A 68,747-nucleotide genomic window follows, 5' to 3' on the forward strand; every position below is an offset into this window, starting at 1 on the left:
TTTAGAATTATGAAAAATTAAGTTGATTTAATATTTTAATTAAAATTTTATGCTATTCATTAAAACTATCACATATTGCAACTGACATTGTGCAATAGTGATACCATAACCCGCAATTGCATTGTCAGGAATAAAGCCTAACGCAACAAACCCACTTTCCGACTCCACAAACAGAAATCGGAATAGGCAACGTCATTTTGAGCGTGCAAACATCGCTGCGAGTATTGACGGTTGGCACAGAAATGACAATTTTGATTTTGTTGCGCCGAGGTTAAAGGGCGGACTTAGAGAGCAGATGGTCACAATTGCATTGCAATGACGTGGCCTCGCCGGTTTGGATGGCTTGTATACAATTATACATTTCAGAACTTCGAATATATTTTCCAATTAAATATGGCGGCATGTAAGCCATGAAGTGATTACAGTAAAGTGGTTTATGTCAATGGCAAGAACCATTTCAGTTCATTGTGCTGAATCTGTTTCGAAATGACTGCGTAATCGTTGGCTGAATACAAAAATTAAGTGGTTTTTAAATGGTTCGTGACGAGCAAACAATAAACCACAGGTCCGCACATTTATATATAATTGCTCCATGAAGTGCAATAAATTATTTAAGCTGAAAATTTTGCTTTATAACAATTTATTGCATTATGTTTTAATTTAGAAATAAAAGCATAACGACATTGGATTGAATACATTTTGTTGAAAATATTCTAATATTGTTATGAAAGGTTAGTTAGTACAATATAATAAATTATACTAAAATGTAGGTTTCCATAGCAATATGGAAACAATATAGCAAAATAACAGTGGAGTAGTAAATATTACTCTTAATATGGGATAATACGACTTGGATTTATAGAATAGCTTCTTCCCATAGATACGAATATAACAAAAATAATATTATTGGCACATTGACAGTTTTTTCCGACTATAATATAATAACAGAACACTTTACTCTACATTTGACAGATTAATTAATTTTTAAATATTCTCGTTAATGTATTTAAATTGTCATCATTTTAAGTAGCATAATATGTGAATTATTTAACAAACGTACATGTAAACCACTAAGTCCTCTTTAATGATTCCAACCTCAATATTTTAAAATTTATAATTCCAAAGTGAAATCATTAAGTCAAAATGCTTGACATTATTGAATGCATTCAATATATAAACATATAAAAAACAATATACAAACGCTTTAGTAGATGATTTTTTTAATTATAAGTTACTTTAAAAAACAAACAAAATAAAAAACAATACTGTTATATTGAATTGATTTAACGTTTTAAAATAAATATGTTATTTATCAATATAAAATCTCAACAAAATTGACTGTTTGTTTTTGGTCATTAGGGATTTATTGCAATTATTTTCCTCAATAGTTGTTAATTTTGTAAAAACTTTTACTAAATTAAAACTGATTTTATATAAATTTATTAATTTGTTTTTGATATATTAGTACAAAATTAAGCTTTAAGAAAATTTAAACTTGATTAAAATTTAAATCCAATGCACCATATATATTTATTCGATGCGATTATTAATGTCATTAAAAAATTTGTTTTTTCTTATTTAAAAACTTTGGTATTCTACGTATTTGCTGTACTGTTTAAGTAAACTCCGAAATATAGATTTTTGTTTTCTAGAGATTTGATTATTAATTTTCTAATATTATTTCTAGTTTCTACAGTTAATCCATTACATATCGCCATTCTAACTTTGTTAAGACTTTGATGGGCGTTATCTATCAGACTACATCTGAGCAGTCAGCCTTGATCAGAAGGGAATCAACGGATATGATTACTTTTGACATCGCCAAGGCATTTGAAAAGGTCTGACACAACGGCCTGATAGTTAAAATATCTTGTTTTGGTGTCTCAGTTTGGCAGCTTCTGCGCGAGAGTACCTTCCGTGTAAGAATCAGCAGTACATATCATAAGTCCGAAGACTAGAAGCCGGTGTTCCCTAAGGATCGCAGCTCTCCTTCTTGTTGTACAACATCTTTACGTCTGACATCACAAGGCTAAGTCCCTCGGTGCTAGCATTATACGCAGATGACACGTGCATGTTATATTCTGATAAACATGTCGGAAATTTAACCAACGCATTGCAGAGCCAAGCTAACGTAACCTGGAATTCTTCCAGAAATAAAAAATAAAAATTAACAACGAAAAAAACTAAAGTCCTGTTTATAACTCGTAAACACAGGTAGCTTTCATCTAGAGTGAGAGTTGGTGACATTGTGATTAATTGGGAGCACAGCATCAAATACCGTAATATAATAATAGCACATGCAAGTCAAAAGAAGTTGTTGCGCAAAAACACTACACTGCTTACAACCAGTTTTCAAACACAATAACTGTAGCGTAAAGAACAGAAAACTGATCTACTGCCAGGTAATCAGACCCCCACTTCTTTATGGGTGTGTCGTATTTGATAAGAGCATTGTCGCATTTTTTTCCAAAAGCACTGCTGATCGAAATGTTATGATCAAAATGCACTATAGGTTATCAAAGGTCACTGTCTAATAACTGTTTGAGTCGTTAATGGGCAACAGCTTTAAGTTCAACAAGATACGCAAAATAAATTCGATGATCGCATAATTTCAAATAATTGATCATCTGATTCTACACCCAGCGAATTTTATCAAGAAAAAAAAAGGTAAAAAACCGCACATATCTCAAAAAGTATACTTCATACACAAATTTTTAATCTATTATATATTCTTTGCTATATAAATATATCTATATAAAGTATACCTATTCATAAAACTGTGCGAATATAGTACCACAAATTCACAAGTGTGAAGTAATCTGCCTAACATTAGGTCATCAGCACACTAAAAAATTCTATCAAATGAAAAAAAAAAAACTAAAACTAACTAGATACATTTGCGGAGTAAGCTAATACAAATTTTAAGCGCTTTATGTCTATAATCTCTGGTTATGTCTATGGAGTTTTATATATCATGACAAATTTTAAAAAGCTTTTAAATTTATTTAAAATATGAAATGTTTGATTTGAGTCTTATGTATATATTTTGTTTATAAATGTGTGTATTAGAATTTAACAAACAATGTAAACAAATTTTCAATTTGTTTAGGTTTCCGATAAATTCACCAAGTGCATATATACACTATATATTTTCTCACATTTGAGTTTGTTGAAATATTTAACTCAATCCACACATTAAATATTTAACATAATTGTGTCTGCTTCTGGCTTAAAATCCTTCAAACAAAATGATAAAATATTTAAATATAGCTTTTGTAGTAAAATTGATGACCCAAAATTTGAAAAATGTATGTTTGTAAGTTTTATAATATCTAAACAGTTTTGAGTGCAAGTAATAAGTTTTAAGTCTCTTATCAGAGAAATTTGACAAATTCCATTTATAATTAATGTTTGTTGCACAATTGGATTGCAAAGAGTAGGACAATGGAGCACCGATGTGAGGGTCAAGAAAAGCAGAGTAAGGTAAAAAATATGTACATAGGTATTGCTACCGTAGAAAATATAGCAAAATTATATGGAGGCAAATTTAAAATTCATTATTTTGTACTTTCGAATGTTGTCCACATATAAATTCTGCCAAAAATATATTTAATCATAATCAAACAGAGGAAAACTAAAAGAAAACCCCACACAAGAGGGTATATTCATATATATGCGTATATTTAAGGATTAAAATAGAATAATTTCCTATTTAAAATGATATTCAGATATTTAAAATGATATTTAAATTTACTGTATAATATTAAATTTGATAAATTTTATATAACTAATTGTATATGTATTAATATCACTGTGGGTTATGTTTTATAAATACATTCTTTCTTTGCATATTTTATTTTTTTGTTGAAAATAAATGCTATGAGGGACAATCTCGTGAAACTTTGAAAATTGTTTCAATATTTCATTCAATATTTCTATATAATTCATAAATGATTATTCTTCATAGATAACATGTGATATTGCAAACCTAATAAGAGCAAGAAGGTGGACTCAGAATGATTAGAGCATCGAACTCTCGAATTAATAAAATTACCAGATGGAGAGAAAATTGAGTACTAACTTCCTATATATATATAATATTTACATATGTAACTTGACTAATATAACATGATATTAATATGATATTAATGTTGCTTGATCCTTGAAGACAAGAATTTGGAACATCTCTTATGTTTATATTCTGCTATAAGCACGATATCCTGCTAAAAAGAAACAAGGATTCCACAATTTATGAAGTTCCAAGCACTCCTTGATTTGCAAAAAGTCTTGACTACAAATCTACATACAGTTAGAGAACTTGTACTATCTAATATGTGTTCTATCATCTATGTGTGGCTTATAGGCAACCAAATTAACCTAAACTATGTTTCACAAAAAAACATTGTCATGAGATCTAAAATTGAAGATTAAAAAGAAGAATATATGACATAGGTATATAGTTTCAACTTCAACAGTTAAATTTGTTTAAAAGAAATTTCTTTCATTGACACAATTTGTTTATATCTTTTATTTAGTTTTTTAATTAAAAATTTCACAATAAAAGCTTTAATATTTTAATAACATTTCTATGAGTATTAACCACATTAGGAATAATATGTAAATTTTTTTATTATTTTATTATAATAACCCAGCGGAATTCATTTTTTAGAATAGTGGAATTAAGTCCATTCAACAAAATGTGTCTGAAATAACAGCATCACAACAATAATGGACCATTATCAGCTTATGAATTTTGATTCTTCAATAAAAAAAATATATTTTAAAATTGAATTTTTATTTCACCAAAACGTTTGAGAGTTTCAAATATTTTAACTTCTCAATTTTTCTTTTCCTAAGAGGATTAAGAAGACTTTTATTTTATACAATAAAAACTAAATTTTTTATTTTATTATTTTGGCGTAACTGAAAAATATGCAAATTTTTGCTTTCAAAGAGTTTTATTTTTTTTTTTATAAAAAATAAGTAAATGTTAAAGACAGCATCAAAATTTTTATATTCTAAAATAAGTTACATCGATTAATTTGTAAATTTTATTAGCGACCAAAAGGAATAGGGTGGTCGAAGGTAATTCTTACAACTTTTTTGAGCCAAGTAAAAAGATGTTAGGTTTCTTCGTTTGAATAGAGTCAGCTTACCTAGTTTCTTAATTGAATATTAAGAAACTAAGACGCTCTTTTCAATAATATGACTTGATATCGTAGGCTGAAACTACCAAGAAACTTGTCTTGTACTTGTCTTATATGGATGTCATTGAACCAAATGGAGTCTGGGATCTAGCACCAATACATATGTTCGAAGAGTCAATAGCTGTTAATAGTCGGATAAGCTTAGTAGACTCTCTTAAGGTATAACTTTATTTATCGTATAATAGATTTATAATTTATTCTTTCAAATAATAATAATACATATATTATAATCCAGGATAGTTATCGATAACTTGATCATAATTTTGGCAAAAAATAATTACTTGTAATAATAAATTTTTATTTTATAATTAAACGAATGTCCTCTTGTTACCTTGAATTTTGTGATGTGAATCAATAATGTTGACAAGTTACAGAGCCTTATCGTGCATGCACATAGCTTGGTTTTTAATATGCAGATCTCTCTGTAGGTCTCTTCACTTGATGTACTAATAAGCTTTTATTATTTTCTTAAGGACTCGGTATGACGCAAAGCGTTCATACTAAAATTAAACCATTTGATAAAATAAGATAAAATACAAATTCCTTAAGCTAAACGCTGAACTCTTATGTTTTTCGCTTTACTTCATTGGATGCCTTCTAGGCTTCTGGTTAAAAATTGATTTTCTTTTTTAAAGATAGAGTCCTTAAGCACATTTTAAGGATTTTTTTAAAACATTTTAAAACTAGACCTTAATGGGATTTTAACCGAAATCCTGTCTGCTGTAGTTCCTGAACATATACATGTTACCAAAAAGAGGATGTTATTGCATGATTGTAGAAAGTGATTGAGTCTCTATTTTGAAGATAGAGCGCTTAAGCGCATTTTAAGGAGTTTTTGAAAACTTTCTAAAACTACACCTTAGTCACATTTTAACCGAAATCCTGTGTGCGGTAGTTCTAGAACATATACTTCTTGCTAAGAAGTTGGGAGAATATATCTTACCTAGATTATAGAAAGTAATTAAATCTCTATTTCCAAGGCAGTTTCATTAAGACCTTTTTAAAGACTTTTTTAAAACGTTCTAAAACTAGATCTTAGTGGGATTTGTACCCAAATCCTGTGTGCCGTAGTTCTAGAACATATACATTTTGCCAGCAGGGCGTTAGAGAATACTATTGCTTCTCTTGAAAAATAATATTTTTAATTATTATATGAACTTAATGGAATTACAAACTTTTGCGTATACTTTCGTCTAGAACACATTAAGTATTTTATTATACAAACTATAACACACAATTTACAATATAAAATTGTTTACAAAAAGAGGGTAACTAACGCGTAACCCCAAATGTGGACAAGTTAATTTTCTATATTTAATAAAAAGTTTCTGCTTAAATTCATAATTTACACCTGCTGTCTGAAAAATAGTGAATAGCGAAATTTTGTGGCATAAATAAAAATCAAATTTATTACTTATAAAAAACTTTTTTCATATTGTAAAGATAAAATTCTTTACTTGGCAATTCATTGAAATCAAACAGGAGCAAAAAGTATACTTTGTGCTGCAGGTGGTTATTTTATCGCAATATTTTATCAACTGCCTGAGCTATAATTACGAAAATTCTTAGCTATTTTTGTTACAACTAAAATCATCTAAAGTTTTTAAGTTTAAAATTTATAAAAAACTTTTTTACGATGAAGTAAAAGAGCAGAGGAAGGACTGATAAAATATTTTTTTTTATTTTTGTTGTATATTATATATTTCCCATAGTTTGCTGGGCTTGTATTGTTGTAAGGAAAGAGAAAGTTCATGAAAAAATATTCTTTAATGGAAATTCTTAATGGAAAAAATTAAAGTTTATTACTTTAAATAAAATATTATTGAAAGCAATTAAAGGTAAAGAAGGAAGGAAATATTTCGTTTTATATTAACTTCACAAGAATTTTTATATTATATTTCACCAAAATGTTAAGTATAACAATATACTAAAAAATTAACCTGGAAAAAGTTAAGGTAACTTAATTGGATATTATTTTGTAGGGCTATCTCTATACTAGTAAAGGGCAGTACAGTAGAAGTTCTGGTCACACTACTTCATACATCTATCATCCTTCTATATTATAACTGAACTGTTTTAACATTAAATTTTATTTTTATACTTGTTAAAGGCCTTAATAAATTGTAAATCTGTTCACTTGAAACAATGACTACATCAATCAACGAGTCTGGTAGAAATGTGTCGTACGCCTTAAATAAGATTTTCTTTAAATCATCTTGACAGTTAAAACATTTCCTGAAAAAATAAAGGATTGTCTTGTAACTCAGTTCATTTACTTTCTGCAGTTTTTGTTTGCATTTAAATATTCTGTTGTAGTGTAAAGTTTCACTTAAATACGTGACAAAAATTGTAGCCCAACTCGCATTTTTGCATGAGTGAACTCATATATTTGCATTACCTTAGCTGACACATAAATTCCAAATTTAATGGCCAAAAACTCTGGCTAAAAGAGGATTGTAGCAAACTCGCTTATCGCAACGCATAAATAACATAAATGCTTAAAGTTTTAAAGATGCTCTCAGGATATATGATTCACGTCTCAATATTTGGAACGGGCAAACGAATGAACACCTCACATTTTGGCAACAGAAGTGATTAATCTGAGAAGATTTGTTTAGCATTAAAGTGAGCTATCGCATATATTAAATGTGTACGCATCAAGCAGGCTCAGCCTGCCAATGCAACATGCGAGAGTGGATGTTAAGGACCAGATCCATCAACTTAAGTGTCAATTTAGTCACAAAGATAAGAAGTCAAAGTGTGTGTCGACGCAAATAGATAAACGTGTGTAGCACAGCTATCAGACACATACTCATACTATTCTAAGTTGCATTGCCAAAAAGGATACTGACACAAATCCTTTTCACATACGAACGATCCAATTTATGTGCAATATGTGAGGAAATTTTCGATTTTAATTGCGTAGGTAAGAAAACCAACAAAAAGGTTATACTTGTTAAATAATCTTTGAAATTGCAAATTTTAATGAAAGTCGTTTAATGTCTTCGAATTAAATGTTTAATTTGGTGTGAAAATATATAAATTGATAAATAATTTATAAGAATCACTTGTATTATTGTATATTATTCAATAATAGCTAAAATATATTGGAATTATTCCAACTTTTATATGTATTGTTTGCTAAGTTGATTGTAAATAATCCTTTAATATTTTTATTTCAATATGGCTCACTTGAGACTTTGGTATTCTGTAATGATTTATGATTTGCTTGTAATTGCTTTAATTTTGTAGCAATGATATTCTATTGAAATGTTGAATTATTTTCTTGCATTTAAATGTTTACTTAATGACAATTGCAATTTATATTTATTTTGTACAATTTTAAAATTTGTAAAAGTTATTTTTGTTTGAATTTTTGTTTAAAAACAACTTTTAACACATGACTGGCGAATATTCATTGAAATTCACAACAGGCCTTTTCTTTTGTAAGCATATCACAAAAGAACAGTTGCTTATTTTAAAATTAACATATGAAACAACAACACTGCTGGCTTATTTAGTCAAACATTTTTGAAATCGCTTAACTAATAAGCAGCTCAAATCGCATGGTACCCAAGACAAAAAATTCGTCTATTGTGAACGATTTTTGAAAGTACATACGAAATTTTCAGTTAACTGTCAACGAATGATTTCGTTAAAGCTTTGTATTTGGTGTCGTCATTGTTCGTAACAAATATGTTATTTGTTCTACATTAAGACTGAAAAGTTTTCGGAAATTCTCATTTAAAATTCGCGCGCTGTATATTTTTCGATATTTTAAGTTTATGTAGTTTGGCAGCACTGTCCTTAATTACTATGCCAAAAATGAGCTCGATCTGTCAGACAGTTCGTTTACGGCAGCTGTTGAAACCAGTTCACCTCAGTAGTGCGTTGCGAAATGTCTTCGACGGTCGTACGACCGTCCTGGAAGGCTTTGTACCACTCATAAACTTGAGTTTTCGATAAAACTGATTCCCCATAAGCCTTTTGTAGCATTCGCAACGATTCTGCACACGAAATTTCGTTCGAAACACAAAATTTGATGCAAACTCTTTGTTCAATATTTTTTTCCATTGTTTTTTTCGCAACGCCCTACTGAGGTGAACTGGTTTCAACAGCTGCCGTAAACGAACTGTCTGACAGATCGCGCTCATTTTTGGCATAGTAATTAAGGACAGTGCTGCCAAACTACATAAACTTAAAATATCGAAAAATATACAGCGCGCGAATTTTAAATGAGAATTTCCGAAAACTTTTCGGTCTTAATGTATGTATTATTTTACTGTTAAAAGATACGAAAAATTATATTTTATTTATAATGATTTAAAAAAAATATTCACATCAATAATTCCAAACAATTATTATTCATTTCCGAAATTTTATTATATGTTTTGCACATATAAGATTAACAAAATCTCCATTTTCTCCAGAGTTGTCATCGAAAGTAGTGCTTATTTTATTTGTTCTTTTGAGACATGCTTACAAAAAAAAAGGTCTATATGTATATTTATATTTGCAATAATTTTTTAATTTTGCACAAATGGACACAACTGAGATGGTTCGTTAAAAATCTAAACAGAAAAAACAACCTAAATAATTTGATTGGGGAAATTATGTACAAATGTGTGTGAAGAGTTGTGGTGGATGTGACATACAGAAAATGTTTAAATTGAGCGTTATTTATGCTTATCATTAAAATAAATTGCGCTGCATTATAGCTAATTGTTTATAACATCTACACAAACAGATATATGTATAAACAGATATATACAGTGAGCGGCAAAACAATAAACATCAGGGATTCAGTGAGAAGAGTTAGAAGTGTAATCAGAGAATTGTAAAATTAAATTGATTTTCAAATGCACTTCTACATAAATACATATTGACAAATTTTAAACCAGAGTTAAAATTATATTTATTACCCTAATATTTTTATTTCATTGCAAAAAAAAAATTCGCCATTGAAAACAAACTATTCACAATTATTTCGCTATTGTGAATTTAGAAAAATCAAATAAAAGAAAAAAATATATATTTTGAATGGCAAAAATATATATTACAAAATAAAACTAAAAATATTGATAGTTCCACAGAAAAATTTGCTTATGCTGTCAGTCTTACCAGAAAACAATAAAATGCATTTTAAACTTGTTATTATAAGTTGCCTTATAATAACGTCTACATCTCTCTATGAAAAAAAATCAAGAAAAACATTGAATATGAGCCAACACACTGCTAAGATGCATTTCTAAGTAAAGTAGTTCCAGTCATGTATGCAGATGTGAGATAAGTATTTGCTAAGAAGTCTTTTGTATTTGATTTATAACTTTGTATTGAGTACAAGTGGAATTTCCAATGGTCTAATAAGAAGGTAGTCTTAAGACAAATATCAAACTTTATTACCACAAAACTTATGTTGTTAAACAAAATACTTTATTTTACATAGCAACATCGGAATGAGAGGTAGTAATATTATATATTAATATTTTTCTACATTTAACTAATTTTTTTTTCTTGTTCATAGAAAATCACTGTTATGTGTAAATAAATAAGTTTATAAAATTTTAAAAAACTTGCAAATGTCATCAACTTTTATTTAAATAAATATGTACTAGCATTAGCAAGTTTACGTTGCTGTAACTTAACCGCACAGAGAATACAATAATAATTTTTAAATATTTAAAACGGCACTTATGTGTGAATACACAATACGAGCTGTGTATGCACTTGAAGATATTTCCATAGCAATGCATACATTTGCACATATTTACACAGTAACAAACACTAACATTTATGGAGATTACTGGCTTAGTTTTAGTGAAGAACGCTTCAACATATATTGCCGTTTATCCAACATTTTGTGGTGCTCAATCTGCACTTAGCTGCTTTTATTTATGCTTCCCCAGATAGTGGCAACCGAGTCAAACTCCAAAACTCATGCATTCCACAAGTACGCATTGTGGTTGTGATATTCATATGCAACCGTCATGCACTAACGTACGTTAACAGTCTTGGTCACACATGCATACAGTGAATGTGCACCAGTTTGTACTCTTATCAATGGTACTTCTTCAGCTTTCTGAAATCCCATCCATTTATGTTTATTGAACATTAATATTCCTTTAAATTTGTGGTTACACTTTTTGTGTGCATCATGACTATAGAACAGCGGAACTATATACTCGAACTATAGAAATTTGAAGCATTTTGTTAGTGGATTTGTAAGTGCACTCAATATTTCTTAAAAGTTTTTGCTTTCAAATTGAAATATTTTTGTACCGATATTCGATTTCATTATTTCTCTTATTTCAAGACATTACACTTATCTCTAATATTTTTATAGCATTATAAATGCATTATATTGAATTAAGCTTATACAAGCATATAATTCTTTCCACTTTTCAGTGCAATATAATGGAATATAAATAAGTTAGTGGGTTAACATGTGTGTGTGTTTTCAGAAGTGATTCTTATATAATTATATATAAATTATGTTATATATAATTGCCTATTAATTATTAATGATATCTACATTGATATAATTTGTCTGATGATATTTTTTCATTAAATTTTTGAATTCATTTATTCGAAGTGGATCAATAAATGCATTTGATTTCAAAAATGTTCTTATAGAATTATAAGATTTCTATAAAATATATAATTACATATACAAATTTACATATACAAATTTTTAAATTATAATTATATAAATTTATATTAGATATTATGTGATGGTATTCGTATAGATAAAATTTAAAAACGGGTTGGGAACGCATTACAACGTTATTGCATCTTTTAAGTATTATTGTGACATACGCACTTTAGTTCAGTAGACGAGTAGCAGTTAAAAACGTCATTATATTGTTTAGAGAGATGTTGCCTAATTCCTTTATAAGTGGATAGATAGTTGATAAGTCTGTCAAGACTATCACAGTGACACAGAATGAAATCTGCTGTTTCCGATAGCTGCAGCAAAGTCTTCAGGTATCGTCTGTTGTAATAATTAGGTTCGATAGATACTTTTTCACTCCACAGTGTCCAATGAGAAACCCTGTTCAATATTAGAAGCTCCCTGGTTCTAGCTTTTGCTGAATTCTTTAGCTTGTCTGCAGGTAATTACCATTTGTTATTACTATTATTGTTTTTCTTTGACTTGTTAACGTCTGATAAATCGTATATTTGATTTTTGCATTGAATATCAGAAAGTACATACTTTCATAAATAACTTCATTGAAATTTGAAATGAATTCCTTTCCAACAAAAACCACTAAATTGTGTTTACAAAATTTCAATTTGACTGCTTCGATATTCGGCAAATGTAAATTTAGCCAGAAATTGATCATTTCGAAATTGCAATGTTCTTCGGTTTAACTTCAAGCTAATACACGCTAAATGCAAGTTGCATACAATGTTGCTAACATAATTGGATGGAAAATTGAAAGCTATGATAATTGGAAACTGTGAAGTATGCAGATTGAAACTTGATGATAATCAACTTGGAGCTCGAGAATGCATAGGGATGGATACATGTAAGTTAAATTTTTAATTTTTAAATCTGCTTAATACTTAAAACTGTTTAGTTGAAAAAACTGAACATTTTCTGGTAGTTTATTTGTTTTTAAAAACTTGTTAATTCTTAAATAAATATTCATTTATGTAACTTATTTATTTTCAGATATTATTGGTTTAAAAATATGACTTTTAGCTTACCGTAAATTGCATAAATATCTGAAATATCTGAACTTATTATTTATAATATTTTAATCATGTTCATTTTTCTGGTATTACCAATATCTAAAATGCATTCAAACAAAATATTTATCAACAATTTGAGCAGGTGTCCGATACAGAGATATTCTTAAGGGGATATAGTATAAAATGAGTGTACAATAAAATGATATATGCATATCTACCATAAGTGTCAAAAAAATTCACACTTAAGTCTTGTTTAAGTTAACCATTGTACTGATTTAGTTTATGCTTAAGTAAGTTTAAAGATAAAGTATCTGTTTATTTTTTGACAGTAGGTGAAAGCATCGAAAGCCACCATGTGAGACTTGAGCCCACTAAACCACCTCTTAGAAATGAATGGAGAAGATTTCCACAGTATTATGAAAACTTCATTCCAGTTATCAGGGAAGAGAGAAAAAAAAATAGACTTAGTACCCAGCGAGCTAGATATATCTAAGCCAGAAAGCAAGAGTGTACATTAGGGAAATTGGGTTATGGAGAAGGGAAATTGGGTTATGCGTTAAAGCAGATGAGCGGGAGTGAGTTCAGCGGTAAGTTTGTGGCTGGGGTCACGAAAGCCGCAGTATATAAGGGGATATAGTGGAGGTTACGGTCACCGAGTATCGAATTTCACTAGCAAATTTTTGTGTGGTTTTGGTATGTAGTTAATGTGAAAAATGGCACTTATTGCTATTTAGTTTTAGAGGTAATTGCGATACTATTAACATAATGAAATGTAAGTTATAAAGTTATTATCCATTGTGTTTCTTTAAAATTATAATGTGCTTGGTGAGATAAAATTGATTGCTTAAACTTTTGTTTCATGTATTTTTTTTTTACTAAATATTGTACTAAATACTAAATATTGTACTAAATATTTAAAAACTAACTAAAAGTTTATTGCGTTGAAATATGTTTATATATTACTTTTTAATATCATTCCACTAAATTAAATCCGGCCACACTTTAAGCGACTTAAAAACCATTTTTCGACTTTTAAACTATTTTATTAAGTAAATCCGTATTTAACAGGAAAATAAACAGAAATATTTCGTGTATTAAAATGTAATTTCAATTTGTATAAACAAACAAGAGTCATAAGCAAAAGTTTTAAGAAAATTTCTTAGCAAAATTTCATCATTTTATGAACTGCAATCGGGCAGGAAAACGGTTTTCTTCGCAAAACCTTAAGAAAATAAATTCAACAAAAATATGGGAAGATATTTTGTATTCAAATTGCACTTTGCTACTTAATGTCAAGTCCGTGTCCTTTCTTTCCGTCTTAGTAGTAGTCTTAGGTTGTTTTTTTTTTTATTATTTGGATGGCAAATACTACGTTAATGTTATATTATTGCTGTTAGTTAAATATTGTGGATACTTAAGTATATTTTTGCTCTTGTTTTTCTTTTGCTGTATTTTCTAAGAAATTTTTCACTTCCAATTCTATTTCGTTGAAAAACAAAAATTATCTCGTTTAGTCATGTTTTAGCTCGAGTATTTGATTTTCTGGCTTTTGAGTTTTGGGTGCTATCAAGAATTGCTTCAACAGCTCAAAGAGGATGCAAAGTTCATAATAAATTTAAGTATTGGGTAAATATAAAAGAGTTATATGTAAGTATATATTGTAGGTATAAATATAAATAAAATATTAAATATTTTTATTTATTTAAAACAATAAACAAATAATTAAGATTAAAATTACCACACATTGTGCATTAATTTGAACAAAAAAATGATCATCACTGATAGAGTTTACTCTTATCCATTCAAAAGTTGTCTAGAAATTTCAATCGAATTAAATTTCGAAGCAATCTTTTTGAAAAAAACATTTTCAAGGTATAAAGGTTTTTGGCTGAGGTTCTGTTTGAACACTAGTACCAACATGACACCACGTTCAGAATTAGTCCCTCTTCCATATCATTTTTTACGTTTCTTAATCCAAGAAATCAGTTTTTGACCTCATTTACCACTTAAAAAATCCCTCCATTAAATATAAAAATACATTCAAATGACTGGAGTAGCTATAGCATAACTGTTTCATACAATGTTCCTTTCATTTCTTTCTATCCATTTATAGTTGATATTAAACTTTAATTTATTTTCACTAAAAAACTTTTTTAAATAACTTTTGCTTTCGTATATTTGCATATGCATACGACATTTATAACTTCAAAATAATTTATTGCAATAATCTTAATATGGAAATCTGTCAAGCGGAAAATATTTTTTAATATACATTTTTATTACTTGCTGAGAAATAAACTTAATATGTCGTTAAGTTCACAGCTTGGCCTTGTGCCATTGAATGCAACAGAAATGCATAAAATTATTTGCCAATTTTTTATTGAAAGGAGAAATTTGCTATATAATATGTGTGTTGAAAATAAATGAATGAAAATATATTTAAAGTGATATAATAAGATTGTATTTCGAATATATTGCAAAATAGTATTTTTAACTTATTTTTATGTAATTCTGTATATTCAATTATACAGAATTTAAAATACTCAAAAAACTTGAGTATATTGTGTTTATAAGCCTAATATATAATATTTTAATTGTAAATATAATCTTTTATTTGTTTGGATTAGGTTGAAGTGACAGCCTTGTGCACCAAAATTCACTTAACAATAAATAGTAGCCGTTGTGATACTGCAAATGAGACACTATTCGTACGCCGGAATTGAAGAACTGTTAAACGTAGAAGCATCAAACATGTAGTGTACGAACGGCACAACTTTGTAAGGGTGCGACTTCCTCATTTAAGGAAAAGGTGATCAATCTGACAAGATTTTATAAATTTGGATATGTTCTTCAATTTTAAAGATTGCATCTCAGTCAAATTAGCCATATTTGGGGCTCCCAAATATGTTGAATCTCCTCCTAGTCAGTGATGGCCACTACCATCATTCTAACAAAAGACGGTAGAGGACAGATCAACTTTTATTGTATGCTTTTTTAATACGCAGTGACCAATCGCCTGCGTATCCGATACCCTAGTATTGAGTTGATTTCATTTTAGTTGAAGCAGTAAACTGATACGAATTTTATAGAGTTTGGATCAGAAGAGATTTGTGACCTCACAAGAAATTACATCTATATCGAATTTATTTGCCATACCTAACTATTTACGTTTAATTGTTTGTTTAAAAGTATTTAAAAGGATACCAATAATCGAAAAATGAATTTCGAAATGTTATAATTTATTGACCTAAATTATCTTTCATCGTTACGTAATAATAAATATTATAAAATTTTATTTTTATTTTAAATTTATTTTATATAGTTAATTTGTATAAAAATATCGGCCAAGTTTCGAAGTTCATCGTCAGAACGAAGTATCGTTATAACTGATTAAAAAAGTATAAACATTTGGTTTTTTTGAAATATTATAATATCAATTAATTAAATTTTAAAGAATTGAATAATTATGAAAAATATTGATAATAATTTATAATAATAATAATATAAAAAATAAAATAATATTCCATTAGCAATTTCATAAAAAAAATTGTTCACATAAGTATTAAATAAGTGAACTTAAAATAAGTTCAACAACAAACACAATAGTAAATATTTTATATATCGTAATAACACTTCAAATAACACTTAATCCACTTTCTCTTACGCATTCTTCAATTCCGAGATTATTACTCAAGCCTTTTTTTCAATAAAATAACTCAATTTTACTAATAATAAAGGATTTTATTTTATTCTTTTATTTCAATAAATTGAATAACATTGATTGAAAGTTGAAGCAAAATTGAAGAATATATTTCCCGCCAAAAATTGTCTGCATGCTTTTCAACTCGTTGAGTATTTCATATCGTAAGTTTCGCACGTTTATGCATGAGTATATCGTAAAATTGCGCATGGCTAGAGATTCAACTTATGCACTCTACTCTGTTATCGTTTATAAATCGCTATTTCTGTGGATTGTTTTCATTCGTTCTCAAACTTTAAATGCGTTAAAAGCTCCTCCAAAGAAAAGTCTCAAATTAAATTGTAAACAACCGACCAACGACGAAAAACGTGCAGTTCCCAATTGTTAGCGATGGCGACAGGTTCTAAATCGGATATCGGAAGTTGAAGTTTGTGATTAAGTTTAATTGTTAAAAAATATATATTTAAAAATATTAAAAATATATTCAAAGTTTAAATGATAATAATATTGTAAAATTAATAAATATATTAAAATATAGTTAATTTGTGTTATAATGAATTTATGTGCTTAGCAAAATTTGGTAGAGAGTTGTGAAATGGCCGGTAAAAGTAAAAGAATTTGTTTTAAAATATAATTATGATCAAATATAATTATGATATATTAAATATTTCAATAAATAAAAAGATACAGCTTTTGGATTTAAAAATATACAATTGCTAAATGGATGAGGTAAATAAAATAAAAAAATGTATATTTGATTTTTAAATTATTTTTGTCATTTAGTATAAAGGATTATATAGTAACATAGTTAATAACAGATTAAATTTAAAAAAAAAATTTTTTAATGCATATCATTTAATAATTATAATTATTATTACTCTTGGATCATTTGATAAGAGAATATTTAGAATTTAAAGCAATATAATGTCGAAAAATTAAAAAAAAAAATTTAAATTACCACCATTTGTCTTCGTGTGGCAACTTACGCTATTTGGTAATAATATTATTATAAAAAAAAACTAATATATAAAATAAATGAATAATAAAAAATGAATCACATTTATTATTAAAAATTTATAAAACAAAAAAATTAATAACAACATGTATAATTAATAATGAAATAAAAAAGCTAAAATAATTAATCCGTAATTATACTTAAGATAATTTATAACAAAAATAATAAATAATGAATAAAAAACTTAAAAAAAAATAATAATAAAATAATATAATAATACTGAAATTGATTTATATAAATTAAAAAATGATAATATTTAATATTAAGAGTAATAACTAATAATAAATATTAAAGTAATGGCAGTAATAATAAAATATTGTAATATTTATATATGGGGAACCGATCAAACCTAAACTTTTAGCTATTTTAAGTTTTTTATTAAACTCATTAAAAATTATTTAATTATTATTTTTTCTTTTTTTTATTATTTTTTTTTTATTGACAAACAATAATATTTGATATTGATAGTTTTGGTAACAATAATATTGGCTAAAAATAATAATAACTAATGTATATAATAATAATTAAAATTGATAATAATTAGGTTATATACTAATAATAATAATAAATAATAATATTATTAATAATAAATAGTTAATAATAATATCAATTAATAATAACAATAATTAATAATAATAATAATAAAAATAATAATAATAATAAATAATAATAATAATAATAATATAATAATAATAATAATAATAATAATAATAATAATAATAATAATAATTAATAATGATAATAATAATAATAATAATTAATAATAATAATTAGTAATAATAATAATTAATAATAATAATAATAATAATTAATAATGATAATAATAATAATAATTAGTAATAATAATAATATACCTAAAATTATAACAACAAAAACCATAATAATTATACTATTTAAATATATGTGTATTTATGTTTAGTTATATATTATTAATATAATTACAATAATCAATGTTAACTAATAATAATAATAATAATAATGAAAATGATTAATTAATACTTAATATAATGACTTTTAATAATGAGTATTAACAACAATAACTATCAATATTAATAATTAAAAGTAAGATTGACTAATAGTACTATTAACGTGTAATTGCTATTTAATAAACAATAATAAAAAATAAATAGACTAAGATGTATTAATAAATATTACTAACAACTAATGTCAATAACACTAGTGGCAATAACTAATACCAATATTATTTGATGTCATGAAAATTAAAAATAAACAACTATATTAATACAGCCTTACAATAATGACAATAATGACAATAATAATATTAATGGCAAATAATAATTGATCGTAGGTTTGGTGAATACTTTCACAATCAAAAATATTAAACAATAGAAGAATTATAAATACAATTTTTTTTTTTGACAACATTTAAGTAAATATTTTTGCGTTTCTAGGACGAATGAATTATCCAGTGCCTGCCACATTGTAAAGAAAACCCTGTATATAGTTACACACGTAATTGCTTGTGCTTTGATATATACAGTATTATTTTATTAAAGGTTTAAAATTTATTAAAATTTTGTTTGCATTGGTTTTTGTGATATTACCATGTTACCGAATTACCGAGTTAACTATTTGCCGAGGCATCAGGTCTGATAATTTTTTCGGTATTCCATAACACATCAGCTGCTTTTGATTATTCTGAAGTGTTGCACAATATTTATATTAAATTTAAAATTCCAAAAAAAAAAAGATAAATATTAATAAAACAAAAAGTTAAATAATAAAAAAAGTTTTGTTTCAATTAAAAATATTTTTTTTCTTCTTTTTCTTGATATTATATCGAACTAAATTAGTTGCTTTGGTAGTTCAACTTTGCAACTTTACCCAGAAGAAATTTTAAACCGGTGTTCAGTCGTTTGTTTTTTTATTACTTTACCGAATACCGAGTTATTGAGCAACATCTGAATATACCTATTGTTTTTTTTCGATTGACTACATTTCATCAATTTAAGCATCAAAAATTTACATTGAGTTTCGAAAAAGTTTGAAAAGTGAAGAATTTTACATAACCTTGAAGGGGTTGAAAAAAAACAACAAAATGTAGGATTAAAAAATATATATAAAACTGACATAAAAAAATTTTTAGAATAGTCTAAGTTTTATTATGAAGATACCTCGCAGTTAATAGAGAGTAAAAGTGCTCAAGTGCACTGGCTCAAATAGCTACAACATGAATAATAATAATAATAACAATAGTATAAAAATAATATAAAATTACTGGAAACTTCATTGTTTTTAATTAATTAAAAATTTGACTTAATTTAATTAGAAATTAGAAAATAGAGATATTTTTAAAGCAAATGTGTCATATATTTCTTTTGTGGAAGTCAAAAAAATTTTTCTTTAGAAAAATCTGCATATTTATACTAATATGCTAATGTTAACTAATTCTATAGAATACAACCAAGTGTTATTTCTCAGGAGATCATGATTATGATATTCTAACTCTTTGTTCCTATCTTAAAAAATTTGGTTGGCACTGACAATGTTTAGAGACAAATCTGGTGTTGTGTAGATTCCATTTTTTGCAATTTTTTATATCTGGTATCAGCAGACGGATGTGGAGTATTCCCACTGATGTTCGTAATCATTTTATATAATTCTCTATATATTATTACATTTATATATTCGTTATTTTTATTTAATATTGAAAATGGATTATTCAATCCCAACCATTACTTTTCTTAATCCTTAGGCTGAGAAATTTCTTTTAAACCTGCTTCAATTCCTTGATACCCTATATCTCGCCTAATATTAAAAATCCCATACCATTACTTTTCTTAATCTTTAGTCTCAGGAACTTCTTTAAGACACTTCAATTAGTGTTCCTTAATACCCTTTATCTCGCTTAATATTAAAAATTCCATACCATCACTTTTTTTAATCCTTAGTCTAAAGAACTTTCTTTAGACTTACTTCAATTAGTATTCGTTGATAGCCTGTATCTCGCTTAATATTAAAAATGGCTTAATCAATCCCAAAGCACTACTTTAATTTGTTGGATTAATAAGTTGCTTTTGATTTTCAATACTTAGTTTTCCTGCATAACCTGTTTTTTGGTTTACTTTAAAAATATGATTAAGCCCATACCATTAATTCCATTTCTTGGATTAAAGAATTATTTTTGGTTTTACTTCACTTAATTAGAAAAACATATGTGCATGAAATCTATGTTCATTTTAATAACTACATTCCCTTAGAGGTTAATGCCTGTAGTAAAATTATTAGTTTCAATCCGTATAAAGCTGAAATTCATCATATCAAATAAGTAATTGGTTTTTTCTAATATAACCTTAGTGTCTATCGTCAAGAAATCCCAGTTGTAAATGCAGATTTCATTTTCCTATCAAAGCACCAATATTTCTTTATGTTTATTTGACTAATTTTCATTAATGTTTGTTATTCGTACACGCAATTTACTAAGTTTTAGTTTTTTTTTCTATGGAAACTATTTGCTTTATATATGCGGGTGTGTATTTTTTTACCATTTTCAGTTTAAATTGCCAATAAAAAACTTTTTTATTTTACTGCATTGTATCAGCAACAAAAATTTTCTGTCGAAATTGTCATAAATGGAAAAACTTTAAACTCCGCTTGCTCTTCGAGCAAAACACTACAAAAAAAAAAATTAAGTTTGTTATGAAAATGAAACCAAAAGTAGAGTGTGGATAAAACTAAACCTATGCGATACAGCTACGTAGTCCCAGATAAGAAACAACATACAATCGGCAATACTTTCCACTACCGCTACAGATACTTTCCGTGTTTTTATGAAGTTTTTGCATATTTCAAAAAAACATCCAGCAAAAAAGGAACACACCATCCTATATGTACTTTGCCAAGTTTTTATAGCGAACTACGCTATTTTGTTTGCTTGTTGCTTTGAAGTATTTGTAGCTAAGACCGTAACTTTTTAATATTTTGCCATAAATTCTGAAAGGATACGTGTATGCAATTTTTGCACAACATTTTTTGCAACTGCATGCGGTGCCTCTAATATCAATAACTCTTTTTTTTAGAACTCATATTTTTTGCCACTATTGCTTTTAGTTTCTTGTTTGTTTTCACTTCCATTTTTTTTTTTTTGGTATGAATCAAGTAATTTGGTAATTATCTTTTAGTTGTTAGTATAGAAAGTAGTGAAAGTCGTTGACTTTGAGTTTGATTAAAAATGCCATTTCTTTTTAATATCTTTAAGAGTTCTGCTATTGTAGAATGAACGTGATAAATGATGTGCAGATAAATATGGGAAGTATAAACATAATAATCAAAATCGACAGTAATTTATTATACCATACAACAGTTGTAATCAATTAAAATCAGACTTTAATATTAGTTATTACATTAGATATATATATTTTCGACAAACCTTTATAGTTGTACTGCCTTTATATATTTACAAATTACAAATTACCGGTATCACTTTCTCAGTATTGATTGTACAATTTCAATGAATCCAAATACCTCATTAAAAGTAATGTATATTCTTAACGTCACATCAACGACAGTTAAAATGTTTAAAACATATTTTAGTCAATAAATTTTTGAAGTTGTATGTAAATATTTATTCACAATTAGCTGACGTAGACGCGAGTACATATGTCATTTTTACTGTTGACAACGTAAACGTTAAAGTAAACAAATGGTTGCACTTGATAAATGGGACTACCGGACGTATACGTAATTATTCAATTATTTTTCGTTTTTGCTTTTTGTAATGCAATACGCCATGACTAACTAACTAACTAACTTATTGTATATAAGCCATTAAATCGATATTAGCTACTTAACAATTTCCAAGTTTTCCCCCCTTTTTTTTCTGCTATTTTCTTTGGAAATAGAAATTTTGTTATTTGTACTATCAAGGGAAATAAAGTTTGAACAAAAGTTTTTCGTAGTTGATGTAAACACTTTGATGAGTTTATTTATCTTTTCTACGGCTGCTTTTCTTATTTATCAAACTAACATAAATCTACATTATTTGTGTTGAGCGAAAAATAATATACATGGATATAAACTTGTGAAGTTTTTCGTATTTTTTTTTCTTTGCAATATTTATATCTGTCAAATCGTTAAAGACCGCAACAAGAAGAATTCATAATAATATCTTCAATTTATCTCACAAAACCAAAGTGTTGTTCTTAAGGTTTTGTATCTTTAATGTTGCTACTTTATTATAATGCATAAATTTTTTTACGAAAAGTACAAGTATTTACTTAAATTTAGCAAATAATAACTAAATAAAATCTTTTATTGCCATTCTAATTTATATGCATTTTATAAACTAACTATATGTACAAAACAATATATGTATAAAAACAATATATATATGTTAAAAAACAATATAAATGTTTTTATCTTCGTACTTAAATAAATATTTGAATTAAAATTTTTTAAATTTCAAAGTTAATATTCATATAATAAATATTTAAACTATTTAATATCCGTATTTGTTTATTGGAAAAATTCTACTCTTTTTGATTAAATAAATCTACATGACTTTGCAGATTTTTAAAAAATTACATTTATTCAGTCCTTTTAAGATTGTCCATTTTGCTAAGTAGAAATAGTTTAATGTGATGCTGGAAAATGACTATTAATATTTTCATATCAGTTAGCAGTTTAAGTATTTAATATATAATGTTTATGCTTATATGGTACATATTGAGATTAATAATATTTAACAAAAAAATATGTCAAAATAATGAAAAATTAATAATTATAATTATAATAACATAGTTTAACATAATAATGTTATAATTATATTAATGTAATACATAATAATTATATTATAATTTTTATTTATTTATTATTTTTTTTACTACTAATTTTACTGTATATTTAAAATTTTGAGGTCCATTCTTTTTCTGAATATTTAGACATGATTATGAGGTGAATCTTAGTCTGATCATAAAGTCTGTTTAAAAGCTAAAATATTTTTTCGATTTTTGAGTCTCGAATAAAACTAAATATAATTTAACAGCAAAACTAGAGTTTAGAAAATCATATTACAGAGCAGTGTAATAAACTTAATCTTCTCTTTAGAGTGACTATATTTTAGTTTAGATAGATTTTTATTAGAGCTGTAAGGTATTTACATAATATCTCCGTAATTATACTCTAATGTAGATAAATTTTTTTGGAGCTATAGGGTCTCTACATAACATATCCATAAGTATATCCTAGTGCAGACAGTAGATCTGCTTTTATGCAAGTATGTCTTGAAGTACAATTTTACCAAGATGTATTTGGGTGTTCTTGTCCTTTAAAGATTTGTGGTAGATTTTAAGGAGCGTTGATGGATCCATTATAATCTCATTTTAATAATTAAAATAGATGAATGGTATGCTATTGCACAATGTACATATATAAAATACAACTTAAGTAGCAATTTAGGATTGTCTTCAATTTTTGGTTTCTTTTTTTTTTTGTTAACCTGTATTACGAAACCAGTATTAATTTAAAATAAATAAAAACATATTTTTTATGCCACGTCTTATAGGTTGATGAGACTTCATAGATCTAAACTATTTTCATTTTTAAGCTATTCTACAGTACAACTGTAACTGTTTCAAACGTTTGCTATGTGCTTTTGCAGGCCTACCACTTTCTACTTAAATGTATAATCGGAGATGTTCTTCTTCAAGAACACAACTTACTGCAATTTTAATTCACGTGTCATTTAGACGAATAACTAAATTGCTTTTTAGTTAACAGATTCAGTCTACTAAATTGCATGGATCAATCAATATTTTTGTAATTGGAACTTAACGGAAAATTTAATTTGGGGTAATTAATTCATAATATTATTTTCTTGGATAACGTACTATCAAATCTATTTGGTTCTCAAAATGTTTCAGTCTATTATTAATTAGTGAAATATATGACTATCCAGGAAAGTAAAACCTATTCTGAAGCAACCTAATCAGGGTATCATTCCCCGACCTAAACAGTTACTTAACACAAATTTATCCATTTATTCTTGATGTACACAAATCTGACCCCAGTTAATTATTACTTCTGTTTCGTGACAGCATTAATGACCTTATATATAGATTGAAACCAATCTTATTATCGTTTTTCAACTCGCTTTCCTTTCATTTACATTATCTCATTTCTATAATTCAACTCTCTCTTTTTATTCCACTCTTCCTCATTTTAAATTCTTAAATGTTGCATGTTCTTTTTATATGTATTATGTTTATGTTTCTCAAGTTAACTTTATGCCAGAGAAAATATAAATATCTCGTTTAATGAATTCCATTAAATTACTAGTGTTTTTATTGTTTTTTATAAGATAATGCAAAAACATTTTCATCCATTTTGTGTACTTTTTTATCAACGTTCAAATGAACTTAACCTAGTTTTCTCCCATTGATTTTAATTAAAAATGAAAATATTTAATTAACAATCAGTGTTAATTTTAAGGATTATAATATCATTAAATTTTGATTCGCGTTTATAAAATTAACCCCATAAAAGTTAATTTTTTAATGAAATTAAAAAGAATATAAATAAAACTCCATCATATATACCATACTTGTACAAAAATGCTTGTAGGATATACTTATAAATGACGTTAGTACTTAAAAACATGCTTAGTATATATGTGTATATATATATATATGTTATCCACATAAAACTGTCAAATAAAGGGGCAAAGTGTATGGAAAAAAAATACAGTTAAAAATATGGTAAAAAGTTAAAAATTGTAAACAAAAGCGGAAAAAAAAGATTTGTTATCGTCTGCTAAAAAGGAAACATATCTCGGCTGCAGCGGAAACGATGATACAAGCATTATACGTACTTAGCATATTGTGGCTCGAAGTTTTATTGCCATCATAAAAAATTCCCATTAATCATTTGCACACATTATTTGTGTGGGTGTGCATACCAGGCGGATGCCTGGCAGCAGCAGCAACACAGAAAAAATTTTAAATAAAACAACAAGAGTGCAAACACTGAACAAAATAAAATAAATTGCATTTTTTATTTTTTAAATTTAAAATGCATGAATTTTTTAAAATACGTACCTAAAGGGTCAGAAAAATAAACATTTATGAAAAAACAACCAACAAGACAGAGACGAAAGGATAACGAATATGAAACAACAAAATCCGTTCAATTTTATTTGCTAGATTATAAGCGTACTCCTCTCAAAACAAAAAAAAAACAATTGTAATAGTTTATTAAAAATGCAATTAAAGCAAACTTTTTCATATAGAATATTACAAACAAAGAAAAAATATATATACTCGTATATAAGAAATTATACAATGGCAAAAAAATAATTTACATAAAATTTTAATACCTTCATAAAGCATAACAAATTTCTTCTAGATTACTTCTTCAGGTATTTATTTCGCAATTATGCGAAAAAAAAAATCTGTTTTAAAACTTCTTCTGAAAGCTTTTGCTCATTTGCATGGCAAAATGGTGTAGTAAATTTGAAATTGTCATAAGACATCAGGTACAATGTGCCAAGTGCACTGCACTAGTTGGTTTCCTTAGTTCAGTTCCTGGCGCTGCACTCGCAGGAGAGTTGAAGGAAGCTTGAAAAATAGCAAAATTTCCTACACTTTTGGCAGTTATTAACATAAGCAGACTGTTTCCCTCACGGTTTCGACTTGATCACAGCAAACTGATTTTAGTTCTACTTTTCCTAGCACTTATTTGGAAATTTACTTTATAATTAGTTTTTGCAACATCTTTCAACTTTCGTTATTTTTTTTTTCTGCAGTTCTCTATACATAACCTCACTACACATCCACACTGCTCTGCCACTCCACTCGCTATTTGTACATTGCACTGCAGAAATTTTAAAATATGCCATTCAAAAGCGAAACATACTATTTTCCCTGTGGATTTGCTGGCATATATGCCTTTAGGTTTTATTAGGTTAACTTTCTTGAACTCATTCACCGCACTCGTATATCGTTAAAAACCTCTGAGCCGCTGTTAAAACAAAAGTTTTCGTAAAACATTTGGGCTTAGAAATTATACGAAATTTTGTGGTTTTATTTTTGTTTTCATATTTTTGCTTGCTACTTAAAAGTCTGGCAACATTAAGCTGCAAAAAAAGTTTTAAAAAATTGCAAAAATAAAAAAAAATAAAAACAAAAATGCAAAAAACTGTCTAAATAAACTGTGATATCATAAAAAGGGCTTAGGAAAATACAAAAAGAAAAAAATATCTAAAAGCAAACATTTCATTTCTCGTAATACACTCAGCTTAGGTCTCCGACATAAATGGAAGCTATTCGTTTTAATTGTGCTATGAAACTGAAGTTTAGTAAAAATGTGAAAAATATTCAGTTTCTGGTTTTGTTGGTTTATGCAAAACAATAAATATTCTCTAATACAAATCATTGAAAAAATCTAAAACTTACTTTCAAAAATATTCCATATAGTGATAATATTTTCAGATTTTTGCAAAAACACATATGTAGCGATATTCAGTTTTAATCCTTGAAATATGTTTTTTGGCTTACACTACTATATACGAATATTAGTTTTTGAGGGTTTTAAGTCAATGTTAATGGATATATCAGTATCAGTAAAATTTTACGAAAACACGAATAATTTAAAAAAGAATTAGTATTTGTTTGAGCAATATATTTTCAAAAAGTTGAACCCTTTGTAATATAATTATATTACAGAAAAACTATTCTTACTGTGGGAATAATTTATTAACTATTACATGTTTACATAAATAAACACAAATAACTCATAATCCAATGGAGCTTTTGTCAGAATAAATAACCCAAATGGTCACAGACACTCTTGAGTAAAAGACTTACATAAATAGATTTATTTAGATGACTCAGGTTTAATTTTGTTTTTAATTTAATTATATACTGGTTTTGGTGACGGCTGAGTTTCTTTTTCTGTCAAATTATCGCATATTTCTCACATTGTTACTATATACACACACTCGAAGATGGAATTTTAAGCTTTAAAATGCGCTTGATTAACAAAACTAATTTTGTGTTAATTCCATTAGGACGAATGACTTCCTCAGGGACCTCAAAATTAATCCGATCAAAAAATAAATAAAGGATAGAGCCCTGAAATTATTTGGGAAAATTGACAGACTTACCAACACCGCATTATCGAATCTCTGAATGGATACAGGCTCCACGGGAAGGTATGTAGATCTGAGGTCAACTGTTGCTTAGTCTGATGAAGTTATAAACAATTATTCAGTCAAGGCGTAAAGAGGGATTTTGAAGATACCTCGTGTTAATAAAGAGTAAAAGTGCTCAAGAGCATTGAGTTAAATAGCTTCAACATAATAATAAATTTTGATTATCCGTTAGGCTCATTTATCTCAATCATTTTCAGAACGTTTCAATATTGCCTGGCCTGTGAATGTATCTAGTAACTGCTCAGTTATTTCTTTTTCTTCTTATTCATTATAACTTCTGCATTTATGTTTGAAGGGGATACCTAATTTTTGACATTGGTGCCTATTGTTAAATAGCCTGTTAGCATTGAAACGAGTTTTGTCAAATGGGTCATATCTCTGCCCAGAAAGATTTTCGTTGTCGATAAATTGTAGAATATATTAGTTTGAAGTTTATGCAGCTCACAGTTGTATTGTATTTATGCTCTTTAAAAGGTGTTTTTTTTACAGTACCTTTTTATAAGATTAGAATTTGTTATTCTGCTGAGGCTGCTCATGATCCTTATCCGGATACGTTATGTTTTCTTCAATTATCTTGATGTGTTGCATTATAAATTCCTTTCGTCGGGCAATACTGTAACAAAGTATATTTTTGAAGCGTTATGTTTGAAAAACATAATCAGAGTCTTCATATAGGAACATAACTAATCGATTAGTAAAGTATTCATCATTTAAGGCGCAAAAAAAATTTTTTTAAATATATTCAATTTCTTTTCCATCTAGTAAAAACTGCAAGATCTTTCAATTCTCACGCGTACAACGATCCTACCAAGGTGGAGAACTAATACGCAGGGTTTGTTCAGTATGTTTACTTTTCTCAAACGCAGATAGTTAGATGACATAGATCCCACCTTAATTAACTTGAGCTTTATATTATTTTGTTCTGTCTTATCCTTTTGTCCTTACAAAAAGAAAAATGTGGGAAACATACAATACATTTGCAATACAATATCAAAAAAATCAGATTATTAATATTTAGAAATAAATTAAAATAATTTGGAGAGCGTTAGTTTTTAGAATGAATTAGTTTTACTGTCTGCTAAAAGAAAAAAAAAATTCGGCATTAGTTCAAGAGTAGTAAACCTCAATTAGTAGCACTTACATATGCAATAAACTCTTTTCTTTGTTTACTTAATTTTCTCTCAAATTTGGTTCCTTCGATAGAACTAATTAACTTGAATAAGTACAACTTAATGAAGTGCCAATGACATTTGATATTCCTGCTAATTTATACTACTTAAATATAATTGATAAAATAAAATATGATAAAATATGATTGATAAAATTAGTGCAATACAATTTCATACTAGGATTCACGTAGGCTTATAATTCATTGTAATCTGATATAAACAAATTTATATGAAAGGGCATTTAGTTTATAAGGTAAACTATTAGGTTTTATTAAACTGCAATTAACATTACCTTTATGCAGGTCATATTCCTATTCAACGTATATTGATATTTCTTTAAAGTTCATTTAATTAAGGGATTTAATATATTACAAACGTTTTCTGTAAGTTTAAAATTATAAAATAATATTTTTATTTTTAATTATGTCATATAAATTATGAGAGAAAATTGTAATCTACTGGTAATAAGGGAAAGTAGGAAAATTAAACTCTTAAAAAGGAAATGAAGTAATTTAAAACACATAAAATGAATTTTAATGCAAAAACCAAAATGTATAGATATGTGAACAGAGAGTACATTAACTTTGTAAAATATACATATATATATATACAACTGCAAATGTGCATATATATGTATAGCCATACATGCAGACTATATAAATATAATTTTTGCACATATATCACAATTACATGCCACAGACACTAGCAGAAGCAGAAGCCGAAGCCGAAGCAAAAGTCCTTCTTATGCAAGAAAAATAATTTTTTCCTCAACCGCAACCTGCACGTAATACAAATAAAATTCCACAAAAGGTAAAACCTACAGAATTAAAGTGACATAATTTATGACGTCAAAGTAAAAGTTTATTTACTTATTATTTATTATTGTAAGGGCATAAAGCAAGCATAAGGCTTATGCTTATAGAGATAGATATAAGGATATAATACAAATGTAGAGCAGAACTTCTACATCATTATGGGGGCAACAGGCCATTTACGTAAAGGTTTCAAGGTGTTAAAGGTTTTTAGAGCAAATCAATAAAAAATAAATTTAAAATAAATATTTTCATGCCAAGACAATAGCAGTAATAAATAATTTAAATTGATTTTACCTGATAAATGTAGAAAGGCGTGCTTGTAAATATAGGGTTTAAGGTTGGAATAATTTTGTTCTCTACATTACGTAGTTACATTAAAATACAATATTACGGCTAAATAAAAAAGTTGTTAAATAAAGGATATAGGTATCGATATAATTTGTTTGACTTGACTATTGTCAATAAAATGTAAAATTTTTAAAAATATCTTTTATTATTTGGTGCTTATTCTCTTATTTTTGTTTGTTGTCAATTTAAAAATTTATGCTTTCATCAACAATTGTCAACAACGGTCAAGCAATAGAGCAGATACATTTACGTGCATCCTGCATCCTGTCAGTTACCTACAAAATTTTTACAACTTGCATTTTTATACACTCACGAATCCTTCCCTTAAGTTTTGTTACGTGTGTTATGTGAAAATTGTTAACCATGCTACGTGAATATGGAAAAACATTGCACTGTAATAGCAAAAATATAGAACAATAAAACTACACGTATATAGTGTATGAGAAAATAAAAATATTCCGAAAATATTGTAAGAGATAATGTATTTCTTATTTTTGGATAATAAATTTTACAGACACAAATCATATCACATTTCCTTTGTAGTGGAAAAATAATATAGTGATAGAGATGATCCTTTTCTATTTTACTCTTAATAGTAAAGCTTTGTAACTATGTAATATATTGTATTTTATACCTTAAATATTTTTTTTTAAATAAATGTATATATATTGAAAGCATTAGTGGGCATCAGAGTGAGTGTACACCTTTTAGACAATAATAAATCAGCATCTTTGTTGGAACCTGTTTAGCCTTCTGGTTAAAGAGGTTACAGGGTTTGAAAACATTAATTGAAGAACTAGTTAGTTATAGTGGTGATATTATTCATAAGTTCGTTTACTGCTTTCACTTTATTTTCTTGCCATATCCTCGTTGTCAATTGGTTATTTGCTAGAACAAAACAGAAAACCTGAAACTTGTTTTTCTTGAAAATTAAATTAATTTACCTCGACTTCCGAGACGTAGGGTAAATTTCAGAGTGAGTTAGAATACCATATTTAATAAAGTAATTATTGTAATTGTATAAAGTCTACGTACCGATAATAAAGTAGGAATGACATGAGAAACACTTCACTTATATCAAATAAGTTGATAGTGTCGGTGAAAACAAGTTGACAGAGGCAATGACAATGAAATGGGTTTAATAAATAAAATATCAGGACATTTGGAACTTTTGAAAGTTTACTTTTTTACGAAAAACAGAAGAAAAATGATTATTCTCTTTGAAAGGAGTAGGTCATACAGAACATTAATGTAAAATAGTCCTGTTCTGAGGATTTTGCATTTCAAATGTTTGTTCATCAAAACACCACAAACCAGTAATGAATACCATCAGCCTATAGATATCTCTTCTATAACTGCTTATTTATGCTATTGTTGTTGTAATAGTTACTTTAAGTGTTATGAATGTCGGCATAGTATTTGTTAATATTTAACAAGTTATTGTTATTGAGAGCAGCTATTTCACTGCTTCAAACCCATATTCTATAAACCTCAACATCTAGAAATAAAGCTAACCCTAAAAGAAATTCAAAAAAAGCTGCATTGAACTTCTTTTTATTATTATTAGAACAATCAATGGTGTACTGCGATCTCTGATAACTATTGGGTTACCCCTGAAGAGAGTCACTTAAGTTAACCCATATACTTTGAGACTACTGACACATCTTATATTATTTTGTTTTAAAGTGTCACGGACCTAATTTAATTTAATGACAGCCGTATGAAATTGTAGGTCTTGTTTTTTGCAAATCACTTGGCTTAAACAGATAATATAGTCAGATGGTTTCCTTTGCATTTTATAGAACCAATATCAATGTATCAATATTAGATGTAAAAAAAAGAACAATTAAAAGAAATATATTCAATAAGTAAATCAATCTGAGTGCAGATCTACCATATTTCGCTAAGTTATCTTTAAAAATTTTTCGGTCGGCTCAAATAAGCTGTTTGGACTAACTGAGGCTTTTGAAGTTGGCTTAAGCCAATGCCTCTAAGTATAAAAGCAGTCTGATAAATATATAGACCGTAAAAAGATAAACATTTTTCGGTCGGCTCAAATAAGCTGTTTGGACTAATTAAGGCTTTTGAAGTTGGCTTAAGCCAATTTAAACAGTTTATTTTCAATGCTTCTAAGTATAAATGCAGTCTGATAAATAGATAGCCAGCAAAGAGATTTAGTTCAGGAAAAGAGTGTTAGGGTATCCCTCTTCATAAGTTTGTTAGCTGATACGTTACGGTCCTTTTGATTAGGTGTTCTGCTGAGTGTTACTTTATTTGCAATAGGCAACTCAGATAAGTAAGGTTGCTGCACTTTGGAATAAACTTAGAACTAAAGCTATTAGAAATGTAATTAACCATGTTTGATAAATTACAAAAGCATTAATATTAACAAATCTATACTAACTTTAAACCTTAATGAGCTTACAATTTTAAACTAATTAAGGTTATTAAATCAAGTGCATAACTTGAAATATGAAGAGATTTAACTTGAGATTGCATCTGTTAGTGACATTTCCGAACATCGAAATGGCTTATCAAAATCGAAGTACTCGTATATCAAGACTCCATCTAATATAAATAAATTTAAAAAAAAATATGAGCACCAAACATCAAATGTCATCAAAAATTCATTAAATTAATTCATCGTTCATCGTAGCATTTCTATAAATAAAAAATCAAAGTTTCAGAAACACATAAATCCTGTCTTTTACGTTCCGAATTATGAACAAATTTCAAATTTATTTGTGTTTTATGAAGCGGAAGGAGTCAAATTTGTGCCTTCGGCATGTGACACTCTCAAATGGCTTGGAATTGTCTAAAGGGTAAACAAATCTTTGACAAGTTATTATTTTATTATTCGTTGAAGATTTTCGTCTTTGCTTAACTTTCTGCTTCATCTTCCCTTGTTAACCTTCGAAATATTCGTAGAAACTTCATCTTCATCTACTTTTTGCTGCAATGTGAGCTCAAGTGGATCCTGTGTTATGTTATCATATAAAACAAAATTACGCAATACTCGTATACTTTCGACATATATAAATATTTTATATAACATACATAAATATTTTTATAAAATTTTTTTTTTGTTTTTATTACTTGTTTATGTTTTCGCCGCATTCATTGCTTTTCATTTTCATGTTTTAAGTGCGTTAAAAATGAGAAATATTTTCTCAAAATGAAAAATTTTCTTTGCTGTGCTAACTTCCTGCGCCTGAAGGATCTGCTCACACATAGTCATAATGAAAATTTAATAACTTGGTGAAAAGTTTTTTATTGTTTAATATTGGTGTTGTGTGAAATGCTTTTTTTTTCTTTAAAATACTTTTGTAGAATTTTCTTTTTTCCTACAGAAAAAAACTTTAAATCGCTCTTTTAATTTTAAATGAGTATAAATTTTTTTTTTTAAAAAAAATTAATGCATTTATATGAAAAAACGCTTAAAATAGAATATTATTTTAACAATTATAATAATAATTATTATACGCAATTATGTGTTCGTAAATTGTTAAATATTGCAAAGTTACTTTATAATCTTATGTCTAGGAATTTCCGAGTTAGTGCTACTGGGCACTTTTACTCCTTCTTAGCGGGAAAGGAGTCTCTTCTCTTTGACTAATTTATGTATTCCTCGCAAGCTTCGCTGATTATTCAATGAATGACCTAAGATCTGCATACCACCCATACAGCTAAAGATTGCTCTAAGATAAGATAGTGCTATGTACGACAGCCTGTCAGTTTTCGCGTATAGCTTCATGTATTCATGTATTATGTATTTTTTGATATTAAACTAGCCTATTTTATCAAACCTTGTATGAAAGCTTTTGGGAAACTTTTTTTTAATATTATATATCATTCAAGTACAATCTTAAAAATGTTTGCAGAGTGCGGTTTTAGTCCTATGACAAAACAGTTGTGGTGCCACTTGCGTATAGAGGAGCCATTTCGAATTTAATAGCACGATAAAATATTTTGAACTATTTTATACAAGACAATGGATTTTTTAAATCTAATATTTTTATATTAAATTTGATTTTAACGTCAGTTATGACGACAGTGACCTTTTTACTTAAAAGAAACAATAAAAGGTTTCGAACATTAGTGAATTGGAACAACAAAATTTTTTATTATATTATGGACTGACCATACAACTGTTTCGAGTATTGTTAAATATCCTTCATCAGTGGTCTTGAAATTACTTTTTATGTTTAATGATTCGTAAGTAATTTTTTGAGGTTGCAAGTACTAAGAATGAACGCGTACCCTACCCTGCTTAACACCGCTTTTAATTTCATAAAATAATCACTAATCTACTTAACTTGTAAATTACTTAAATTTTTATTAGTTCTACTACAATTTTCTGTCAACTATTGCTACCAAAAGCTTGTTTACAATTAATATTCTCTTAGAATGGTCTCCGCGTATGTTTTATATGTGATATATTGGATATGTGATAATAGCTAACATTTTATAGCACCTGCTGTATGGTGTGATTTTTCTATAATTTTCATAAAAGATTTTGTCGCTATTCTTATGTAAAAACATTGTAATACCATCTTAAATGGTGTAGAAATTGTTTTTGTTTTTTGTACACAATTTTTTTAGAGAACGTTATATACAAAAGTAAAAAAAAATGTCTCAACATATGAATTGATCTCGTACCAATCACAACAAGCAATTTGTTTTCGACTTGGTTTAAATATACAAATTAAAATAAACAAAAGTTAAAGTACCAGCTAACAGTACTATGTAAATGAAAAAAGAAATCAAGAGGATAAAATGAAAATAAAAAAATATGCTCATAATGTTTTTTAAAAATATGTTAAATATATAAATGTTTAAATAACAAATTATGATTTTTTCTATGTCATATTTATTTATACATTCATTTTCAAAATAAATTTTACCCTTCGATACTTTTGCAGTTAATTGTACTAAAAATACGTAAGAATGAAAAGAAAAATTTCTATAGTAAATCTATTTGACTATATATTCATCAATAAATAAATATATTTTACTTCACTCACGCAAGCAGTCTGTGTTTAACTTAGCACAAATATAACAATTAAAATAAACCACCGAGAAAGTAACAGCTAACAGCACTATGTAAATGAAAAATAAATCGAAAGCAAATTTTGATTTTTTCTAGTTTTCTTTAAAGTCTTATTGGTACACAAAATTATTAAATATATTTATGTATGCATTCATTTTTAAAACAAATTTCCACCCTTCGATATTTTGCAGTTAACTGCACCAAAAATATGTAATGAAGAAAAGAAAAATTTCTGCAGTAAATTCTTTTTGACCATAAATTCATCAATACATATATATATTTGACTTCGCTCACGCAAGCAGTCCGTGTTTAAGTTAGTTCAAATATAAAAATTAAAATGAACTAGAGGTAAATTACCAGCTAATAGCATTAAATAAAAAGAAGAAATTGAAACCATAAAATAGAGAATAAGAAAAATGTGCTGCACTAAAAATACATAAGAGAGAAAAGAAAAATTTCTGTAGAAAATCTCTCTGACAATAAATTCACTCATAAAAAAATAAATAAAAATCTTATTTCAAATAAAAATTTCTTAAAATGATTAACTGATTAATTCGTTATAAAGTCAAAATGGAATAAAATTATTAATTATTATTTTATAATAAATTAAATGCTTTAAAAGTTGAATATTCTTTTTTTTCAAATAAAAAAAAAATAATAATTTTCTTATTAATTTATATGTTCCAATTTTATGTAGTCAACCACTTTATTATATCAATCAAGACGAAAAACATCATCATTACTAACATTAAAGAACATAAATAAGAAGAAGAAGAAACAATGGTATTTTTATTGTTTGTTGCATTATTTAAAATATAATGAAAAATTTCGAATATAAAAATAATGTAAAACTTCTTGCACAAGCAAGAAAAGCTGAAAATATTAACATCATAAAAGAGTTTTATTTTGGTAGATAATTTCGGAAAATATAACCAAGAAAACCACACACAACAGTTGCAATGTCAAAGGACTTTATGTTTTTTGAAAACATAAAGAACTGAATTAATGCTTATTATGAGTATGAAAGGCGAATGTTATGAGTACGTATAATACAGATGATGATGATAAATCTGCTATGATATTTTGAGATGTATATACATACACACATACACACCGTGCCAGAAAGTAAATCATTCATGGGAAAGAAACATTAATTAAAAGCAAAAGGTTCAAGGATATGCAAACGTGTATTTATTTAAAGTCGTTAAGTACCTATAAGGAAGTACACATGACTTTTATGTGTTAAAGGTGAAGTGTATAATAGCTTACGGTTTCATTAATGCAAGTTAAGTTAACTAAATTGATTCTGTTATACAATATTTAAATTGTATATTTGGCGTGCTTGGTTTAATTGAAAAGTTAGTAAGTTTTCTAAGGAGTTGTAGTTAGGTAGTTAGCACTCAGAAAAAATTACTTTCAAAACAAGATTAAAGTTTTTACTTAAGAATTGAGTTGAGTTGAGTTGAGTTCAGTTCAGTTGAGTTAAATGAAGTAAAGTTTAGCTATTAAATTCCAATCTTTATGTTTTTTGAATAACTTTCTAATTTTATTTTAGGTAAAAAGCCAACAAAGCCGGTAAAACAACCAAAGTAGGCAACCCACAGCAACTGTTGAGTTTAATCCCACACGGTTTCGATGGTAAAACTTTCAAATAATAACACGAGAACGTACAAAGTGAATATAAGACGATTACTAAAACTGCTGTTGAGCATACAAAAAGCCAACAAACAAATGTTTTACTGTTGCTAAAGTATTGAATATAACTGAAATGGCTTAAGAGCCTACGGTACGCGATATTCAATACACGGTATTCAATATCAATACGGAATGTTCTAAATGTTCGGAATGTTTGAGAATTGTTGTTAGTAAAATACGTATGAAATGGATTTTGTAAAGTGAACATATGCGCTTTAGTGTATCTTTTTAAGTCACATAACTTAGTAAAGTGAACCACGAAATAGAAGGGATATCTCGTAATAAGAAATCAATATCCGACATTTATGGAAAAGTACACAAATTTCGTTATACAGTTGATTTCGATAAAATGTAAAATAAAACCACATATCTAAGCGGCATATAACAAACATATCACATTTAAAAGTCAAATATAACTACGCGGTTTGAGATAGCATAGATAACTTGAAAGTTATCCATAACAACAACACATCTGTGTTCTATAACTGTGGAAAGGAAGAACAACACATATTATCCTTAAAAATGCTATTCACATTTGACACGCGCATTTTTCTACTGATTTGCTGTTTGCTACAAGGTAAGTCTTCATTTTTATACATTTTATATATATATATATATACACATCTACTTAGCATGACGTGCTCCGTATCAACATAAATGTATATTTACTTATGTAACCACATCAAGTAACTGTGGATACAAAAAAAGTACATCAACTCTGTTTCTATCTGCATTGCTTACGGTGCTTTGAGTATTTCAACACTTCCGAAATGTCTTTGGCATGTAAATCCTTTAGCTTTTGCCTTTGCCTGTTGGCATCTCAAGCATTTGTAACATTTTTAGGCAATAAAATAATATTTTTACATACTTAGATCAGCTAGTGTTATGTGAAAACCCACACACACCCTATTAATAAGCACATATGCATACACTTACGAGTATATGTAACTACGTACGTATATAAAAGCGTTTATTTATATAGTTCATTTTATGTATTTTATCTTTTTCAAAGCACTCATAAAAATAAATTTCATTTGTCGGCGTTTATTGTTTTGCTAATTTCAGCAACATTTTTATTGTTTTTTGGGGGCACACGAAATGTTCGCTTTAGATACTTTTGTTCACGCTTAATGGCAATTATTTTTATTGCCTTGTATTTCGGCATTGTTTTCCTTTATTGTATGTGTCAAAAGTTAAACACATTTGCATTTTATTAATGCTTTTTCAAATCCCTTTTGACGGCAGAATTATTTGTACTTAATTCGTTCTTTCATATTAGAATATACTTTTTCCCGTTTTTTTGGTATCAGAGTTTCGGGGGCAATCAAAATAAAATGTAATAAGTCACATGTAGGCAGTAAATTATCAGCGCTTTCCTCTTTCCCATGTCTTCAATATTATAACACATTTTTTCTGTAGGTTGTTTTATCTTTTTTTTTTTTTTGACATGACAGTATCTTTCATTTTAACTGCTAAAAGAAATTTTAAATAAAGTGATTTATGGTACAGTTTAACTTGATGTTTTACAATATCCAATATATATTATGCTTTATTTATCTTACACAACATCCACGCAGTTACAAAAGCTATAACATTACGTAGGGTGTTTGAAAAGTATTACATCAAAACATAAGGCAAAATAAGAAGTAGAAGCATTTCCAATAAATTTATATAAAAACAGCTGTTACGGGTACCTCCAAATACCAAACATCAGTTGAAATGACCCCGTAGTTAATTAGTCCGTGAATAACTATTAACTACAAGTGCTTAGAACTTTTAACCTGTGAAAATTTGAAAGTGATGACACGGTTGTTTGTTAGACGTTTACGGTCAGGAATCTTTTAATATTTAATTTTATTATTCTATTCCACATAATATATTCAATCAAAACTAAACTGTAACGAACCGTATGAATGTAAAAATCCGACTTCCTTCTCACAATATTTTTCTACTTCTTGCCATCTTGTCAAGATGACCGCCTGTTATCATCGACTGTCAATGATATTGGAAATTACATTACAGTTGAGAATATATAAAAGTAATGTTTTTATGAAAAAAAGTATTAGGAAAAAAGGGCTTGTTACTATTTCCAAATTACTTTCTGCGATATAATTGACTTTTACACAAAATTTAATTTTTAATCATCTTTATTTTTGTTCCACAACTCTTTGCTAGCATTGAAATACTTGTTAATCTAGGTAGGTAGATTGGAGTGGCGATCTTGACTCCAAAAAGCCCACTTCAGCTTAAATGATGGCCCATTGTGGTACCACAGAAATAGCACTGGTACGTATATAGATTTAAATCAATATACAGCCAACGCCGAAAAAGGTAATTATTCCCCCATTAGATAAAGGACAACCAACCTGACAGTTCTATACACTTGGCCAGGTCCCTAACATTACAGAATGACAGCTCAGTCAGATCGGTGAGAAAAGGGAATCCGAAGATTTTTAAACTTCATCTAGCTAAAGAAGGACACTAACACATAAGATGGAGCACGGCCTCCTCCCTATTCTCAGAGCCACAACCTTGACAAAACTCATTATAGGGTAGACCCAGTCTCATAGCATGGCTTCTTCTTTCGCAGTTTATCTAGCTGTGATAAAATTTTGTATTTCATATAAAGGTTATTAATAAAGATAAGGTAATAAAAACTAAATCATCACATTACATTACATTTGATTATTATTACGATTTGATCAATACATTTTTTTATATAATTTCCTTTCTTTAATTTTATTTTAATTAAAAACAAAAACTTGGCATATAGGGTAGATTTATGCAAATTTTGATCAAAAAAAAGTATAATTAAAATATGCACATTACTCATACGCTATGTGACCCCTTCACTTACACATGGTTTCAATAAAATTTTATTACATTTAAAAATTTTAATAAATTTTTACGTATACGAAAATTTCAATCAATGTTAAAATTTTTGCGTATCTTATACGAGTATATGGAATTTGGCACAATATTGAATAAATACTGTCAAAATGTCATTAAATTAGACTTGCAACATTTGCTACATTTAACTACTGGCACACATTCAAACATATATAATTGAACTATGCTCAGATGCACTCTCAAAACTGAAATATTGCAGAAAAATAATGTATAAATTTAAAAATCACATGTATAGCAATCGATATAACCGAAGGAGGGAAGACAATTTTTCGAATAAATTTTTCAGCAGAGCGCCAAGGAAAAGCTTCAATTCAAATGCAATGAAAGCATACAAATTTCTTACAAATGCTCGTATCACTTAAACGCTTACAAAAACACTGCAGACAAGCTGAAGGTGTGCTAAACAAAATGTCATTCCTTCCGCTGTAACACCGACGTACACAAAAAGGGTTAAAAAGGAGTAAAAATTCATTCGCAATTTCACTGTGAACTACATTGCAACACGCTGCAGGCATACAGCAATACCTACAGCGAAATGTGCGAATCAGTCAGTGTAACTGCAAGTGTGGATGTGGATTTGGATGTGCATAGTGAAATATGCTTTTCCGTGTGTGGTGGCATGTGAATCAATAGTATTAAAAATGTATGAATGATTCTGTCGGGGTTAAGTCTATACCATGTTGAGTTTAGTGAACTATGAAAAACCAACTCTAAATTCCTGTAAATGTTGTCGCAGTCATACTTTCTCCCCCTCTCATTTTATCCACTTGTCTTCATAATTGCAAGAACAGCTGCGGTTGCCGCTGCATGCATTTTTTTGTGACTGCATACATTCACGTGCAGTTCGCCAATGCAGTGGAAGTCACGTTCCTTCATTCCGAAGGTATTAACTTGAATTGTGCAGTCATTTTCCTTTTGCATGCACTAAAGGTTTTCAAAAAATTGAAGGAAAAAGTAACTAATTATACAATAACAATATTTTATTCGCAAGAAGAGTTCTTAATATGAGTAACTTTTATTTTATGTATGAAAGAGTATTCCTTTTAATTTGAAATGAAAAAATTTTAATACAAAAAAATTTTACCAATGAAACATGTTTCAAGCAAAAACATTAATGAAAGACTTCACATTATTCTTATTTAAAAATATGTTTCATAAAGTCGCTTAAATGATGTAAGACTTTTTCTTCCTTCCTTACTTAAATATTAATTACTCAAGGTAGTGCTTGATGCTTGAGATTGTGATCCAGGTGCTTTGTAATGAATCAATCTCACAAATAGTGCCCTTATCATTTATTTGATTATTAAATCTATGCATTTATTTAAAAATCAATTAGTTTTTACTATTAGTAGAGGCAACTAAGGCATATAAGGCATATTATTGACTTTTAACAAAATTAATCAAATTTAAGAGCCAAATTAGATACTTGAAACTATTGAAAATAATTACAAATTGCCTATATTTTAAAATATCCGAGTTTTGTACTATTTTTATGCAGATATTCATTAAATTACAGAAAAACTTCTTTTAAAGTAGTTGGAGACGACTATTATCTTAATAAATTACAAATCGCTTCCATACTTCTATGTAGGTGAAGTGGAAGAAAAATTAAGTCTTCCCCAATTAGATTAGGAAACCGATTCAACAAACCTCGTCATTGTCTGTAGAGAGTAGAGCATATTAAACTTTTTTTGGACAAGGTGGAGACTGCTTAAATAGATTTTAGTGAGAATATTGACTTCCTTTTTATGAAAATCCATGTTCTCTATAAAAGAACAGGCTTATAAGTTAACAAAAACACCAGTCTAATATACGCTTAACAAATTCCTAGCTCCGCGGTATAGAATTCGGTTCCTGTGCCTTTATACATCTATAATTCTTTAGCGTTGCCCTACCGCCAAATCCTTTTTATTGGGAGTTCCAGTGGCAAATCTGTTATCAAAGTATAAACGAGATCTTAAGTAATCCGATTCGTTATGAATGATGCTGGAATAGATTGATAAAATATAACAATATCTAAGCGTCATCGACTACTGACAATTTAGATCTTGAAGCCTTTCTGCATTGAGAGTAGCTGTTTGGTTAATGTGAATATCAATGTATAGTAAGTGGGATATGAGAGCGCCACTGGTTTATGCTCTTATTGTTGCCGTTGCTCCTACGTTTCCTTATTTTGCAGTATGAATAGCCTTTGAACAAGGTAATGTTAACTTATCGAGGGCCAACAAATTCTTGTTGATCATTCCAGTAAAAAGTTATAGCAGACCATCAAATCGTAAGTTGACTTTTGACTGTACCTATGTCTATCAATATTTTTTTGTCGCATTTATTTTCATATGTCTATGTTACAACTGCTTTGACGTTTCCACTGAGCGATTTGATATTCATAATCATGATATAAAAAACAAAAAAACATTTACATTGTATATCAAGAGTAATAGTTTTACAAAAATAGGTCAACATAGTCATTAATATAATTTGTGCAAATGATTTGAAATGTTATTTTTTCAGTTTATAAAATCGATATTTCAAAATAAGAAATTTTGAGAGTTAAACAAACTCCACAAATGCATATTGAGGTCGACATTTACTTAACAACTGCAATACCATTGAGAGTTTGATAATAAGGCAATTAAAAAGTCATTACAGTGGTTCTCAGAGATCAATACAGCATAAAATGAAGCATTACATATGTAATTGGTTTTTATGCCACACTTCACCGCACACACAACCCACACAACCCACAAAAATGTAATTTTTAACTTGAATATTAAACGAAATTCTGCAGCATAAAATTGTGTAACTTTTCTATGATAAAATTCATTACGAATCGATTGCGAATGCCTTTATGTGCATGTTAACATGGTTATATTCTCGATATGAAATTGTATCTGAACTTATTCCTACACAAAAAGGCCACACATTTATATCTGGAAAACGTTACCATACCGCACATTTCCCATCATTTTCAAATGTTTAAAAATATTTTGCTTTATCGGTGGAAAATATTTCATGCCCGCATTTTCAAATGTCTTCCTTCTGTCGAACTAAAATCGAAAAATTAACAAATATGAAATGAAATTTTTTTAGTTTTAAAAGAAAAATATTTTTTAACATGATTGCTATGAATTATTGTTAGGAAGCATTGTTAAAATTTCAATTTAAATTGAAAACCGGAATTGAAAATTAAATTTTCAGATTTTGTCGGTGGTACTTATTGATTATATGTACAATATATCCGGAGTAAAATCCTTACACAATTGTTTAATGTTCATAAAAAAATAAATAAATATATATATATCGATATATATATACAGTTGGAGTTCAGTAAAACGAATGATATTGTTTAATGTGCGTGTTATTCGTTATTTTGAAATTCCATTCAAAAGTTCCTTTTACTGAATAAACCAAAGTTATTTTTCATATTAAAAAGTATCCAGTACACTCGTATGTACATTTCAACTAATCTTTTTCATTTTTTTATAATTATTATTTTTACATAGGGAATACCATGTACCGCAACTAAGGCGGTTTGTTGCACTAACCCTATTTAATTTTAGATTTTTAATGCACATGAACATCCATATTGTATAAAGGCCATTCAAATGGATAATCCTGCTGCTGCTTAGCTTTGATCATTACAAAAAAAGTGTTTAGACGTTTTCACTTCGAAATACATAGCATTGGCTGATGTTGGTCTCAGAGAGATCAATTATGTTGCAGTGCACTGTGAGAAAGTTCGTAGGAGTTTATTTGATTCGAATTATTTACTCTCAATGAGTTGTTGAACCACTGAACTTGTCTTTGATTTTTACATTTTCTACAGTGTTACTTATATTAGCGTACTTTTTGTTGAAATAATGAGTCCTCTTAGCTTGTTTTTGGTCTTTACAGTTCATTTAGAGGTTTTTAAATTAGGAACCACTTGATGAATCTGACAATCTGTGTGTCAGGATCTGAGGTTTTTCATTATTTGTTCCTTGAAGACTAAAAAATCGCATAATTCATATTAATTGAGCTCGACGTTTGGTACATTTTTATAACAGTAACTTTGATGGCACTAGTCTGTTTTTCAGTGTCAAGATATTAATTTCCTAGATATATACGATAGTGTTTTTTTCTGCAACTAGAATATAATTCTAAGACTTCTATTACAATTAATTTTATTTGATTTGTTTCACGTCCATATATTTAAATGACTTTCTTCGGGTTTATCTCTCCAGTGTGCACATAAGTAGTTTTTTTAACTTCCACAATTAAACTTTTATCCGTTTTGAATACAGCAGCTAAAATGAGTGTATTTTCTACATAATAATTTTATTTTTAATATCTCAATAAATTTAGTTTCTGAATTAAACTTTTTATCTAGTCTTTTAAGAAGTTAAAATACAAATCTTATGTGAGATCTTTTTTGCATATTTTTGGCCTAAGACTACTTTCACCGATAGTCTCTTCTTTTTCTTTGCTTAATGAATCACAAGTTAGTCTGAAAAACACTTTTATTCAATAAAGTCGGTATCTACTTGGGTGATACACCAAGTAGATTATTTAGCTGAATTTATAAAAGTATAATTTGAAGTCCAGAATATCTACCTAACGGATTGTAAAAAGAGAATGAATGAATGAGAATGAAAAAGAGAAAGAAACAAAATTGCCTTTGATTTGAGAGAAAGCAATTCTGAATTAGTGTGAGTACCTAGAGTATCAAACAATTTCAGCGCTCTCAAGTCTTTATATATATTCTTATTTTTGATATAGCATGGAGCTTTTAGCATATGTTTTAATGCAATATTTCGATAAGTTTAAAGTTTCCTATGGAGCAGCATTGCCATAGGAAACATATCCAAAAAGAAGTTGGCGATATGCTAATTACATGCTAATAAAGCATAATTTAATTTTGAAACTTACTATCCTTTTATTAATGGTTTTATAGCATTCAGTATTAAATTCAAAATCAGTTTTGTGACCCTTATATTTATAAGTATATTTGACTCTTTTGTTTTTAGTCTGTTTTTGTTTCAAGGAACTTGACTTACTCCATAAAACTTAGCGGTTATAAGTATAGGCGTAATTGTTCATAAGGTTCCTAATTTTAAAACGTTAACATTTAGGGTTATCGTATCACCTGGGTTGAAGAAAAGGTTCGTTATTTGTTATGTTGGCGTTTGTTATGGTATATTAGATCACCAATGAATATATTCCTTTTTCACATGGAATAAAAAAAAACCATTTATTTAATCTAAAAGGAAAATAATAGTCTAAAGTTATTTAAAATAAATTTTTAATTATAATATATAAAACAAAAACTTGCAAAAGGATAACTTTTTTCGTTATGCCAATAACAAAAAAAAAAAAATTGCATGCAGCGGAACTTTAGATAACTTTTGAAATCTATGCACAAGGAATTATGATGCGGTGTTACTTTCTGTGTATGTTAGGTTGCAACTATGCACACACTGCATACTTGTAAACACGTATCGCCCGAAGGATAACAAAGCTGTAACGTGAATCTAAAAAAATTGTGATTCCCTTAACAAGTTTAGCACTGTTGTGCTGAAGTTGACACAAATCTGTCGCTTCGACTCATCGCACAGACAGGACACAGTGTACCTATCTACCATAAGGTTGGAAAAAAGTGCACATCAACGATGTGTTTTTGTGCTGTGTTTATTCTTGAATGAATAAAGCTTTTTGTGTCCTTTGATGTTGATGTTGAGTGTTGAGAACGCGAAAAATTTAACTTTATTAAACGTGTAAAAAGTGTCATAATTGTTTATTTACACTTTCACATAATATGGTTAGTTTAATGAAGTTTGAGGTGTTTATAATGCAACAGTTAAAATGATAAATTAATTTTATTTTTTAATATAAAAAATAATTAAAAATTCATTTTTAATTAATTTCTAATAATAAAATGGAAACTACATAAATAAAACTATTTTACTATATTTAGATTTCTTAAAGTCGTTTGATATTGATAAAAAAATAATAGTGAATTATTACAAAAAACTGACAAAAATTTTAAAAAAGTGTATTACATTACTATTTAACAATTATCCTTTTAAAAAAAATTAAATTATTATTAAAAATATTTAGTCACTAAATATAGAGCCAAGCAGCTCTAAAATCTTTAGCAAAATCTTCATTTCAAACAAAGCTGGTCTGAGAATTCTTTCAACTTCTCAATACCCTAGCTTCGAGGAACTATGTTACTCTAATGTGGGTACCGGGGCATGAAATAGCAGACTCCCTAGCAAAGAAGAATGCATGTACTCTTTTCATTGGTCCAGAGCCTTCTGCGGGGAACAAATAGCTTCACAAATAACTTATTATGTAAACGGGAGAAACAACAGCTACACTGAAAAGTATAAACAGACATGCGACAGTCCTGAACACATCAAAATTGATGCTATCCTTGGACTTAGTAAAAACGACATTAAAATCTACACTGAACTTCTTACAGGACACTATAGAATTAATTACCACATGAAGATTATAGTTGCGGTAGTAAGTGACTCCTTTTGACTCTGTCATGAGGAGAAGGAAACATCGGAACATATTCTATGCATTTGCCCAGCGGCAGCAAGTCGTATACTTGACTACCTTGGAAGCAGGATCTTAGTCTCATATCATAGAGGTGAAATTAAGCTCACAGCAATCACAAGATTTATGAATAGTCTAAAATTGTTAAGTTGCGCCTTTAGGCGCAGAATAGGTCTTTTAGGTCTGGGTACATTCATAGCCTATTATTTAATAATAATAGTCATTAAAACAATTAATTATTAAAAAAACTAAAATAAACAGTTTAACACTATTTTTAAATATATATAAATTTGTATAAAAATTTTTATAAACATTTTTTTTTGATAACTAAATAGTCTTGCCTTTGTTTTAAGGTACGGCAACTTGCAATTAATATTTAGGCTTGTTAAGTAATTTTAATAAACAACTAATGCCACTTCTGTCAGTCACTTAAATGTGCGTCCTGCTCCTTCTTCTTCTCCCTGTCAGAAATATTAAAATCATCTCACTGACATAAGCATGTAATTAGATTACACCTTAATTAACACCATCATTTTTTTCACGCTAATTTAGTAAACTGTTCGTATGCTAATGACTTGCTTACTACTTCGGCGTTTTACAAATTTTTGTTTTTTTTGTTGTTTGGCATTTTGGATATGAATTTGGCAAGGAATTTCAGTTATGCATTCCTCCGCTGTGAATTCCACTTCATCTTCTGCCAACAGAAGTATTACAAACAATAGCCAAAAAGTTTAAAAGTTTTTTGTTCAACTTTTGACACTGAGCATTAACTTCATTATGGCAAAAGATAAAGTAAAACCAAAGGAAAAAATAAAATAAAATTGGCCATAATTGTTGGCATGAAGCTCATTAGTTTCCTTTTTAATAAATTTTTTTTCCTGGTAGTTGGTATTGCGTGTAAGTACCTAATTTCGCATTAGTATTGTTTACATTGTCGACATTGGCAGCACTGTGCTTGCCAAGGTGTCTTGCCAGCGTTTAACGTTTTTATCTGTGCGCCTGTAAATGCTCCATTTTCTCGCCATGAAGACTGTTATCTTTCCATTATTGTTACTCTGAACTTAAACATTCACCTTTATGTATATATCCTCGCTTATGAAAAACTTGGAATGACCTTGTCTTAATTGGTTTTTCTTTTATGCATTGTATTCCAAAGTTTTTACATTTTGGCTCGGTTTCATCTATGTGAGATTGTTTTTGCTTTTTTTGTTGTTACTGTCATTTAATTAAATTTAGTGAAATCATTAAGTTGAGATTGTGTTGGGGATCTCATCTTACTTTTTGGAAGTTTATTGTTTTACTTCTCTAAAACTTAATAATAAAAGTTTTAAAATGGTTCATCTGAAAGAGACAATATGTATGTGAGAAAAAAAGGAAGCGCACGAGAGAGAGAAGAAGAAGGGATATCTACAGAAAAAGGAAATATAAGAGAACAAGTGGGAGGAAATTGGAGAAATATGAAAAAAAGGACACAGGAAGATAGAGAGGGCAAAAGGTACAAAAAGGAAGAGAGAAGGAGAGAGAGAAAGAGAGAGAATAAAAAGTGATTTAGACAGAGAGAAAGAAAGAAAAAAGAGAGAGGAAGAGTCATAAATGTGTGAAAAGAGAATGAAAGAGATAAATAGCGAATAAGGGAGAAAGAGAGACAGAAAGGGAGAAATAGAATTAGTATCTGTTTTGTGAAGAAATATTGTATTTTGTACAGAAGACTAGTGCCAAAGCTACTGATCTATCTATACAATTATATACTGGCGAGTGTTCTATTCTACTAATACTATACTTAAAATTATCTTCCAATTTCTTGTCCCAGTTATACTGATGATATTGTTTATAATATATATGTTATTTGTTATTTTGAGTTTCTGTTCAAAATTTCCACTGTTTATTGCAGTAATAAATTTAGGGACACCAAAGTTAATAAGGTTCAAGTGCACTAGTTACGTTTGAGAGGAAATTTTAAAGTTGGCGTGTACAAGTTTAATAAAATTTTGAGTTACAGTATCTGTTAATACTTTTGCTAAAGGCAACACTAATAATAATTAGTGTTAGTATCAATTTTAATACTATCTCAGCGAACTCAGTTTCGTTTAAAGGGAACTTTCACAGTTGACGTGGACATGTGACATATTTGTAGATAATAAAATTTTTTGATAATTTTTGTCAAATATGCCAAATTTTGTATGCAAAATTTTAAATAATTTTATCAAACAATACATGAAATAAATAATGAAGCTTTTTTTTTTGCTCTAATGCGATTTTTTTAAACTTAAATGAAGAACGAAGAGAAATATTAATTCTCATAAAGAATCTAGTCAAAAGACCTATATTACGTATATCACAAACTTTAAATAAGTTATAAGAAAAGTTATATAGGATTTAGTTAGTTTCGAATTAATGACTAGTCAATGACTGACAAGTAAAGATGCAAATACATATTTTAATTTAATGTATATTAATAATATCAACTTATATTTTACTTAAAAATATATGATACACTAGTGTAATGTCATTACATTTACATAGTAAAATTTTTGTTTTGGAATTGCAAACCTTTATATTAAACAGTTGCTATTAGGCATATTTAGAGATCTACATAGATATTATAATTTTGTGCCTTAGATTGAGAAAGAAAATTCAGATTTGATTGAAATACAAACAATTTAAGCTGCAGGCTTTGTTTGTTTGCTATACTCTTTTAATCTTTGCTTTGATTTTTGAGATTTTTAAATCGATTTTGTCTTATTTATATTTTCATTCCAAGCTATAACACTTTTAAGTTACTATAAAGTATCTGTAGGTTTTACATTTTCCCCCTGTTTTATCAGGTAGAAATCAAAAACGTATTACTACAATGTTCATCTCATTTAAGCAGCTGATTTATTATTATACACCTCACATACGCTTTCAATACTGATAAGCTTAAAGCAAAAGCACAAAAAAAGTTGAATATTTTTGTACTTTCAATATGTTTTTGGCAACACCAACACCAAACCCAAATCAAAATAGAATTTGGCAAATAAAAAGTTAATTTTTCGTCGGAAAAGGAAACTTGGCATTTCATCATTTTAAGTTTTATCTTCGCACTTTATTATACTTTCATCAAACACACCTCAATTCAGGAAGGTACGCATATCCTGCGGCTTTGTTGATTGTGTAGACAAAAGTTTTGAAGTTCGTTCAAAATCATACGAAAATGTTGATGTGCTAAAAATCACTTCTACGTGAATGCATCAATACGCAAAACCCGTAGAAGAAAAAAAGGTCAATTTCTGAAGAGGAAAGAGATTAAAATCTCAAACAAAAACAAATACAGAAAAAAAGGATTATATGAAAAATTGCTTAAAAATATCAAATGCGATAAAGGTTGAATTTGGCAGAACTTTCCATTGAAGGATAAAGTATTTAATAACGTAATTTAATAGTTTCCAACTTAATGTTTTAATTATTAACATAATAATGCATAAACTTTTTAATCTGAAATTCTTTTTTAATATAAGAATTTTAAATTAACATATTTTACTATCTACTAATATTCTCTTTATATCCCATAATGTGTGGTGCGTTCTGCTCCTGGCAATGAATGCAACCACAAAGTTTCTAAACTTCAATGTCATATTTCCTTTGCTGTACTCATAATTAGTCCCAGCAGCTACGCTTTGTATATATAAATTTATTTCAAAAGTCGAAATAAAACAAAAAAATATTCTATAACAAAAAAAAAAAAATCAAAAGTTTTACTAGAAAATTTATGCAACTCACAGCTTTTATACTCACAGCTTGTGTGTCAGTTTCTCCAGTAATAAAGCATACAGTGTATTATAGTATACATATATACACTTACATACACAGAAGTTTATAAAATTTTTATTATTTATTTGTATTAGTAACCTACTGTAAGTCCAACAGTAAGGAAAAGAAAAGGATTTGTATGTACGTAATAATAATAAATTGTTTGAATTTTATTGTTGTTATCCTGCATTGTGTAATAGTGTTTGCATTTCATTTGCATATATTTTTTTTATTTTATTTTTATATTTTCTTATAATTCATAAGGAAAAAATCATAAATCCCAAAAAATGTGAATTGAAGTTTTTTTTTTCGTAACGCTTTTTTCGTTACACAGGTGGGTGTGTTCATATACACAAAATGGTGACAAAAGCACGAACGTTAAATGTCATTAAGGAAATGTCCTTGTTTTGTAGAGTGCAATGGCGGTAGCTGTGTAATTTAAATTAGGTCATGTTGAAGGGACAATAAATTGCAGTAAGGAAGTTCATAGTTTTTATTGCTTTATTCGTGCAAAAATGTTGGTAAATATTTTTGTACAAATTATTTGGGAAAATATAATAAATGCTTATGAAATGGAATGTTTAGCAATGAAATGAGTGGTTAAGTGTGTTCAAAGAATGTATTTGCTAACGATGTTTTAGAAACAAAAGAAAATCTTATCAAAAATTTAGTTTGAATTAATATAATTCTTATTCGAGTAATTAAAAAATTTAAGTTGAAAACTTTATAAATTCTTTTATATAAAAATCGTCCAAAAATACAATACAATACGTCTCTGTATACAATATAAGAAGAGCGAAAGTTCTTATTGACCAAATTGAATTATTATTTTCAAAATATAATAGTCTAAAAGTATGTAAAACAAGTGTTATGGATTGTCGAACAAAGTGAACTTCTCTTCTAACTCAATGTAACCATTTGCACAGTTTAAAAGTAAGGTGCAGATAATCAAGATCTATAAATTTTAATACAAATTTTTTATCGATAATACACCTTCTTTTTAAAAGTATAAAACCTTATTTAATCTTATATTTAACCTTATAACTGCTAAAGGACGGCCTAACTACAATTACTTTCTTTCAGCGTAATCCTATGTACCTACGTACGAGCACATCTTATATATTTGTCTTATATATAAATATATCCATGTGTAATTAGAAAATTGTAAATAATTTTGAAATTCATTTGTACTAAAACAATAATACATTACCTAAATTTGCCATAGGTCCTTCAATCATTATGAAATTTGAGTAGAGAAGCAAATACAGTGCCTAATATATTGCTCCGTGGACTGCACCCACAATAATAATGTGACTGTTCATGAAATCATTATTTTCTGGACTGATTATAATTACCCGAAATATATAATACTAACAAAAATAAAACAATAATAATAAAAAATACAATAATAGTTACAGAAGAAAATTTTAGTACATTTTTGCTGTTTGGTAATGTAAATAATCATTGTTCATCAAGATTTCGTTAGCCAGATTCCTGTTCAGTCCCACAATATATTTGTTTGTACGGACCAAGAAAACAGAGATTACTTTGTTATTCTACTGTAATTTATGTATATATTTTTGGCATTATCTTCTTCACTGTACTCTTTGTACTCTTCACTGCCTACTGTTCACTTTCAATATGTCTTTCTATTTAAATTTACCGATGTAAGTTTTTTTGTTAGTTCTGTAAACGAATTATTGCATTTCAGTTTCTAAATATTTCATTCTACATACTTTATTATAAATTAATATAATATTATTTATCATATTTTTTTGTTGTATGCAAATAATTATTTTCTTCTCTAGTCCAATAGTATTCCATCATTAACTTCATCATTAACTTCTGAGTACAAAAACATCCTTTGAATCTAGAAGAAATATATTTATATACGTATGTATATAGGGATATATACGAAAGTATATAGATGAACATTTTAATGAAATTTTAAATAATTAAAATACTACATTTTGCAATATTTGTTGTATTTGTTTATCAATTATTTCAAGAGGAATGTGTTAACATTTCTTCCGTGATTAATCAAACTATCTATATGATACTTTTCTGTGAATCTGTATCACATTCCATAATAAAGAAGCCTCATTATAAATTGATGGTTAAAGAATATAGCATGAAATGATTTATTTATAATATACAAGGATTAAGAATAAAATTTCAATATATCTTATGTGTTTATGTTTTATTTTGAAATTATATTTAAATTTATAAATCATAAATTTTATGATTGCTTTCCTTTTGAATCGAACTACTTACTGATTCAAACAATTTGTACTTATGTAAACAAATAAAATCTGACAATATGGATTAAGTTAGTTTATTTGTTTGTCATTAAATCTGCATATCCTTTCAAAGGACATATACAATTGTAATAATATCTTACAAGGCACACTTGATAAAGATGTTCTTGTCGTTCTACTTGAAAGATTAAATTGCAATTATTCACAAATGTACTGTAATATAAGATTATTGGATATAGCATTCCAGTATCCAGTATAAAGCAATTTAAATTAGAATCTTAATCTATTAATAAGTACAAAATCAAAACAGTAATCAGAAAATCAATAACTTGAGCAATTTTCTTTAGACAAAAAAAAAGTTTAGGATTTTGATTGTTGATTTTTCACGTCGAATAAAATTTTAAATCAAACTTGAAATTAAATATTTATTTAATTAGTTAGGAAATTAAAGTGATTACTAAGCTAATACAAGAAGAATATCAAATAAAAATTATATTAAATAGTTTTTTTTTAATAAAATCAGGAATGAGCAATTAGTTTATAATATGATTTTTCTAAGCTGATGAGTGAATTTCTTTAGAATGGTTGATGAGAGCATTAAATAATTACTTTTTATACGTTCATAAGATATTATATATATTTATAAATATATATAAATGTGTGTTTTAAATATATTTACATATATATACAGTTTGACTCATTTTCACCTCATGCATGACAAAATAACATCCCTTGCGATAGTGTGAAAAAAAATGAACTTACACAACCTTTTTTCTTAATAAAGTTCAAGTTTGCCTGTACCGATTATAATATTTTCAGCCCCTTCTTTTATGAATTAAAAGAATTTATCTTCATATTTGAGCATAGTACAATGTAAAGGAAACCCTGTGAATTGGCGCCCGATAAAATTGTAGTAGTTGACTACTGTATTTTATGCAATTGCACTACAGTGAAAGACGTCAACTACTATAGCAAGTTTGTGTAGTCCAATCGTTAGTTTTCAAAACCATAAGAAAAGAAGATTTTATCTACATAAGTTCACCTTTTTTTTCTAATTTTGAAATAAATTATTGTTTAACCAGCCGCTATTAGTTTATAGCTCGAAATAGAGATGATAGACGAAATAGAGTCTCAATAAACACACAGCATTGCTTTCCTTGTTGTCAATAACGTCTTTGCCAGTGTTTGTAGAGTATCTTACATTTCTGACCACAGCTGTCTTTGTACCATAATTTTTACACTTTTCATCAGGTGTTCATCAGGTGTTGACTACGATTAAATAGAAGGTAAATGCTTCTCTTAACCATAAGCAAAATGTTACATATATTAAAACTTCTCCAATTTTTTACCCATTTTTCTTTATGGTAACCTTACACATTAAAAATTCGGTCGCTTCACCCATATTATATATTAACAATGGATTTGCTTACATTTTAAATATTGAATAAAACTAAAACAGTTGCATTTTAGTAATTGAAAAGGTGCAAAATTAATAACCATTTTGTTCTGTTAGTGATATTTTATTATATTTTAATTAGAGAAAATATTGTATTTCTATTTAAATAAATACACAAAATATAATATAATATATAAAATAACATATTATAAAACTAATATTAATTAATTTTAATTTTATATAAATTTATCAACTATTGATTTTGTACTAAAACTCCAAATTCTTGCTAATATATTAGCGAAAGATATATTTTGTTGTGGATTAAATGTTTTTCACTCTGAAAATGTACTCGTATACAATGTGGCTCGTCCATTACCGCTGCCACCGACCGTTCGAATCCATAAAATCAAACCATAATATATTATGAGTTTTTTCCCATTTCCAAATCCGTACAAAACTCGTACAATCATTTTCCATATAATAAATTTTATTGCATTGCATTATGTATCTTGATCAAATGACCTCTGTTCGCTCGTATATCTCAGCGGAATTTTCAAAGTAATAAAAGTTGTTGTGTATTGACATTAATTTTACAAAGGATTAAACATTATTACTTTTTCAATTTTTTATTTATTACAGCCGCACACGTGCATTTTGGCATTAGATAGAATTTCGTGTTTTTAATTTCCCGTAAAACCTCAGCGAAAAATATGTGTGTAGATACATTTTGGTAGAGAAGTTATAAATGGGATTTTAATTCCATATTAAAAGGACGAATTTCATATAATATTTGCAATTTTAAATGGAACATATTTTTGGCAAGAGTAACTGCAAAAAAGTCACGATCTAAAGATTAATGTAAATTAAATCGATATAAATTGTTTATTTTAAATCAAGTTTGATATAAAAAAAAATATGTTTTTGTGCTTTCTAATGGATTAGAGTTTTTAATTTGAAAGTAATTTTTTTCGAAAAGTATTTTATATCCATTAATCACTTCATTTCACTTTTGAGATTTACAGCAAAATTTGTTTCTGTTTTTAAGACAATATGTAAAATAATAGAGAAATAAATTTTAAAAGTAATTTCTAACACAAAATATTAAAAGTTCATTCACAGTAATGTTTTTGTCCATATATTAAAATTTTCATATATCAAAAAATATTTTTAAATGCTTAAATTAACAAGTTATATTATTTATTTCTGTCTTTTTCTTTAGGTTTGGCTGGTTTACGCATGATTAAAGTTACTATACCCGCCTATAAATTACGTGGCGAGTCAGCATTTCTAGAATGTCAATATGAACTAGATAAAACTATGTCAAGAAAACATTTTCGCTATCAAGATAGCGAACAGGATGAAAACCATGAAGGAGTTAATAATATGAATTACGTTAATCCAGATTCTACAGAAACTCAATTTCCGCAGTTCAGGCATATACAATCTTATCCATTTTCACAGACACACCAGCGCCCATCTGATGGCATTAGAACTGCTACTAATTATCAACATCATTTTCAAGCAGACCAACCAAATAGTGATTCACATTTTGAACCATATCAATATCCATATCAGACACCTAAATCACCATATGGTCATAGCATTTACAGAGGTAGATCTCCTGTTTCATATGGTGGGCATGTAGGTGCAAGTACTTACAGTCGTAATTCTCATATTAATTATGGAATATCAGAACATGAGGAGAGTGTCGATGATAGTAAAGAAAGCGAACAGGAAGAAGAGAAAGAAGAAGAAGATGTTGGTGAAGAATTATATGCAATCAAATGGTACAAGGATAATGAAGAATTTTATCGTTATTTGCCAAAAGCAAATCCACCAAAAACAAGTTATCGCGTCGACGGTGTACGAGTTGTGGTAAGTTCAGTTCGATTATAAAAACTATATATATATAATATATAAATGGATTTAAAGAGAAATATTCAATATATTAAGCATAATAATAATATTAAGCATAATTCTGTTTTTATTGTATTATATTTTTTATAAATGCATTTATTTTAGGAGGAGCACTCCGATGATTCAAGAGTTTTATTAAGAGGTTTAACTATAAACTCAACTGGGCTTTATAGTTGTGAAGTTTCTGCTGAAGCGCCGAATTTTTCATCTGTTAAAGGAGAAGGACAACTGTATGTTGTTTGTAAGTAATTAAGTTAAAACTGAAGTAAATTTAATTTTTATAATAATTTTAAGATTGGTTAAGTTTATTTCTCCTACTGTTATATTATAAATAAATATGTTATGATATCAAGCTATATTGGTCCCTTTTTAATTAAGTAGAAACAAAGAATCATATTTTTAATTAGTTTTAAACCCAACGTTTCGCAGGGTCTATGTCAGTTTCTTCAAGGGTTAAACATTGGGTTAAAAACTAAATAAAGGAATGATTTCTAATTTGTAGATAATTGAAATAAGACCACTATAGCTTAAGATGTTTTTAATATAATAAATATAATAAAATTTAATAAAATAATATAATAAATAAAAATAAATATAATAATAAATTTAATATAATAAAATTAATTTAATTATTAAAAAATTTGTAAAACGAATGCTTAACCAATTATTACTTTTTATTTATTTTTTTAAGTAATATACAATTTTTTAAAAAATATAGTCCGATTTGGAAATAACATTTTGTATTGCAATAGATTTTCCTACGCCAACCTTAGTAGCTACTTCCAAATATTACTTTTTCACCTATAATCGTAATAATTTAAAATTTAAGAGCTTAAGTTTGTGGTTTTTCAGATAGATACAAATCTTCCTTATGTGATAGTGCTTTAAAACACTTTCGCTTGTATAATTTTCCATAAATCTGTAACTTAACTTAACTGCCAGATACTTTACTCAAAAGTATTCATCTTCACTCAATTACAATTCTGAAATTTTAACTTTTAAATGAATATTTTTGTATTTGTGTTATTACATATTTACTTACACTACTTTTACATCACTATTGCAGTTTTGATATAACGAACGAATGATCTTTATTCGAATTTACTTATATAAAAAAATAAATTCCATCCTTTGGATTTTCTGCTATATTTCCTTAAAGTGGTGGGGGGATTTTAATTGCGTCTTTAAATATTGAAATGGTAAATTAAAAGCTTTTTATAAATATTTATTTATTTCACTTTTAAGTACAGTTTATGTTTACATACGTAAAAAAATATTTAAATCGAAATAAATAATAAGAGAAAAAAATATGAAGTCATGACATGAGTCTACGTTTTTAAGTATTTTTTATTTATTTACTTATTATGTATTTAAGAATTACATGTACTTCATATTATTTTCTTTTTAATATACAGTTATTAATATATTGACGAGTTGGTATTTGGAAATTGTATTTTCTTTAATAATTGTAAGAATCTTGTTTCTCCTCAGTAGGACATAATCGCTCTTAAAATTGTTAAGAGCCATTATATTTAGTTTATAAAGTAAAATAGTTAAGATATAGTTCTTAATGATAAATAAGTGAATACAACAGAAGTATGTAGGATTAAATTTTATTTCTGCTCTCTGGTATTTTTCATTTAATATTCTACAATGTTCTAAATTTTTCTGATTCATAACGATTGTTGAGTTCTTTTTTCTTCTAACTCATTTCTTTATAATTTGGAAGAAGAATGATAAGAAGTCCGTAAACCTATTAATTAATTAAATATCATACACTGACTACGCGTACAGTAATTGACTTTAGTTAAGTCAGTTCCCTCCCCCCTTCCCATTATCCTCTTAGCTATAATCCACCCATCCGTTCCCTTACCCATGTATTCGTCTTGTGATCTTTACATGTTATCTGCTTCTCAGATCCCGGCGGGCTACAACAACAACAGTTAAGTTAGTAAAGTTATTAATTCTTTAGTCTAATGTAGAGACCAAAGGCGATTCATTAAATCGTCATTGAGATGATTCAACAGATTGCAATAATATTTGAAATTGATATTTACAAATAAGGAGTTGATTGTCTATTCACTTTTAAGGTAATTGCTATAAATTTAGTTACATTTATCCTAAAAATAATGAACATTGTCAGCCAACAGATTAAGGCTAAGAGTTTTTTGGCATCAATCACAGATTGTTTTTTTTCTATTTTTCATTATACTCTTACGGTTTCGCTTATGGATCAAAAATATTAAAATAATGCCAAACTCTTTTTAAAAGTTATTACATGACTATCCTGCTGTCCCTTTTTCTACTCATTTTATTGTGTTTATTATGGACCACTTAGCGATATTTCCATTATCTGACTGATTTATAGATCTATTAGTTTTAGATCAATATCTATATCCATGTGTAAGATTTTTTTAAAATTGTAACTGATTGTTATCTAACTGATTTATAGATCTATAAGTTACAGAATATCTATACTCATAACTAAAATTTTTTTGAAATTTTAACAGACCTTATTTGGGTGTCTAGAATATTTGACGTTATTTGTTTTTCTACGAATATATCAATATTAAGTGAAGAATATTTTGTTATGTACCAACACCATCAAGGCTGACACAGAAATTTGTTATAATTGAAATTGGTGATATAAAGCCCCTATAGTTTTAATCAATAAGTTAGTTGGCTTAATCAACATATTATTTAACATATATTGAAAACTTACAAAGTTGTTTTTTTGCAGTTGCCAAAAAAGGATATAGTGAAGCTTGTCCAAAATTTAATGTTGATGTCAAAATTATGATTTACATTCATCAACTTTCCTCTTTATGTCCATATAGAAAAATTTTATTATATTTTCGTTATTTTGTATATTAAAGCACAGGTGTGAGTGAAAATATTTTATGCAAGAATGATATTCCTGATTAAAATTTTTGATTGATATGCTGATCATTCTCTCAAATAGGAAGGTATTGGAATGTGCTATGCTAAACCTACACGCTGCTTTATATGTAGCGTCAAGGTAATATTATTTGACATCAAAAGCATCTTTTTTTATTTTCCTTTTCTTTATTTATTATATATTTTGAACTTTTTTAATGTTAACCAAGAACTCGATACTTGTGTATGTCAACTTCTTATAAATTTTGAACGTTTTTGTATAGTTTCATGTGCAATTAATTTTATTTAATTATGCTTCACATAAAAGTGTAAATATATCTCCAACAAGGGTGTGCTTCATATAATATGTACTTGTATATATGACAATCTTACACATCAAATTAAAAACTAAACGAAGCCAGGATTTAGCTTGATGTGAACTAACAAAAACAAAGGCAAATTTCTTGTTCGTCAAAGATGTGTCTTGAATTTTGTAAATTCAAAATACTTGCAAACGTGTTTTGATTTTTAATTTCTGAAGTTATGCCAAAGTGACTATTTAAGGATTTACAACCTTTGGCTTGGCAGAGACAGCATAAGTCGAGGCACTGAACTTGCCAGTACCAGAATAGTTTCCAGCAAGGTATCAAATGTTATACGTTGAAGTTCGTCAACAAATCTGTGGATAATAAAGCAAAATATGACAGTGCAAAGTAAATCTCAAGTAAAGTGAAAATTATAGGCGAGATTAAATTCAAACGTTGTAAAATTTTAATACTTGACGTTGTCTGCCAAACAAAGTTTCCATAACGACAAAGTTCCTTCAAACGTAACTACCTCACAAATTCAACATAAAATTCTGCATTTTAAGATATTTGCTCGTTTATAAATACAAAACTACTAAGTCTGTTCAAAGATATAACATGTCATAAATTTATACACTTTCTAAGGTATGTGTACTTAAGCTGCTTTAAATGACTAGTTTGAGTGCTTAATTAGAACTAAGCTCATTGCAGTATAAGTCGCTTTAATTTATTTTGAGATGTGGTAATATCTTTGTCAAAATATTGAAAATTTCAGTATGCAGCATAACTAATTCATCGAGTTTTATCTGTTGACTTCATTCAGGTCAAATAACATATATATAAAGATATATTTGACTTAACTGCAACGGTAGATACTCGTACATATGGTTTTAAAATTTTATTATATAAAATACTTAAATATTTATATGTAAGTAGTGCTACTTCCGTTCATAATGCTTGTAAATGTAAGCTCTGTGTTAAGCTTATGCTAAGCTCATGTTAAACTTATGCCAAGTTTGTACGAAATTAGAGTCAATAGTCAAGCTGACACTTCTATATCTTAAGCTATATTATTAATAACACTGACCAATAGTAGCTATTAATTCATTTCAATACATAAGAATTTTTTAAAATTGTATCAGATATACCTATTTACCATTAGTAGGTATTCAGAGTGCTTTATTAAAGCACTAAATATTATTGTGTTATTAAATAAGAGCTTGAGTGTTTTATAAATATGAATTAATTAATACAACGAAACATTTTTGATGCGAAAAACCTTTTAAATATTTTATTTAAATATTGATTAAATGATATTATTCAGTTATAAAACTGTAAACACATATGAACAGTCCATATTAAACTTACATTAATTTAAATCTTTTTTTTTGATAGTTGATATTTTTTCAAATTTTTATATATTTATCATTGTGATTTTATGTTCAGTTTTACCACGTGATGGACCACACATTAGAGGGCAACAATTTCAATATCAAATTGGTGAAACGTTAAGTCTGAATTGCTCATCTGGAAAATCGCATCCTGCGTCACATTTGCAATGGTTTATCAATGAACAGTTGGTGAGTAGGAACCATTTTTTAAATGCAATTACAATAAAAGTGCATAGCAAAAATTGAAATCAACTTAACGCTAGAAAAAACAATTGAAAGAACAATGAATTAAAATTGATAAATTATTACTATGTAAATTTATTATTGAAATTTTCAAATAAAAAATTTATGCTTAATATTTACAATTATAATCTATTTTTTAAAATTTAAAAAAGTATTTTTAATGGAAGTTGATTTTGATTGATAGCATTTTTAATATCATGCTTTTTATAGTGTTTTTTTAATACTTTACTTAAAACTTTACTAATTAAACATTTAGAATATATTAATTAAATTGTATGTTTTCTAACAGTTAAAATGTGGTTTTATGAAACAACTTAATTAAATCTCAAAAGTTGCAGTAAAATTTTGATCAAAATTGGTTTTTTAAATGAAATATTTAATTAAATATTTTTTTGAATTAATTTTTTAAGTATGGGGTAAAATATGTAAAATGTTTGGAGTAAATTTTTTAAGCTTACTTATAGTTTCAAGCTGACATTGACATACATTCTATATAAAAAGTATTTAGAATTATTAAAGTAAATATTAAAAAGCCCTCTTGCCCTCAAAGTAGCCCACATTGAGTGTAATATAACCATGCCATCGCTTGACCCAATACCTCATAAGTTTTGCATTGATTGATTGTGATATGAGCTTTAATTTACATCTAAATCTTATCTTTTTGGACTCAATAGAATCACTTTTTTCGAAAAGGAAATTTAAGTTTTAAAAACAGAAAAATTTTGTGATGTTTAACTTTTTACACGTAATGTCTCGGGCGCAAAGATTTCCTAAATCAAGTCATATGGGGCCATTTCAGGTGATTTTGTTCTTTAGTTGCTACAACTATGGCTGTGAAGAAAATTGAATGGGTTCGTGTATATAGAAGTTTTGATGACGAAGAAGTAGTGGACGAATTATTAATACATTTTCTTAAAGACCTTGCTGAAAGCTACAGGGCCCACTTAATGTGGATTCAATGACATAGCGGATTTGAGGAAAACTAGAAAGACGATAAACTAGCTAGAAAAGGGGTGGCCTCATATTATATTGGGCTAAGATCATTCTGCGGTTTTTCATAGAGCGTTTTCAAACTTAAAATTAATGAATGGCTGCAAAAAGCAGCTTTAACTGACTGAAATAATGTAATTACCTGCAGACAAGCTAAAAAATTCAGGTCGAATCGGTTCCGAAGCCAGAACTAGGGAGCTACTAATGATGTATATAAAAAGCATCCAACTTGTCACAGGGTTTCTTACTAAACATTGCGGAGTCAAAAAACAGCTATCGAATTTAGGTATTATAAGGGACAATATCTACAGAATTTGTTATGAAGAACAGGAAACAGCAGAACACAGTCTGTGTCATTGAGACAGTCTTGTCAGCCTCAGACTTCGGTAGCTGAAGTCTTATCCACTTATAACACAAATATGTAACATCTTAAAGACCATAATGGCATTTTTAACTGCTACGCGCCTATGGAGTAAAAGAGCGTTTGGTACAATAATCTCCAAAGATGACGTTGTGACATAATTTCCAAATTTTTCAAAATCTATCTATCTATCTAACGAAACCACCTCAAGGCCGTAATATATGGGCCGAATTAATTTGAAGTCAGCAAAATCCACTGACTTCATTATTATTACTTCATAAGCCTAATCATATCTGACTTTACTAATAAAACTAACCACTAGTGATTTAAAGAAGAGGGTTTTCACTCTGTACCAAACTCTTCTTTTCAGAAGTACTTAGAGAAGTATAATCACTCATTTGAATCTGAAAAGATTGGATTTAAAAAGATTATTAGAGTGATAACTGGTCATTGTCTTTTAAATAATAATAAAGTGTATATCAGCACTAATAAACAATAACATTATATTAAAAATAGGCGTAGGACTGTCAAGATCTGACAAATATATACGCTTTCAGAATATCATGCTGTTATACAATGTATATAAAGAATTTTAATCTACGAAGTAGAGTAGTCAAAACTGATCTAAAATAGATTAAAACTATTCAGAATACAGCCAAAGTGAAAGAAATAATGGATTGTATTCATTTACTATAGATATATACGACAGCATACAAAAGTTTATCAATGGACGGTAATATTAGAGTACTTATAATAATTAATAATAATATTATATAGAATATTATTGAGTTTTTTACTTATAATAAACAAAGATGTTTTTTATGATGACATTTTGTCAATTTAATTATTTTAATGAAGATAATAATAGTTGAAGTATACTAACAATCACGATTTTTTTATCCTATTTAAATATGTAAGTTTTAATCATATGTGTTTAAGTTTGTAAGTTTATTTTTAAAAGATTTTTAAGTATGACTCAACTCATCACTATACTCAAAAAAATTAGGTATTGCGCTTAGGAAATTATTTTTAATGAAAAGAAATAAGGGGATTTGAGAATTTTATATTATATATTTTTGATATAAAAAATACATTAAAAGTAAAAAGAATTATAAATTTTATGTAGAATTTATAATTGAAAAAAGAAATTTATAAAGATATATGAAAGAAATTTCATCGTATACTTTATCATAAATATTTTGCAAGAATAACTAAACGTAGTTGTAAGCAGAAAGTATCTTTTCTTAATTTGAAAAGTTTTTATCTCCTGTTAAACAAGGCATTATCTCTTTAATGGTTTCGTTGTCTGCTATTTAAAACACACTTATTCTTAGCTCCTCATTCACTGCTTAAGTAAAACTAGTTGGAATAGCATTTTGCTCGATTTCCTCCAACGAAAATTGCGATTATTTTCACTTCAAATCGATTGCTACTTTCTCTCGATTTTTGCATACTTTCGTTTACTTTCTTTCGAATGCTTAATGCTTGATTGATTGCTCATTTGATATTCAGTTTCTACTTTTTTTACAAATTATTTGCTTTACTTCTCTATTCTAAATCAATTGGTAGTTTTTGTTGGTGGTAACAGTTTGTAACTGTGGCTTATTGTTCGCCACACCCTGTACGAGTATTCCATACTTTCCTAATGAATGAACTTTCAGATATTTTTGTATTCTTTCTCATTTCCAAACAATTTCAGCGCTTTGATAAAGTTCTAAAAACTTTTTGCGGTTTAATTTATTTTGTCTCTTTTTTAAGTATTGTTTTAATTTTTTTAAATTTTTTTTCTCAATACTTTTTTGTGTTTCAACGCAATTATTTTTATTTTCAGGAAATTTGAAAAGAATTTTTATCCTTTTGTTTAATAAAGTGGCAGCTATTTAAACTTTGACATTAAAAAAAAAATTAAATGGAAGTTGAAAAATGTTTTAAAAACCGACAAAAAGCTTATGATAAATGTTTCATTTAAATATAGAAGAGAAGCTGGATATTTAACAAACACCTAAAAATTTTCTTTAAGTAGAAGCTGCAATCAGTACATTAATAAAAAAATCTTAGTAGAAAGACGCATTGAAATGTTCAATTTTTATTTAATTAAATCTTTTCGTTTAATGTTTCAAATGTCATTTTTGCCAATTCATCATAATCTTTGCTATCCTTCCCTTCCGTCAGACGCTGTATCTAATGGATACTACATGACATCTTCAGTTTAGTATTACATTTTGTTATACTATAATTCAAGTACCATATAATTCTACCCATATATTTTCCAATAGCGTCGTTCTTTATTTTCTCTTTTAACAAAAAATCGAAACTTCTTATTAACATTAGTTAGTTTCGGATTATTTGCTGTAGAATCACATTCAATGAAATAAAAACTGATCATAATATAATGTATTGGATTTTTAATTTCTTTAAAACATTCTGTAAATTTGAATAAATTTAAGAGAACACCAGCAAGTTTCTAGGAAAGCTGCGAATCAGGTATTTTATGTCTGTATATATGAAGTATTCACTTAAGTTAAACTGCAAGTATTAATTTTGCTTTTAATCGAGTGTTGTCTTAACCCTATCAATATTATTGTCAAATACTATCAGAAATTAATAGAATCTATATGTGAGACTAAGCTTCTTACAATATAAATTCGGGCTTATAAACGGAAAGTAAAAACAACTAAACATACTTTAAATTTACAGGAACGTATACATTATAAATGTTAATAAATGTAGCACTGCTAGCATCGGATCTTTTGTGCTTTCTAATGGGTTTAGAGTAGGTCTCTAAGCTCTGTTGCGTCAATAAAAAGTAGTAAAGAATCTACTTTACAGAGTTTTGTTGCCGTTTTCGTAAGGGTATACAAACTAAGGAGTCTATTCCGTTAGTGTAGGGCATTTTAATAGCATATGGCTGACTTCTCATTCTCTTCGCAGAGTCTACACTTTGAATCCGTACATGTACTTACATTTCTTAACATTGTTTTGAAATTTTAGCCGATAATCATCATGGGTATGTTAGACTGGCATATAAATGCAGCGAAAAATACGGGTTAAAAGATGTGAATCAAACATCGCATAGTACAATGTTTTCTACACGTATTGATTGTTTTCAACACGAATTATAAGTTGCCACCAATTTGCATTGTGATCTAGAGATTTATTGTGCTTCATGGATTTCTCTTACTCCAACTTCTTTCATATACATATCTTACATACATATACTACATACATATATGACATATTATATATATTATAATATTAAACCCACATTCTAGAGCTTTATGTTATTTTTTCATCCTATATGACATGCCCACCTAACCACTTTTATTAAATATTAATTAATATCGAAGAAACTTCTAATCGTGTTTTGAGGTCTCTTTCTTATCCCTCAAGACCTATAAGTTTCAATAGAGTAATTTCCAAGTTTTATAATCTAATAGTTAAACGTACTGTGCAATGTCAAAATTTTTTAATTTATTTTATACAATACTTAACATAAGCTGTTTTAAATTAAAAACCTCTATAACTAATTTTGATTGTGTTAGCTCTGCTATATCACTTCAGTATATATATAAAATATAGTATTTTAAAGGGTCTACAAGTAGCGAGTATCTATACATCCACTATAGATATATTTGTTTCTCCTCTGAACGGGTGAAAATAAATAACATTCACCAAAGGTATAGAAATTTTCCGGGCCTATAAGCGAGGTTGCCTGCTTGTCTGGCAAGCTTGCCTGCAACTTTTTTGATAGTAAATGCAAATAAATTTCAAAACTGAATAACTGAGTATTATTCCATTTAAATATTAAAATAGTAAATTAACAATAAATTCTCTATTAATTTGATAAGGTTTTGCCTATAAAGTAATTCATTGACATTGAATTTAAACTAACATCTATCGTATATATCATATATCTCATATGTGTCTTTACCAAGAATAAGAAATCGAAGAACCTTTTTAGTTATTAGATTTATTTGATCAAATTTTTAAATTTTTACATAGACTTATATTCGTTTCTCTTGAAAATTATAGTTATAGCCTCTTTCAGTGGGCATATCTATTTATGGTATCGAGTAGAAAACAATTGATGAGTCTTTGCATGAATGTCATATCTTTACAATATGTCAAACAACCAAAAGTAGTTAGCAGTTGTGGTGGATGTGGACATATATTTTGATTGCATTTGGCATGCTCGACGTTGATGCAATGTGTAACTTTGATGCAAGAAGGTTGGCCAAATTCATTGCAAGTGTACAGATGTCCTTCCACATTCCAATTTGTATTGCTCATAGTGCAATTAAAGAACTTATCGCGCTTCATTCTGTCAGTAATGCAAATACCTGTACTGGGCGTTGCTAATGGGGTGTCGTCATCATCATCATTAGTAGTGGTACTCAGCAAGTGACTACAGTTTGCATAATGAGCTGGTAGATAAAAGCGACACTTTTCGTTATATTTACTATGCAATAATAGAAAAACTGAAATAAGTATAAGACTTTGTAGGAAAACTTTAAAAAGCATTTTGTCTTTACATCGCCTGGTAGCCTACTGGATTTATTAAATGTATTTAAAATGTTTTATATACAATTTTTCAAACACAATTACAATTCTTCTGAAAGTTCAAGGTACTAATATAATAAATTATGAATTGTTTATTTATTTTATTATGAGATACTTTCCGATATACATATATTATTTGTATTTTTAAGTAATCAAAATTAAGTGTTAATGTACTTTAAGATGTAATAAATAATAAAAAATTGAAATACAAAGTAAATTAGATTAAAGTATTCAATCTTTTTTATATTTACAAATGTTTTGAATCCACTTGATTTCTGTTGATTTATGAAGATTTTGTTGAAACGCCATTGAACTCTTGAAATGCAATTTTGCTACATCCAATTTATCATTTCAAAACACTGGTTTAAGATAAATTAAAAAAGTTAGTACCGCTTATTGTTTTCGGTTTTTCACGTAAGAGTTCTGTCATTCCTAAAATCTTGTATTTCGAACAGTAAAAACGAAAAATGGTTGAACAGGAGTGAGACGAGGATGAAAAACAGTTACGAACTGCGGATAAGATTTGTACTTGGTAAAAATGGAAGATCCCGTGTTTGGAGTAGTTTAAAAAAACAGTCACACATTTAAATTAGTTTTTACAAATATTGAGTATCAATTTCCGAAAACTATGATAGACAATGTATTTGGTTTTTTAAATACTTATGTCCAATAATATTACTTTTTCAGAAAACTTTATCAAGAATTGTCTCTATAATAAAATTTTATTTGATGATGCACTTATAATATTAAGTATTTAGCATCAATGATATAATGTTATGATTCCATATAAAATATTAAAAATATTATAAAGGATTATGCAAATTGAAAATCCCAAAGTTGTGAACTACTACAACACACAAATATCATTTACGGTATATTTTATAGTATTAGATTCGCAATAATTTGTCGGTATATAGCTTGAGCTCGGTAATAGTTTGAGCATAACTTGACGTTTAAGTCGATCGTTCATACAACACCCCAAAAGAATGTTTATTGGTAATAAATAGCATGATTTCGATAACCTATTCCCTGTATCGAGACTTGAAATCATATCTCCGAGAAATTCTTATATCATATCTCTTCCACATTCATATCTTTAATTTCTTGTACAAAAAAGTTAGAAATTATGTGTCTGTTGTGACAGTTTGTGCCTTACCTTCGTTATTTATAGAAAAGTATCAGTTTTTCACAATTTTAGATAAATGTCACAACATACAATGACTTCTTATAGGTGTAATATAATATAAAAGAGTATAGTGCCATGGATAATAGTTTTATTTAATATAATTTTATATGATATACAAATATAAATAAGATCCATGAAATGCACAACCCTTAATATATGCATTTAGATTATCAAATTGTGACATCATGAAATATGAATAGGGCCTGTTATTTTTGGATAACATATTGCTTTCGTGACCGTGTTTTCTTACTAAGTGAGCTACAGGATAGACTGCAAATGTTATTTTGTTGTTCAAGGTGCACTACACGAGCAGATTTACGTTTGTATTTTGAGTATTACGTTTGAAAATTGTCTTGTATTTTGGACTGGAAAGTAAATTTAAAAGTCTATTTCTTTTTTAAAATTACATTCGTGAAATAATAAATTATTAATTTTGTATATAATATATAATTTTGGCTATAATAAAAGTTTCTTACAATAATTGAACTATATATGTATTTAGTCAATATTTAGTCAAAATCGAATCGGTTTAGGGCTGCATCTATGGTTGCGTTTGGGTCTACGTATTGAAAAGCTTGTCCATCAGCTTTATAATAATAAGAAGTAAAAATTGGAGTAATAAATAGTACTGTTTTTTATTATATAAGTATGCCTACAATTTTTCTTTAAAAATTATTCATTTTAGAAAAATAATTTGATATTTCTAAATCAAGGTATATATTAGTTAGTTTTAGTTAAAGTCTAAATTAAATCTAAATAAGTGATATTTAAAATTTAGTTCTGTAAAACATCCATTCATAATTTATTTTCTTATTTGTTTTATATGTTATTGTAGTACATGATCAATGAATCTTAAAGCGATGGTTGTGCTTTGTTGGCATTCGAATATATTCGTTTAGCAACCGCTGAACGTGGTAAAATTGTGCGCAATCAAGAAAGCACAAGAAGGATAATAGATTTTCACATTATTTCTGTTTACTGAAGATATTTATTGTCTGCTTGATGAATATATTTACAAAATTATCGAACTTGGAGCAGTGATAATTCATAAGTAGATTTTGAAAGACTATTAGCGATCCCTAAATTTTAACACAGTTGACTTTTGAAATAAATACAATTGTTAAAAATTATTTAAAAATGTTATTATTTATTTAAATAA

The 68,747-nt window shown here is 27.6% G+C and overlaps 1 protein-coding gene across 1 annotated transcript; it reads left to right on the forward strand.

Moving 5' to 3' along the window:
• Nucleotides 1-36,729: 36,729 nt before the first annotated feature.
• LOC119686347 lies at nucleotides 36,730-60,441 on the forward strand (the record flags this gene model as incomplete). The annotated part of the gene is given in 4 exon segments (XM_038100916.1): nucleotides 36,730-37,439; nucleotides 54,978-55,633; nucleotides 55,781-55,916; nucleotides 60,304-60,441. Coding segments are annotated over 4 exon segments (985 nt in total), but the record flags the coding sequence as incomplete, so codon positions are not given.
• Between the last annotated feature and the right edge of the window lie 8,306 nt (nucleotides 60,442-68,747).

The sequence above is a fragment of the Teleopsis dalmanni genome, chromosome 2 (genome assembly GCF_002237135.1).
Source record: "Teleopsis dalmanni isolate 2A chromosome 2, ASM223713v2, whole genome shotgun sequence".
NCBI classification, from domain to species: domain Eukaryota; kingdom Metazoa; phylum Arthropoda; class Insecta; order Diptera; family Diopsidae; genus Teleopsis; species Teleopsis dalmanni.